The 72,089-nt window shown below is 43.8% G+C and overlaps 1 protein-coding gene across 1 annotated transcript; it reads left to right on the top strand.

Annotated features, from left to right (window-relative positions):
• Nucleotides 1-13,486: 13,486 nt before the first annotated feature.
• On the top strand, nucleotides 13,487-35,755 carry LOC141154980 (cytochrome P450 2G1-like). The gene is made up of 9 exons (XM_073641566.1): nucleotides 13,487-13,831; nucleotides 17,014-17,170; nucleotides 18,465-18,614; nucleotides 19,040-19,200; nucleotides 20,483-20,659; nucleotides 21,577-21,718; nucleotides 21,803-21,990; nucleotides 35,082-35,223; nucleotides 35,356-35,755. The coding sequence occupies exons 1-9, from the start codon at nucleotides 13,652-13,654 to the stop codon at nucleotides 35,535-35,537; spliced, it is 1,479 nt and encodes a 492-aa protein (XP_073497667.1). The 5' UTR covers nucleotides 13,487-13,651; the 3' UTR covers nucleotides 35,538-35,755.
• The last annotated feature ends 36,334 nt before the right edge of the window (nucleotides 35,756-72,089 follow it).

Below are 72,089 nucleotides of genomic sequence, written 5' to 3'. Positions count from 1 at the left end.
CACCCCAGATCCAGTTTATAAGGACAGAATTCTCCCCTCCCAGGTTTGGGGCAGGAGGATGTTGCATGTTTAAGGGATCCTGACCAGGAAACCTCCCACTTGCTCTCCGACGTAATATCTCTATTATTGTGGTGACCAGACCCCTGGGGTGCCACACATGGCTCTTGTAAGGGGCATTGCAGTTCCTCATAATTTTTGGAAAGCCTTCCATTCACTGCTTAGGCCAACAGTGCATGGGAGACCCAGTTGCTATAAATGGAAAAAAAGGTTTAGTTAACGCCCTCTGACCTCCATGTCATTTCCAAGGGGCATTGGAGTGGCTCGAAATTTTTGGTAGGCATTGCACTCACTGTATGCCCTATAACTGTGTAGCCGAACCACTCCTTTTGTTACAGAAACATATCCTACAAGACATATCTGGTTGACTGGCCTGATATTGATGTGAATGGTCCCTGTTCCTCCTGCTCTTTCTCCTTTGCCACTACCTCATCCATCATTTATCACATGAAGCTTTGTTTTAACGGGAGTCATAGAACTTGGATAGTAGCAGGAAAACATCCAGCAATCCTCGGAGGAGGTAGGATATGCGCCAAAATGCTGACCACCTCAGGCCTAGCCGCTACTACATACATGCGCTTGCATTACAACAAAACAAAGCAGATGCTAACTTCTATCATCCTCATCATGCTCCTCACCTTGGCACTCTCAACTCCCCTGATGGAGAAGCCAGGGCCCACCGGAGGAGTCTGATAGTCCGGTGGGCTCGGCCAATGCTGCCCTAAAGCAGGCCAGGCTAAGAAAAGTGTGGGAAAGGTTACCGGGACAAATAGGGGTGGCTGGGGACCGAGTATGGACACCCGGCCAACCCCTGGAGGCTGGGGAGCAAGCGGGGACACCCGGCCACCAGGCGGCTGGGGACTGAGTATGGATACCAGGCCGCCGACACAGCCATGGCGTGGTGGCCAGATTCCGCCTCCACATGCCTAAAAGGCCCAATTTAAAGTGCAACCAAGCAAGCAGTATGGTATTGCAGCCTGGGGGTGGGTGGGTGGCAGGCTGCATACTTGCGCTTGCATTGCAAGGAATGGGGGAGGTACAATTGAACACTGCCCTGGGACAAGGACTTGAATGGGGATAGTTGCAAGTCTGCAACGACAGGTGCAAGGTGTGAGGCATCTTCGCATGTACCTTGAACAGGGGTTTGGCATGCACACACTACAGCGGAATAGGCTCTCCTTCCCACTAAATGCACTGGGGAGGGCACAGGTAATGTTTTGGTATACGCGCTTAATCTTATCTATAAGGCACACCAGGACAAATATGGGCGGCTGGAGACTGGGTATGGATACCTCGCTGCCAAAGCAGCCATGAGGTAGTGGCCAGCTTCGGCCTCCTCCAAACTAAAAGGCCCCATTTCAAGTCCATGCTAGCAGTATGGAATTGCAGTCTGGGGGTGGGTGGGTGGCAGGCTGCACACTTACACTTGCATTAAAAGAAAACATAGCAGATTCTAACTTCTGTCATCATCATCATGCTCCTCACCTTGGCACTCTCAACTCCACCGATGGAGAAGTCAGGGCCCACCGGAGGAGTCTGGTTCTCTGGTGGGCTCGTCCAATGCTGCCTAAAGCAGGCCGGGCTAAGAAAAGTGTGTGGGGGGATGTTCCAAGGTGAAATAGGGGCAGCTGGGGACCGTTTATGGACACCCGGCTGCCCCCAGGCAGCTGGGGACCATGTATGGACACCCGGCCACCCCCTGGAGGCTGGGGAGCAAGCGGGGACACCCGGCCACCAGGCGGCTGGGGACTGAGTATGGATTCCAGGCCGCCAACACAGCCATGACGTGGTGGCCAGATTCCGCCTCCACATGCCTAAAAGGCCCAATTTCAAGTTCAAGCAAGCAAGCAGTATGGTATTGCAGCCTGGGGGTGGGTGGGTGGCAGGCTGCATACTTGAGCTTGTATTGCAAGAAATGGGCGAGGTACAATTGAACACTGCCCTGGGACTAGAACTTGCATGGGGATAGTTGCAAGTCTGCATCTTCTGATGTGGTAAGGATCACTTATGATGGGCACACATTTAGACAGTGACCTGGGAGTCAGAGATGCTTCCAGGGGTCTTCCCCATGCTGTTCTCTTGTCTTTTCAGCACTTTATGCATGTGTCACACAGCACATGGCCTGATAAGGTTGTAAAATGTTAAAATGACATTTCACGGTGAATGCATTTGTCATAGTGAAAGCAATACAAAAGTGCAAAAACTCATAAAAAATGCTACTTGTGAATATAGCCGAAGGTGTGGAGGAGTATATTTGTTTTTGGTCATTTATTTTAACTTATACACAAGTCTTTACCCTGGAAAGGATGTTCCTTAACATATTTCACAGGAAAAAAGTTTCACTTTCGTTTTTGAACGTTTTATTGTGAGCCTGTAAAAGTGACTTAATACCTCTGACCACGTTGTTGACAGCAGTGACCTGGGGGTCAGAAATGCTTCCTGGGGCGATCCCCATGCTGTCCCCATGTCATTTGAGCACTGTCACTATCGTTTTGGGCACTTGTTAGGCTTTTAAAAGACTGCCAGGGGTGCCACCGCAAAAATGCTCGAGTCTCCCATAGACTAACATTGGGCTCGTTGCTCGGGTCGAGCACCCGAGTATCACGGCGAGCTCGGCCCGAGCTTCGAGCACCCGAGCATTTTAGTGCTCGCTCAACACTAGTAAGGACCTTCCACCTACCTCTAACTTTGTCATTTGTGCCAATGTGCACCATGACCACTGGGTCCTCACCAGCCCCTCCCAGTAATCTGTCAACCCGATCAGCGATGTGCCGGACTCGAGCGCCAGGTAGGCAGCACACTGTTCGACGATCCCTGTCTTTGTGACAGATTGCCCTATCTGTTCCCCTAATAATTGAGTCCCCCACTGCCAGCACCTGCCTGGCCTGCCCTGCTCTCCTATTTCCCTCTTTACTGGAGCTGACACTCCTCCGGCTTTCAGGGGACATGCCTTGCTGCAGTAGTGCTACCCCTGTACCGTCACTCCCCTCATCTGCCAACTTTGCAAACTTATTGGGGTGTGCCAGATCAGTACTAGCCTCCCTGGCACTCTTCCCTCTACCACCCCTTCTAACTGTCACCCAACTAGCGACCTCACTGTCCTGCAGCTCCCGACTACCACCCTCCCCCACATCTACCCCAGTGAGCTGCTGCTCAGTGAGCAGCAGACTCCTTTCCATGTTGTCAATGGATCTCAGTATTGCCAGCTGCTCATTTAGATCCAGTATCTGGGCTTCCAAACGCACAACGTGCACACATCTCGCGCAGCAGTAAGCAACCTCGACTGGCTGTTCAAGGAATACATACATGTGGCAAGATGTACACTGGATAGCATTGTCAATAATGGAGCTCATTTCCTAATGAGGATTGCAATATACAGAATGTTAAGTAAAAAGAAAAGTAAAGAAATTAATGAAATACAGTCAGCAATTCAGTCCAAAGTCCTCCCTTCCAAACTCCCTGATTCCAAAGTCACTGAAAAACAAGTCACACACTTACTTTCGTTCGCACTTACGCTCCGGACACACGCAACTCGTTCACACTTGCAAACTAAGAGATTTAAAGAGTTTTTTTTTGTTTGTTTTTTTTTCCCTTTTCCAGCAATGCACCCTTCACCTCAATGCACTTCCAAAGGATTGGATGCCCAACCAGCTTCCCCTTATAAACCCTTAATTATGACCCCTTCCCCTTAATTAACCCCTTGTGAGTAAAGCTACACCTCAGGATTTTAGTGCAATGTAGTTAACCCTTAAATACACAGGTAGTAAACTAAGAAACTAAAACTGTAGTGAGAAAATAGGTTTTAAAAAGCCCAATAAATCTAAACAGGTAGAAAAGCACTCAGCAGGTCACAATGCAGCACTCACCGCAATTCACACAGGTATTTTCTGCAGGATTCCCAATACCTCTTCACTGAAAAACAAGTCACACACTTACTTTCGTTCGCACTTACGCTCCGGACACACGCAGCTCGTTCACACTCGCAAACTAAGAGATTTAAAGAGGTTTTTTTTTGTTTTTTTTTCCCTTTTCCAGCAATGCACCCTTCACCTCAATGCACTTCCAGGAGGTTAATTTAAAGTAGTGCACAACCCATTTAAACACTGCTACGCTGATTAGTCGCGCCCGGTCGGCCGCATATATTCTAGAATAACTGATGCGTTAGAATAGGGCCACCATCTAGTTTTTAATAAATGCCCCTTTCAATAATATCATTGAATTATATGTGAAGAACATATGAATATTGTAAAATAAAAAATCAACGTTGGTAAAACCAGGATAAGTACCATAAGTTTTTGTGACAAGTTTTTGTGAGGATCGGTCACAAAATATTTTCTTTTTAATGAGTAGTCCTAGGTTTAAAAAACATGTCTCTGCCTGTTAACCCGTAATGTGTGTTACTGCAACTTCGCACTATTCCCTTTTAGCAGCAACCTTAAACTGAACTCATTGTGAGGGGTACTTTTTGAACTCATTGTGAGGGGTACTTTCACCTTCACAGCTGCTTATTCCAGTCTTTGTTGACGTACCCTCGACAGTACGTGACAGCAACCAATGATTGGGCACAGGGATGATGCCGATGTAGACAGCACAAGGTTGCTGAGCTCAGTGTTTGGTTGCAGGAATCGTGTTTTGGATATGACATCACTGCTGTTACCATATCAGCATACATCACACCTAGCAATGGGAAGAAGGGTTGAGTACTGCTCGCCTTGTTATTTTCAAGTACAGGAAAAATACAGAGTAAAAACAGAAAAAAAAATAAAATGGACAACACCTCTAAGTCGATGCTCTCCAGTGATGCAGAAGTAAGAGGGGTTCAGCCATAACATCTAGATATTTTATGAGCAAGTTAATGACATTTGTATGACAATCGAATAAGGTTTCCTACTTGCGTAGGTATTTGTGGTGCCCAGGCTAAATCATTTACGAGATATTGGTCACTTTTTCCTGACATATGTGCAAACATGCACCCTCAATTTGGCTTTGCATGTATGCTTCTTTGCATACCGAACGGACAGCAGCTTCTTTTCTTTGGGGCCAAAAGGTTGAGTATGGAGAAATCCAATATTCCAACATTCTGATTATATACTCGATATGTCGTCTACGTCTCAAACAAACCAAAACCAGTTAGTCTGTGAAAGAGGCCTGAGAATACTTTCACACATGCAGTTTTGATTTTGAAAATTCATGTGTTTTACTCTTAGATATTTTTTTTTATTTGCAATAATGGAATATTTGCAGTTCTATTCTATAGACAATTTTCTTCCAGGACTACAGCGGTGCAGATAAATCCCAATTTTAGTATGTCATCATTGATGAAACCATAACGCACAGTTGAATCTCAGATTAATTTCCACTTGTAGTGTTCGATAACTAACGGCATGGTGTGACTAGAGGAAAAGTCATCCACAAAGGCGATTTGGAATCATTGACTGTCCATTGATTAGTAAAGTAACTTTGACTTGTAGTATGGTGGTAGGCTGGATCTTCCTTCTAATTTATCAGCTATAGCCAAGATTTTTGAGAAGAGTGTAATGTTGGGTTGTGTAGATCGTTGTGATTTCTTTTAGCTTTTGTGCCATTAAGCTTAACCTTCAAGACTGTGCATAAAAATCAACATGCAGAGTATAGATTTTATATGTGATTTAGAATGCAGAACACAAAACTGAATTTAAATCAGGTTCTTTCTCTTTGATTTCAGAAGAGCTTGCTGAAACTGGTGAGAAGACGGCACAAGTTATGTTGTCTAAGTGTCTTATGGTGAAAAATGATGGTAATACTAATCTAACCTCTAGACAGGAATGGAACAAGAAACAGGTAATGGTAGAGCTAAATAAATCTCTATCCCGTATATATAGATCCTCAATTAGGATATCATCCCCTCTGCATAATAGACATACTGTAGAACCCATCAAAAGCACACACAGAGATTGTATGGAATAAAAAATTGGAACATTTTATTACACAAATATAATATCAACAAGTTGGCAATAGCAATACCATATGGATATAAGATAATAGGACAAATGACAAGAGCAGATATACACATGTGGCCACACCACTTTAGGGCACCCAGGTATCTAATATAAGTTGCACAATAGACTGGAGGTGAGTGAAGTATAGCTATAATTTGCTAGGTGTCTATCAATGCAATCCTCCCACATACAAAAAATAGGGTGGGAGCGGTATCAAGGAGTCCAACATACATATCACTTAGATCCAACATACCTGGGCTCATAGTTACAGAGTCACCAACCTGGGGTCGCTGGGGTATGGAGCCACAAATAAACCGCCTCGACGCGCGTTTCACCGCCCGTTTTGCGGCTTCGTCAGGAGGTGTAAGGGTTTCTATCTATGGTACTCTTTATATAGTGACTGCCATAAACATGATAATCCACATGTGTGGCGGCGCGATTTCGCCATGTTGCTGCGCCACCTTGGAGGCGGCGCTCCATGCGTGTGTCACTGGAGCACATGACCCAATCAGCTGACCGCAGGTTCCTGCTGCAGCAATTCATCGCATATCTCGGAGAACCGCTACACGGCGGCAAGGCAGCGCATGCCCGGTGCGCGCTCACAGATAGTCACCATCACTGGTCAGCACATAATTGCTGTACACATGATCATATCTTTAAAAGAACCGCGCATCCACAGATCAATTGACATAGTACACATACAAGTTCTAAGTAAACGTACAGTACTGTACATTACATCAATTGTAAAAGCATGTTATCCATATAGACGTATATATGGTCTGAACATGACATAGGACATTTGTATTTATTAAAGTAAACCAACTTCTCATAGGAGAAATACATAATTACCAAATCCTTAAGATAGTTACATTATCCCTATATATCAAAATTTGATAAAATGCATTGGTGCCATCCATAATTTGATGCATATTATACAAAATGTTGACATGCATACAATCATGATTGTATAATAACCCATATGGATTATCATGTTTATGGCAGCCACTATATAAAGAGCACCATAGATAGAAAACCTTACACCTCCTGACGAAGCCGCAGAACGGGTGGTGAAACGCGCGTCAAGGCGTTTTCTTGGTGGCTCCAAACCCCATCGACCCCAGGCTGGTGACTCTGTAACTATGAGCACAGGTATGTTGGATCTAAGTGATATGTATATTTGATTGCTTGATTCCGCTCCCACCCTATTTTTTGTATGTGGGAGGATTGCATTGATAGACACCTAGCAAATTATAGCTATACTTCACTCACCTCCAGCCTATTATTCACCTTATATTAGATACCTGGGTGTCCTAAAGTGGTGTGGGCCACATGTGTATATCTGCTCTTCTTATTTTTCCTATTATCTTATATCCATATGGTATTGCTATTGTAACCAATTTGTTGATATTATATTTGTGTAATAAAATGTGCAATTTTTTATCCCATACACTCTCTATGTGTGCTTTTGATGGGTTCTAAATCTCTATCCTGTGACTGGAGTAAGAGATGCATCATGATTCCCCTTCATCCTAAACTAATGCATAATGACAGATAGAAATGATTTTAGTTTGGAGCACGCCTGATGCTTTCCAACTCGTGGTCATTCTTCTCAACTGTACTGAATTTATTCATCATCTGGTTAAGATCCCCATGATATTCAACCAGGGGTGGACACTGACTGCTTAGGGCCCCTGTGCAAGAAATGTACCTGGGTCCCCCACCTTTTATGGTGACAAAGCTACAGATGTATATATAGCCACAAACACAAATATACCTCTTACATAGACTCCTTTATTATGTATATTTCCATCCCTTATTACACAGTTCCCTCTCTTGGTATGTACAGCACCGTCCCTTACATATTGGATTATTTATTGCGCCTTGTTCTTTATTACATACCGTCCTCTCTTGTTAGATATATAATGCAATGATGGCTGATGGAGCATGGGAAAGCTTCTTTCCTGATGGAGGAGCTGATGGAGTGGTCTTCTGGATACCTGCTGCTCCATCAGCAATCATTTTATATCTATCAAGAGAGGACTATGTAATAAAAGAGGGTGCTGTGATTAACAATAACAAGAATACACTATGTAATGGACAGCACTGTACAAAACAGCAGAGGAAGCTATATAATAAGAGACGACACCATATATAACTAGAGAGGATGGTATGTAATAAGGGAGGGTATTATACATAATAAAAGAGGAAACTATATAAAAAAGGATGGCGCTATACATAAGTGTACATTCCTGCATCTGTGTGCAGTGTCGGTGTGCTTCCTGCTTTTACTGACGCTTTAAGCATGTCCTATTCTAATCCTCAAATTCGGATCAGAACAGGACATTCTCTGACCCTCACAGATCTCATTCTCCGATCCGTGAGTTTCATGGGTGTGTGGATGGATCTATAAAACTCTACGAGTCCGTGGACCATCCGATAAAAAAATCTGACAACACAGGGACATTTCACACAAATCACAAATCAAGTCAAACAGTGCAGATACAGGATAATATTTACATCCAGGCACTTACCACTGACATCTCATCTGATCAGAGTCGGTTTCTGCTGTTTCTTCTCCATCTGGTCAGACCTTCATGTCGACATCTCCAAGCCACATCTTGTCTTGTCACAATGATCTACAGCCTAGAAAATAACAAGGTCACAAATATTGTATATTTACATGCATTTCACCTGCACTGCGCCCCCTGACTACAGATATGTGCCCCCCCATTAATATACTATTAGCCATATAGTAATCAAAATATAAAGTGATAAGCAGCACTGTTCCCCCCATTAACTAAAATCTCCACTGGCCAATAATATAAAGTATTCAGTCTCTGTGACTCTCCCCAATTAACTGTAAGGCTATGTGCACACAGAAAATATATAAGGCTTTACAGTAAAAGCAAAGGGAAACCCCCATCATTGCTCTCTCCCAGCACCCATATCATTGCTCTCTCCAGCACCCATATCATTGCTCTCTCCCAGCAACCCCCATCATTGCTGTCTCCTAGAACCCACATCATTACTCTCTCGCAGCACCCCCATCATTGCTCTGTCCCAGCACCCCCATCATTGCTCTGTCCCAGCACCCCATCATTATTCTCTTCCAGCACCCCCATCATTGCTCTCTCCCAGCACCGCCATCATTGCTCTCTCCCAGCACCCCCATCATTGCTCTCCCCATCGCCACCAGCCCCATCATTGCTCTCCCCATTGCCACAGCCCCATCATTGCTCTCCCCATCTCCACCATCCTCATCATTGGTCTCCCCATCGCCACCATCCTCATCATTGGTCTCCTCATCGCCACCATACCCATCATTGCTCTCACCATCGCCACCATACCCATCATTGCTCTCACCATCGCCACTAGCCCCGTCATTGCTCTCCCCATCGCCACAATCCTCATCATTGCTCTCCCCATCCCCACCATCCTCATCATTGCTCTACCCATCGCCACCAGCCCCATCATTGCTCTACCCATCGCCACCAGCCCCATCATTGCTCTACCCATCTTCACCAGCCCCATCATTGCTCTCCCCATCGCCACCAGCCCCATCATTGCTCTCACCATCGCCACCAGCCCCATCATTTCTCTCTCCATCATTCCTCTCCCCATCGCCACCATTGCTCTCCCCCACTTCCCCTCATTATCCTGTTTCTCTCCCCAGCGTTTCAGTATAAAACGAAAAAAATAAATAAAAACACAACATACCTCTCAGCCCGCTCCCCTGCAGCATCCTCCTTGGTGCCGGCAACTTTCGCTTTGACACAGGCCCGCACTGCATGATGATGTCATCACTCTGCGTGGGCCTGTGTCAGGGAGTAAACGCCGGGCAGGAAGCAGATGTGAGGACAGATGCCTGCAGCTCTGCTGCCATTTTCCTACTGATGGCAGCGGAGCTGCAGGGATCACTCCCTGCCCACCGCACATGAGAGGGCAATCTGGCCATGGGCCCCCAAGAGCCTGCCCTCAATATTAGTCGCCCAGCAAGGGCCCCCCTGCACCGCGGGGCCCCAATGCAGATGCACCGGCTGCATCGGCGGTAGGTCTGCCCCTGTATTCAACTAACAAACATGTCTATGACAATCAACCTTTTAATACTCCTATGATAGTCAACTCAAAAACACGACCACAAAGGTAAACCGAAGAATATATCAGTAAAAAGTCTACCGATGGACATATCCATCATGGACAAGAATAATCTTATCCAAGAAAGTCATCTGAAGGACCCAGATGGAGATGAATATTACCTTGACTGTTGTTGACAAATGCAGACAAATATATAAATCCATTGAGTGATTTTATTTCCAGGCAGAAAGTACACAATAGAATATAGTGATGGATTGCCAAGCTCGCATAATATCTTGTATCCCCATAACTACCATTGATTCTATAGATAGATAGTATATGTAAAAAGTTGAACGTTTGGACTAAATATACAGTACATGGTTATACAAAAGCACTGATATATAGTTGGGACTTTCCCTTTTACACATTTTTTCACTTCTTGCACACATCTTCTAATCCCCCACTTCCCTTTTGATGTCTAGTTTTAGTTCCCGTGGTTTCTGCTTTTACAATAAGCCTATTAGTTGCAGGCAACCTGGGTGTCAATTAGCTCTCGGGATCATCATCCTCTGGGTTAGAAGATTCGTACACAAAATCCTTTCACCTCAAAACAGTAATTAGGTTAAAAAACAGCTTTATTTTCAATATCAGATCTGTGGGTTCTGTACTCTATTTACATCTTGCCACTTCCAAAGCTAGTAGCAACTCATCTGTGGGTGTGACCTGTGTCGGACCCCCACTGATCTGATCATGATGACTTACTCTACAGATAGTTTATCAATTTTCTAGAAGTAGAAAATTCCTTTAATTTTCTCAGATAAGGAGTATAGAGAGGAGTAAGTTCACCTTTATAAAAATGCCATCTCTATTACCTCCTAATTAGTAGAGTGGAATGATCTGCGGAGGATAGAGTTTGAGTCGAGTTTCTTGAAATCTGCTGTTTAACATGAAAACAAAAATGTTGAGATTCGATTCGTGGTTCGCAAAAAAAAAAAAAAAAAAACTTGCCCCCTCACCATTTCCCACACTGATGAAGCATCAGAAAGTGGGCTAACTTCATTATACATTGCCACACAGGCCTCTAGCAGATTGTCACACCTTGTACAGTGGTGGTCAGTATTGGGGCGATCACAGATCAGAAGTTCCCAGTGGAGCACAATTTGTACAATATTGCATCAAATAAATTTAGTGTGAATTGAATCCCAAAGGAAGGAGTGAACAAAACAATTTTATACTCACCTCTCTTCAACCCTCTTCATACCTCTCCGATGCTCACATTGGCTTCTCTGTCTTCTCTTCCTGGCTTCTGGGCCTCCAAATGATACATGTTGTGTAACACACATGACTGCAGTCACTGATCTGCATCGTGCTGATGTAACGGAGTGGGGCCAAGCGGAGAATGATGATACCGAGACCTTGTAACAGAAGAAGACAGAAGAAAAAAGACAGAGGAGGAGGAACAGGTGGCATAAGAGAAATGGGAAGGACAAAAAGAGAGGTAAGATTGTTTTAGCTCTTTTCTTCCCTAAACATTCCAGCAAAATGGAGCGGTGAAGAGTAGCGAGGCCTACTGCCCGTGTGAAGCCTAGTGAGGGCCCTGAGCATGGCCGAAGGCGAGTGGAGTAAGCAAGCAACATAGGGGGCAGAGGAGCTTAACCAGCTCACCCCAAAACCATTTACCTGACACCGGGTCCGCGCCTACCGGAGGCCTATATCCCCAGCAGGAATAACCGGAACCCCTGGAGAACTTTACGTCCCAGGTTCACCAGAAGCTGACTGTTATACCAGGGCCAGGAGTCTCGGAGGCCCAAGAGACCAGGGAGTGTGATCTCCAACAGAAGGCCCTACCATCAGGTCAGCATGTGCAAGACAAAGACCAAGTTAGGTCTAGCTCCAGGCAGGTCAGAAACTTATCAAGGAAAGGCAAAGAACAGGAGGACCCACACCCGCTCACTGGGGAGAGTCCTGATATGCACCCTTCACCCTGAAGTACCTGGACCGTACCAGAAACACCACCAGTAAAGGTACTGAAGTGGACTGTTGTGAGTGTGCCTATTCTTCCTCTTACCTGGTTGGGTCCCCTCTGTCTTGCATCCCTTCTCCTACGCTGCCCTGAGGCCCCGCTCCACCTGTGGGGAGCCGCACAAACTAAGCTGCCTGAACACCGGCCTCAGTGGACTGTCACAGCGCTGATGGTCCTCACCAGACACCACAGGTGGCGTCACGAACATTCCCCTATCCCATACAACTTCCCCCCTTCTATTAAGAGTGACCCCAGGGTACTGGCCCAGGAGCCGGCCACCGCGACATCCCCCGAGATCAGGCAACGACAAGGCCTGGGCGCCGAGTCGTCCCCATCCCCTGGGTGCGTCAGTAACACCGCAGAAGAAATGCTAGCAGAGGCTTCCAGTATCCGTTGTTTCAGATGCTGCACATTTTGTATCTTCACAGCATAGACAATTGCCTTCAGATGACTCCAAATATAAAAGTCTAAGGGGGTCAGATCGGGAGACCTTGGTGGCCATTCAACTGGCCCACGATGACCAATCCACTTTCCAGGAAACTGTTCATGTAGGAATGCTCAGACCTGACACCCATAATGTGATGGTGCATCATCTTGTTGGAAAAACTCAGGGAACGTGCCATCTTCAGTGCATAAAGAGGGCAACACATCATCATGTAGCAATTTCAGATATCCAGTGGCATTGAGGTTTCCATTAATGAAGAATGGCCCCACTATCTTTGTACCCCATATACCACACCATACCATCAAGATACGAGATGTGCAGCATCTAAAACAACGGGTATTGGAAGCCTGTGCTAGCATTTCCTCTGCGGTGTTGATATCAGAGTGTCAAGAATGGGAGAAGAGGGTTGCATTGACAATCCAACACAATGGGCAGCACTTTGAACACATTTTATAAGTGGTCATAAATTTTTAAAAAACTCATGAAAGAATAAAGTTATGTTAAAACCAAGCACACCATTTTTTTAAATGAAAATCTCAATAAGTTTGATGTGTCACATGACCCTTAAATAATAAAGTTGGATCCAAAATGGCCAACTTCAAAATGGCCGCCATGTTCACCACCCATCTGGAAAAGTTTTCCCCCTCCCATATACTTATGTGCCACAAACAAGAAGTCGATATCACCAGCCATTCCCATTTAATTTTGGTGTATCCAAATAAATGGCCCACCGTGTATATGTATTTTACTCAAACCCTTCATAGAATACTTTTCTCCATTCCTTACTGTTCATTCTCATGTTCTACTTCTAAACAATCGTTAACCATATTATTTCGCAATGCTGAACACACATTTTTCCTCCCACGGAATAGCTCTAGTCACAGTGTTGTGTACTCATGATAAACTGGAGTCTTTACAGTCCATTATGTAACATGACTGAAACTCTGAACATAACTTAAACTTGCCCAACCCTTCCGTAATAATCACATGTTGTTTAGAATGTTGTTCAGTGTCACAGCTTTTTGTAATCAGGATTAAATATACATACATTGTGCACGTTTGGTTGACGGGAGGATGGCAGTGAATATTGCAGCTACGCTATTGTTAACTATAGGAGTCACTATCCTAATATATCTTATTAAATGGAGGAATAAGATAAAACAGAAGAACCTGCCTCCAGGACCAACACCTTTACCTCTCCTGGGGAACATGCTGCAGATTGGCACTTCTGATCTACCACAGACTTTAGTTAAGGTATGCAAATCTTCTTTAACTTTTGTAAGCATGCCCATAGAGTTGGGCAAATCGTTTAAAACTCTAATTCGCCAGCTTTGCAACATTTTCCACAAAAAGTCGATATGATTTCTATACCGTCAGTCACAAAACTGCAAAGCCTCTAATTTCAGGAAAGTCTGTGTATAACACTCTGAGGTCTTCTAGGATTGTATTGAACCCTTTTTGAGCTCCTTAATGCAAACACAGCTTTATTAACATCCTAATGACCTCAACCTATCTGGGTAAAGGAAATAGGTGGGTAACCAATAGCCTATTTAACATCAAACTGCAGTATTAGATTGTTTTAGGCTATGCAAATTAAAAAAAGGTCCAAAAAGTATTTGTTTGGATGGCTGATGCCTGCCTCACTGGTCTTTATACATAGGGAGTGTAAACAGAAGAAGCTGTATCTTTTTAACATGGAAAGGTGCAAAAAATATCCTTGTTTGAAGAATATCAAGAACTTTTTTCTTTGCTAAATGTAGAAGCCTTTTCACAAGCCACCCAAAAATTATCCCTTTATTTGCGGACTAGGAACAGGTTAATAGTTTTGAAAGTGAAGAACTAATTACTTCTGAACTAGGATTCAAAAGTCATCCTTTTTTTAGATCTGCAACAAGTTTGATTGTAGTTAACTTGGGTATGTGAGAGTTTGGTTTCTACAGGGTGGGCCATTTATATGGATACACCTAAATTAAATGGGAATGGTGAGTGATATCAACTTCATGTTTGTGGCACATTAGTATATGGGAGGGGGAAAATTTTTCCAGATGGGTGGTGACCATGGCGGCCATTTTGAGGTTGGACATTTTGGATCCAACTTTATTTTTTTCAATGGGAAGAGGATCATGTGACACACCAAACTTATTGAGAATTTCATAAAAAAAACAATGGTGTGCTTGGTTTTAACGTAACTTTATTCTTTCATGAGTTATTTACAAGTTTATGACCACTTATAAAATGTGTTCAAGGTGCTGCCCATTGTGTTGGATTGTTAATTCAACCCTCTTCTCCTACTCTTGACACACTGATAGCAACACCGCAGAAGAAATGCTAGCACAGGCTTCCAGTATCTGTTGTTTCAGATGCTGCTCATCTCGTATCTTCACAGCATAGACAATTGCCTTCAGATGACCCCAAAGATAAAAGTCTAAGGGGGTTACATTGGGAGACATTGGTGGCCATTCAACTGGCCCATGATGACCCATCCACTTTGCAGGAAACTGTTCATGTAGGAATGCTTTGACCTGACACCCATAATGTGGTGGTGCACCATCTTGTTGGAAAAACTCAGGGAACGTGCCATCTTCAGTGCATAAAAAAGGCAACACATCATCATGTAGAAATTTTAGATATCCAGTGGCATTGAGGTTTCCATTGATGAAGAATGGCCCCACTATCTTTGTACCCCATATACCACACCATACCATCAAGATACGAGATGTGCAGCATCTGAAACAATGGATAATGGAAGCCTGTGCTAGCATTTCTTCTGCGGTGTTGCTATCAGTGAGTCAAGAGTGGGAGAAGAGGGTTTCATTGACAATCCAACGCAATGGGCAGCACTTTGAACACATTTTATAAGTGGTCATAAACTTGTAAATAACTCATGAAAGAATAAAGTTACGTTAACACAAAGCACAACATTGTTTTTGTTATGAAATTCTCAATAAGTTTTGTGTGTCACATGACCCTCTTCGAATTGAAAAAAATAAAGTTGGATCTAAAATGGATGACTTCAAAATGGCTTCCATGGTCACCACCCATCTGGAGAAGTTTTCCCCCTCCTATATACTAATGTGCCACAAACAGGAAGTTGATATCACCAACCATTCCCATTTAATTTAGGTGTATCCATATAAATGGCCCACCTTGTACACAAATGGATGACCAAATGCACATTTATTGGGCACACAAAAGGTGAACTAATGATGCAATGGAGTGAGAGCAGGATGAAAACATAAAGAAGCATAGTAGATGAGGATGATGACAACAACAATATATTACTTGTGTGTGCAGAATGGTTACCAGAATGACGATCACAAGGAGAAGGACAGTTTGACCCATCCTCATCTTGCTGGTCAGTTTGATTTCCCCACATGAGCACAGGAATGTAACAGTGCTGGGTATGTTAGGAGGCACAGTGTGACAATGTTGCATAGCCAGTGACATAGCAGAGCTGGATATACCAGTAGGCACACTGTTGCAATATAGCTGAGCCCAATGATGTTGCTGAGATTCATATATTAAGATACACACTATATTAATGTACCAGAGCCAAGCAGGGTATTAGAGTTGAGTTGGTCAGGCACCTCACTGTGGTAAAATAGCAAAGTTGAGTATATATGGAGACTCACTTTGGTGAAATAGCAGAGTGAATTCAACAAACTGGAACTGCCTACCAGACCTGAGTTTGAGATGAAGTTTTAGGGACAGGTAGCACAGCAGTGTAAGGATTGGCATAGATGCCAACTACTCGAATTCTCATGTGGTGATTCATCCTCTAAGCTGGCCTATGACCCCTAAGGTCATGATGTTAAAAGTGTGCAGTGGGTTGCACTTGCAACCTGAAGCGCTCATAGAGTAAGTGACTGACAGAAGGAGGAAGCAGCACTCAATGTTGGTTCCAGAATAGGTGAGTAACGCTTGCTTTTTGCATTTTTCCTCATAGATACATAGCCTTCTTCTTATTCCCTTCAGGTCTTGTTGTTTTTTGGGAGAAGATAGGGCACTTAGCTATCACAGAAAACTACCCTACAATGTATTCTTTGTGAAGGTCCATTGACACTGTGGTTGCTATTGATTATGCCACTAAGAGGTTGAATGGCTGGGACCACAGGTTCCTCTGAATCTGACCATTATATTGGAAATTCAGCTGTTAACCACAGTGGTTTCTCTTGAAAATCTCACTGGAAAAAGAAAAGCACTGGTAAAAAAAAATGTAAGGCAGAACATTGGTTTTATTATTATTTTTTAATTTTCACATTGCTCATCTTCATATTGACTTCCTAGTCTGTTTCACCTACCTCTCGTCCTTTTATGGTCTTAGCTATTGTTTTGCACAAAATATTATTTAAAATTCTAGTCTACAGGCTTTTCCAACCAAAATACTCATTAAATAATATTCCATGCAAAACACCAATTTTCATATTCCTTTGTAGCTGAGTGAGAAGTATGGACCTGTGTATACCATCTACTTTTCCAACCAAAGTGCAGTCATATTGATTGGCTATGATGCTGTGAAGGAGGCGCTGGTTGACCATGATGATGTATTCAGTAGTAGAGCAGAAATCGAAGTACCAGGTTTTAAGGATTATGGTAAGGTATAAAATATATACATTTATATTTTATTCATATTATTTTTGTACCAAAACAGAGTTGTTGTAAGAATTCCTTATCTTTGTATCTGAATAACTTCTCCAAGGCTCCCAGGCACCTAGGACTTCTCTGGTTAACTCTGTTACTTCAACCAGAGTGCTGTGGTTCTACTTTCTGCTAGAATCAGCTCTTCTTCCTCCAACTACAAATTGAAAAATCTTAGTTACAACACGTATATACATTTTTTTTAATTGGAACATTGATCATAATGGAATTGCACTTGGAAGCCTACATTGACACAATATGAAGACACATATGAACCTTTTAAAAAGAAGCTGGAGCAGAGTTTTGCTGTCACAGGCCTGGCTCTTCTAACCATACAGTAATCAGTCTTGACTGATGGAAAAAGTCACATCTTATCCTACATTTACCCTGAAGTGGGCAATGCAAAGGTAACATTAAAGGGAACCTATCATTAGATTCATGCTGCCCAAATCATGGGCATTAGGAATCAGAGCCTAGCTTCACGATTGCAGTTTGGTATGTTTTACTCTGAATTGCTTTGACACATCAGAGAAAATATAGTTTGAAGAACAAGGAGGTATAGGGAGATACATGACTAGTCCATTTTGGTCTGCAATTTCTCTTCGGTTGATTGACAGGTCTCTTCCATGTGTGTACATAGGCATCTCTCAGCTAGGCTCTGATTCATGTAGCCCCTGGTTTGCCAGAACAGAACAGCTTCCCGACACCTCTGGTAGTAACTTATATCCCTTGAAAACAAAAAGGATCGAAATTCCAGCTGACTGATGCATCTCTCCTCCAACATCATCTGTCAGAGGAGAGTCAGGAGGTGCACACACACATTTGGTTGGCTGATCCCACTGAAATTGGTGATTTTGGCTGACTTCCATCTGATTTTTAAGAAGGTCTTATGCTGAGATTTATTCAACCATTAGTGACCAGAAAAGATCAGAAATACAACACAAGTTAATATTTCCATCACATTTTTTCTTTGGATATGAAAGTAGATATCCAGGCGTGTAGCTATAGGTAATAGAGTGTTAGATGTGATACCTGAGCCCTGCAGCTTGAAGGGACGCAGAACGTACCTCTGCCACATAACACACCGGTATAAAGATAGCAAATGGCAGAAAAGACTTCAGAAGCTTCAAATTGAGTCTTTTCTAGTATGGTAATTTTATCATAGAGAAATCACTAACAGTAATGGTAGAAGGATTTTAATGGCTGAATATGAAATAAATATTAATTTCTTCTAATATTAAACTTTTAGGGATCATTATGAGCAATGGAGAAAGATGGAAGACTCTCCGTCGATTTTCTCTTATGACTTTGAGAAATTTTGGAATGGGAAAAAGGAGCATTGAAGAGAGAATCCAAGAAGAGGCCCGATGTCTTACGGAGAGATTTATGAAAATCATGGGTAGAAATGATGCAAGCAATAATTGAAAACCAATGATACATAGCCAGCTATAATTTAAGTTAGGTTATCATTATGGCAGGGAGTTTTTATGTTTGCAATAGTTGACTGCTCATATTGGAAAAAGACTATTAAATGGGTTTTCCACTAGAATTATTTTTTACTAATGATTTAACAGTAGAATAGATTATTAGTATCTAATCAATAGAGGTCCGGCATTCAGCACTCCCACTGACCATTTCAGTGATAATCTGTTAGATTCTGTGCAGGGGGTTTTGAGTGCCATTTGGCAAAATTTGGAAATCTGGCTACTAACACATTATATTGTGAATTCAATTAGTGTACAACTTTAGATTAATTTGTGTAATAAAATCAAGATGATGAAGTATTTATATAGTCGCTGACTAATTCTAAATAATTTATTACAGACGCTCCAATTGATCCAACATATTTATTAAGACTTGCTGTTTCTAATGTTATTTGCTCCGTTGTGTTTGGTATGAGATTTGACTATGAAGACAATAAATTTATGTCTCTACTATCAAACATTCAAGCCTTCGATAAGTTGCTCAACAGCCGTTGGGGGCAGGTAAGTGATCACTTCATTCCAACTAAATTTATGTATCTTTTTCCAAAAGACCATAATTAGACTTAACTGTAATTTGATTTTCCTTTAAATTTCCTAATGTCATTTATATTTCTTTGCTCTCATAATCACACACAGATTTGAAGTGAAATCAGAACTAGCACAGCAGAGCTAACCCAGCACAGCAGAGCTAACACAGTACACCAGAACTCAACCTTGCCTCATTAGAAACACATTTGCAGTTGCCCTCTTATACTGCCATTAGCTCTGCTGCACCACTTCTACCCCCACACTGACTGCCTATAAGATGGAAGATGGAATCTGAAGCACTTTGAGAAGTAAACTGTAGCTGCAAATATGTTTGTAATGAGACAAAGTTAATTTCTGCTCTACTTTGTTAGTTGTAATCACACACAGCTATGCAGTGAGATCAGAAGAGAAAGTGTCAGTCATTACAAATCTCACATTGGTAACACCCCCTTTTAATTTAAAATTAACAGTGGAGGCAGATTCATAAGAAGATCTATGGCTGGCCCATAGAACTTAACAGCTCAGTTACATATTAAGAAAAAACATGGACTTCTCTGGAATAAGACATCAGATTGTAGATATAAAAGTATCATTTGGGAATGATCCTACTGACAGATTCCCTTTAATGACTTTTGCCCACAACAAAGTGGGTAACTTGACTGCAGACTGGAGTTACCTCTATCTACACCTTCCAACCCAGGCTATGCCTGAAAAACAGACAATTCCTACCTTAATCACACACCTGCAAAAAAAAGCTCCTACAAAACCCTAAGAGACAGGACCGAACTAAAGCAATTAACAGGGAGGGGTCTTTTATTTACTGGCATGAAATTCTTTCCTGTCATAGCGGGGGTGTTTGTAAAAAAAAATCTGCTAGTGACCCTAGTATTGGTGGCAATAATGTACCATCTATACAGGTCCTATTCTATTGAAAAGCCTGTTGAAGTAGAATATGTCCGTGACTTGGATTACAGGAGACTTTACATACCAGTGGTGTACAAAGAAGAGAGTTAATAATGCAAAAATAGAAAAGAGTTTCCTTTTTGGCCTTATGCTGGTCACCTCGGAAAGAAGGGCCTGATGATTTTACCCATCCACACATTTTCAAAATATTTCATGAAGGTATAAGGCAGCAATAACCTAATGAATATCTGCTTTATAATTCAGACATGACATTTGAGTTCAATTTGAAAGATGGTCAATAACTGTTTTTGTATAAATATTTTAATCTTGTTTTTTTATATTTTACATTTAGCTTCTTAGCTTATTTCCAAATCTGATGGCCCGTGTTCCTGGACCTCACCAGACACTCTTCCAAAGTTTGGAAAAATTAAAAGAATTTGTGACGAAGGAAATGAAAGCCCATCAGGACACTTTAGATGAGAATTGTCCTCGGGATTTTATAGATTGTTTCCTCATGAGAATGAAAGAGGTGGGATTGTGCACATGAAATTTATAGCACTAGCTTAACGTTTTGTAGAAGCTGGGTTGGATCCACTGTTTCTGGTTTTTATTAATAGCCTTGCTACTTTTACCAGTGGTGAAGGATTTTTGACTGCTTTTAATTTATTATTACTAAACTATTATTAGAGATGAATAAATCTGAAGAAATTGGATTTGCCAGATTTGTTCATCTTCTGCTGGGAAATTTGATTGGCATTAAATTTATTCGGTGAGTATAACATTTATCATAAAAATGTTTTTTTTTTATATAATTTGAGGTCTCTCCAGACTCCAGAGCATAATAAACAGAGAGGTTAAAAATAAAAATGATACTCACCTCGCCCCTCACATGTCCTAATACCGCAACTCCCTGCCTGGTCTTCCGCTGGCTCATTCCCTCCCTCCAGCTCCTGTCTGCTCTTCTGTTCTCAGTCTTCTTCACTGTTGGCACCTCTGGTACTCAGTAGTCCTCATGCAATGTCTTGATGTGCATCACCCCATGATGTCATTATGCCTGAGGAAGGAGTAGGTTCTACTTTGCAATAAGTTGGAAGATTTTATACAGCACTCGGGATCCACCGCACTTCTCTTTTCTTTATGATGTCATTTTGTCACTTGAGTTAGCATCTAAAAGTTAAGACTGAAGAGAAAACTAACTGGAGACAGAGAGAGGGCGTGAGCCATTGGAGGAACAGGCGGGGAACTGCTGTGCCAGGACAGGTGAGGGGTGAGATAATTTTTTTCATTATTATTTCACCCCAATCTGGCCATAAAAATAAACAAGCAAAATGGCAGCCTGATTTGAGGAAACCAAATTTCAAAACTTCAGGTTCTGGCAAAACCAATTTTTCAGGCAATCTGAAGGAAATTTATTCATCTGTAATTAAAATGTAAATATGTTTTCAGGAGGAAAAGAATCCAAACTCAGAATTTCATGAGATGAACCTACAGGGAACAGTTATGGACTTGTTCTTTGCAGGCACGGAGACTGTAAGTTTGACAGTCAGATATGGCTTCCTTATACTGATGAAATATCCAGAAATACAGGGTAATATGAGAAGATAGACAAAATACACAACTAAACCTTTTATATAGTCTTACAGTGTATAACATTTCCTTTTTCTGTGATTAGACAAGATACACAAGGAGATTGATCATGTAATTGGCAACGATCGCTGTCCATCAATGGAAGACAAGAGTAAAATGCCGTATACCGAAGCCGTGATTCATGAGATGCAAAGATTTTCAGATATTGTCCCTGTAGCAATGGTTCATGCTGCCAGCAAAGATACTACGTTCAGGGGTTACCATATTCCAAAGGTAAGCTGATCTTTTTAAAGAAGCACTCCCATCAAAGTTTATATCCTCTTTATATATTCCAGTTATCATATTATACAGCACTGTGTACTTACAATTGCTCATTTTGCTTTTCTGCCCAGCTATTTTTTCTCTTTTCTCTGCTCTATGCAAAAACAAGAAGTCTCTTTTACCTGCAGGACTCAGCCCCCTCTTCAACTCCTGACCCATCTGCTCCCTCGTCCCCCTGCCATAGACTTTTGCAATGACTTATGACTTGTGCAGAGAAAATTGACCTCTTGTTTCTACATAGAACTTAGAAGGATTCAGCTACTCAGTTTTTAATCACGTGATAAACGAAAAAGACTGACTGTCACTTCCAAAAATAGAAAACTGGTGTGTACAGGTGCTTACTAAGTGTAGCCATCTCCATATATAACTAACAATTAAAGTAGCACTCTGTAACGCTAAGTATGCAAACTTGAAATATATGAAATTTGAATAGCATTACTGCTCAAAAGAATAGAAATAATTGAGAAATCTTAGCGCATAAATTGGGCAATTGATATATACCTGGCAGCCATGGTAAGGCGTTTCTCGTTGCTAGAAACCTACCAAAGTGAATCCTCTCTTAGAGGCTAAAATCTGCATGTGTATGGGAAGGTAAGAACCAGTTGTAATTAAAACTGCCTATGGCTTAGAGGCGGAGTACTCATACTTAGCATTACAGAGTGCTACTTTATTTAATCACGTGATGTCATAAACCTAATGGAATAGAGAAGAATTAACTGAGTAGAAAGACAAAATGAGCAAATGTAAGTGCACAGTGTTATATAATATGATGGCTGCAATATATTAAGAGGATAAAAACATTGATGGGAGGAGTGCTTCTTTAAAGTGGATCAGTCACCAGATTTCACAGTACAAAATGTATACTTTATGAAATAGATTTCCTAAATGTAATATAGAGGGTGTTACACAGCAATCTTAATATTAAAATTATAATTTTATAAATTCAACTATAGAGTACAAGTGCTCCTGAGCCCAAGTGTATTCATTATTTACACACCCAGACGGACTGACAGCTGCAGCTTGTGTTGAGCAGTGTGAGATCTCATCAGCAATAGGAGGCAGGACGAATCCTGGGGAATTCTCAGTCAGGTGAAGAGGATGGGGATTGAGGCTGTTAATATGGGTCAGCCCACTGCTTCTTTATTGACTCAGATTGTCCCACTTGATATCTTTCTAAGATAATTCTTTATTGTCAATTTTATTTGCAATTATTACCTCCACTGGCTCTATAGATGTCTCAAGTTTAGGATCATATGATTTCTGCAAGATGATTATTTTGCTTTCTAGCACAGTCACAACTGGCATGTTTTCCAGTTGACTGACAAAAATTTCCCACTTTGAGTATTTTCAGTATATAACATTGCTTCATGGTCTAATTTAGTTTATAGTGTTGAGCTGCAATTGCTGATTCAGTCCATGGAAAATAGTGACACTGTTTCTGAAAAAAATATACACTGCTCAAAAAAATAAAGGGAACACTCAAATAACACATCCTAAATCTGAATGAATGAAATATTCTCATTGAATACTTTGTTCTGTACAAAGTTGAATATGCTGACAACAAAATCACACAAAAAGCATCAATGGAAATCAAATTTATTAACCAATGGAGGCCTGGATTTGGAGTCACCCCCAAAATGAAAGAGGAAACACACTACAGGCTGATCCAACTTTGATGTAATGTCTAGTGTTGAGCGAGCACTAAAATGCTCGGGTGCTCGAAGCTCGGGCTGAGCTCACCGTGATACTCGGGTGCTCGACCCGAGCAACGAGCCCAATGTTAGTCTATGGGAGACTCGAGCATTTTTGCGGTGGCACCCCCGGCAGTCTTTTAAAAGCCTAACAAGTGCCCAAAACGATAGTGACAGTGCTCAAATGACATGGGGACAGCATGGGGATCGCCCCAGGAAGCATTTCTGACCCCCAGGTCACTGCTGTCAACAACGTGGTCAGAGGTATTAAGCCACTTTTACGGGCTCACAATAAAAAGTTCAAAAACGAAAGTGAAACTTTTTTCCTGTGAAATATGTTAAGGAACATCCTTTCCAGGGTAAAGACTTGTGTATAAGTTAAAATAAATTACCAAAAACAAAAATACTCCTCCACACCTTCGGCTATGTTCACAAGTAGCATTTTTTATGCGTTTTTGCACTTTTGTATTGCTTTCAACCGTGAAAAATTCATTCACCGTGAAATGTCATTTTAACATTTTACAACCTTATATGGCCATGTGCTGTGTGACACATGCATAAAGTGCTGAAAAGACAAGGGAACAGCATGGGGAAGACCCCTGGAAGCATCTCTGACTCCCAGGTCACTGTCTAAAAGTGTGCCCATCATAAGTGACCCTTACCGCATCAGAAGATGCAGACTTGCAACTATCCCCATGCAAGTTCTAGTCTCAGGGCAGTGTTCAATTGTACCTCCCCCATTCCTTGCAATACAAGCTCAAGTATGCAGCCTGCCACCCACCCACCCCCAGGCTGCAATACCATACTGCTTGCTTGCTTGAACTTGAAATTGGGCCTTTTAGGCATGTGGAGGCGGAATCTGGCCACCACGTCATGGCTGTGTTGGCGGCCTGGAATCCATACTCAGTCCCCAGTTGCCCGGCGGCCGGGTGTCCACACACGGTCCCCAGCCGCCTGGGGGCAGCCGGGTGTCCATAAACGGTCCCCAGCCGCCCCTATTTCTCCTTGGAACATCCCCCCACACACTTTTCTTAGCCTGGCCTGCTTTAGGCAGCATTGGACGAGCCCACCAGAGAGCTAGACTCCTCCGGTGGGCCCTGACTTCTCCATCGGTGGAGTTGAGAGTGCAAAGGTGAGGAGCATGATGATGATGACAGAAGTTAGCATCTGCTATGTTTTCTTTTAATGCAAGTGTAAGTGTGCAGCCTGCCACCCACCCACCCCCAGACTGCAATTCCATACTGCTAGCTTGCCAAACCCCTGTTCATGGTACATGCGAAAATGCCTCCACCTTGCATCTGTCGTTGCAGACTTGCAACTATCCCCATTCAAGTCCTTGTCCCAGGGCAGTGTTCAATTGTACCTCTCCCATTCCTTGCAATGCAAGCGCAAGTATGCAGCCTGCTACCCACCCACCCCCAGGCTGCAATACCATACTGCTTGCTTGCTTGCACTTTAAATTGGGCCTTTTAGGCATGTGGAGGCGGAATCTGGCCACCACGCCATGGCTGTGTCAGCGGCCTGGTATCCATACTCAGTCCCCAGCCGCCTTGTGGCCAGGTGTCCCCGCTTGCTCCCCAGCCTCCAGGGGGTGGCCGGGTGTCCATACTCAGTCCCCAGCCACCCCTATTTGTCCCGGTAACCTTTCTTACACTTTTCAAAGCCTGGCCTGCTTTAGGGCAGCATTGGCCGAGCCCACCGGACTATCAGACTCCTCTGGTGGGCCCTGGCTTCTCCATCAGGGGAGTTGAGAGTGCCAAGGTGAGGAGCATGATGAGGATGATAGTAGTTAGCATCTGCTTTGTTTTGTTGTAATGCAAGCGCATGTATATAGTAGCGGCTAGGCCTGAGGTGGTCAGCGTTTTGGCGCATATCCTACCTCCTCCGAGGATTGCTGGATGTTTTCCTGCTACTATCCAAGTTCTATGACTCCCGTTAAAACAAAGCTTCAGGTGATAAATGATGGATGAGGTAGTGGCAAAGGAGAAAGAGCAGGAGGAACAGGGACCATTCACATCAATATCAGGCCAGTCAACCAGATATCTCTTGTAGGATATGTTTCTGTAACAAAAGGAGCGGTTCGGCTACACAGTTATAGGGCATACAGTGAGTGCAATGCCTGCCAAAAATTTCGAGCCACTCCAATGCCCCTTGGAAATGACATGGAGGTCAGAGGGCGTTAACTAAACCTTTTTTCCATTTATAGCAACTGGGTCTCCCGTGCACTGTTGGCCTAAGCAGTGAATGGAAGGCTTTCCAAAAATTATGAGGAACTGCAATGCCCCTTACAAGAGCCATGTGTGGCACCCCAGGGGTCTGGTCACCACAGTAATAGAGATATTACGTCGGAGAGCAAGTGGGAGGTTTCCTGGTCAGGATCCATTAAACATGCAACATCCTCCTGCCCCAATAATGGGAGGGGAGAATTCTGCCCTTATAAACTGGATCTGGGGCGGCATTGAGTGAGTCAGAGAACAGTCAGAGTCAGAGTGAGAGCAAGGGAAAGTAACAACAAGGAGCTCTGTAGGAGCTAGGAGCTAAAGACCAGGGGCTGGAAGCTGAGCAGAGCTTGCCCTGGCAGAAGACAATAGGAACCGGACACAGGAGTCCGAAGCTCTGAGGACTTATATATCCAGCAGCAGAAACCAGCCGGCAGGGGATTTCAGGTCCTCTGGCCATAGAAGCCCGGAGGCTCAGTCACAAGCAAGGGACCAGCACCGCCGTCGTGGAGCGGAGGCTAACAGAAGGCCCCAAGTCACCAGCCATATGGGTGAGCACTACACGCTACACTCAGGGACGTGGGCTACTGCTACCCACTTACAGCAAGGTAGCCAGGAAGAGTGCAGACAGACGGGGAGGCCTACAACTCCACCTGGCCAGGGGAGCTCCTGCTTGCTCACAGACTGACCAGGCCTCTTATGCTAGCCAGTACTCCCGGGAGGGTCTACCTTATAATCATCAGTAAAGACCCTGAACTGCACTGCAAAGACTCTGAGTCATTCCTGCTGCGCTCGTGCACCATCACCCCGATCATCCACACTCACTGCCCTAAGGCTATACTCCTATCGAGGGGAGTTATCCCATTCTATGCTGCGCACACAACACCAGCCTCAGCGGTCTGCCTCGCAGCGGTGTTACTCCCTGACCGCAATCCACGGGTGGCGCAGTCGGACAATTAACCTCAAAACCTAAGAAAGACTGCCATTGGTTTGACCAGCCTGAGCCACGGGACTGGGTCACCGCCACGGAGACTACAGACCCCAGAGACCCAGCACTGGGTATCCCACACACGTGTACACACGGCCCAGGGGGCGCGTCACATGCAGTACAGCATATTACAAACATAAGTCCCATTATTGGGGAGTGGGTGTCCCATAGTATTTGCTTATGCTTTCCCAGCAAAAGCTGCCAAAAATTAGGACGGAGCAACTTGCAATGCCCCTTACAAGAGCCATGCAGTACAGCATATTACAAACATAAGTCCCATTATTGGGGAGTGGGTGTCCCATAGTATTTGCTTATGCTTTCCCAGCAAAAGCTGCCAAAAATTAGGACAGAGCAACTTGCAATGCCCCTTACAAGAGCCATGCAGTACAGCATATTACAAACATAAGTCCCATTATTGGGGAGTGGGTGTCCCATCGTATTTGCTTATGCTTTCCCAGCAAAAGCTGCCAAAAATTAGGATGGAGCAACTTGCAATGCCCCTTACAAGAGCCATGCAGTACAGCATATTACAAACATAAGTCCCATTATTGGGGAGTGGGTGTCCCATAGTATTTGCTTATGCCTTGCAAGCAAAAGCTGCCAAGAATAAGGACGGAGGAACTTGCAATGCTGGCACCCTGGTGGTATAGTGGTGGTGGAGGCTGAGGATAAGGAGAAGAAGATTAAACAGCCTAAACGAGGAAGCGTATACCCATGTGTGGGTGTGAAGCGGTGCATGTGAATACACCTCCCGAAATAACACAGTGGATTTGACTTTATGTTACTCTGCTGTCATTTGGTGGTGATGAGAAGTTTGGCCCAATCCAGCCCTTGTTCATTTTGATAAGGGTCAGCTTGTCAGCATTGTCAGTTGACAGGCGAGTGCGCTTATCAGTTATAATTCCCCCAGCGGCACTAAAATCACGCTCCGATAACACGCTAGCGGCAGGGCAGGCCAGGACTTCCAAGGCGTACAGAGCGAGTTCATTCCAAGTGTCCAGCTTGGATACCCAATAACTAAAAGGCACAGAGGAATCACGGAGGACGCTGGTACGATCGGCAAGGTACTCCCTCACCATCTTTTGAAACTTTCCACTCCTTGTGAGAGTACCACGCGCCTCAGGGCCTGAAAGCTGGGCGGGTGTCAGAAAACTGTCCCAGAACGTTGACAGTGTTCCCCTGCCTCTGCTGGATTGGAGTTGCATCTCTCTCGCCTGTACGCCTTGGTTGGGCAACGAACTGTGACCTCTGCCGCTAGCTTGTTCAGATGGGAATTTTTTTAAGAGTTCTGCTTCAAGGGCCTTCTGGTATTGCCCCATTTTTGTAGACCTCTCCACCTCAGGAATAAGAGAGTGAAAGTTCTCCTTGTAGCGGGGGTCTACAAGTGTCACCAACCAGAAATGACTGTCACCCAACATTTTGACAACGCGAGGGTCACGGTTAAGGCAGCGTAACATAAAGTCAGCCATGCATGCCAGACTGGTAACGGGCAAGATTTCCGTGTCCTCACCAAGATGATGACTGACCATGCTCTCCTCCTCCTCCTCTTCCTCCTCCCCCCTGTCCTCAGGCCACCCACGCTGAACCAACGGTATGACTCTTGTACAGGTACTACCGTCTATAACGCATGATAGCAGCTCCTGTTCTTCCTCCTCCTCCTCCTCTTTCTCCTCCTCTCCCTCATTGTCCCCCAATGCACGTTGGGATGAGATGCGGCTGGGCTGTGTGTATTCGCCCTACATGGCTTCTTGATCCATCTCATCCTACTCTGGCTGCAATGCCTCCTCTTTAATTCTCTGCAGAGAGCGTTGCAAAAGACAGACAAGTGGGATGCTGACACTAATGATGGCGTCATCGCCACTCACCATCTTGGAGGCCTCCTCAAAGTTTGTCAGGATGGTACATATGTCAGACATCCAGGTCCACTCCTGAGGTCTTATGTGTGGAGTTTGACATGAATATCGACGGCCTTGTTGCAGCTGGTACTCCACAACTGCTCTCTTCTGCTCACAAATCCTTTGTAACATGTGGAGGGTAGAGTTCCAACGTGTGGGGACATCACACACCAGTCGGTGTGCCGGAAGCTGCAAACGCTGCTGCAACACAGCAAGGGCGGCGGAAGCTGTAGTGGACTTGCGAAAATGAGCTGACAGGCGGCGTACTTTCATGAGCAGATCTGGCAACTCGGGGTACGATTTAAGAAACCGCTGAACCACGAGGTTAAGCACATAAGCCAAGCATGGTACGTGTGTGATCTCACCTCGCCTCAGAGCCGCCACCAGGTTACGGCCATTGTCACACAAGACCATGCCGGGATGTAGGTTCAGCGGTCTCAGCCACAGATCTGCCTGCTCTTTCACAGCTGTCCACAACTCACAAGCAGTGTGAGGTTTATCACATAAGCTTATGAGTTTCAGCACAGCCTGTTGCCGCTTGGCGGAGGCAGTACTGCAATGCTTCCAGCTTGTAACTGATGTGGTGATATCTGAGATGGAGGCTGAACATGAGGAGGAGGAGGAGGAGGAGGATGCGCAGGAGCTGTACACTGTGGGGGCAACTCTGACTGACATAGGGCCCGCAATCCTCGGTGTGGGGAGGATGTGTTCCGTCCCAAGGTCCGACTGGGTCCTGGCTTCCACTATGTTTACCCAGTGTGCCATCAGAGAGATGTACCGTCCCTGGCCACAAGCATTTGTCCACGTGTCCGTTGTCAGGTGGACTCTCCCAGTAACTGCGTTGTTGAGGGCACGGCAGATGCTTTGGGACACGTGCTTGTGTAGTGCGGAGATGGCACACCGGGCAAAATAGTGTCGGCTGGGGACCGAGTACCGAGGGACGGCCGCCGCCATAAGATTGCGGAAGGATTCCGTCTCCACCAGCCTAAAAGGCAGCATTTCCAATGCAAGCAGTAGTGAAATGTGCGAATTTAGGACTGTGGCCTGTGGGGCGTTAGCTGCGAATTTCCGCTTTCGTTCAAAGGTCTGGCATATGGACAATTGAACGCTGCGGTGGGACGTGGACGTGGACGTTGATGCTGTTTCTTGAGAAACTGCCATAACAAGTGAAGACTGAGAGGAGGGGGCATCTTTACATGCAGTATGGACAGGGGATTGCCTTGCACACACAACAGGGGGTTCTATTGCACACACAACAGTGGAAGAAGCAGTGGTGAAACCCGCTGACACTGGTCGTGGACCCTGGGTTTCGCCCCACAAAGTCAGGTGCTTTGCTGCCATGTGCCTGATCATGCTGGTGGTGGTCAGGCTGGTAGTTTTGTCACCCCTGCTGATGCTGGCATGGCAGGTGGAACATATGGCCTTTTTGGGGTTATCAGCAGAGTCTTTAAAAAAATTCCAGACTCTGGAAGACCTACCGCTTGTACTGGCAACGTCCCTCGTGTTGGTGTTACGGGGAACGGTTGCCTGCCTTCTGTCTGCGGCCACCACACTGCTTCTTCCTGCCTGTTGGGGTACTCTGCCTCCCTCCCCCTGTGTGCTGCTGGCCTCACTCTGCATGTCCTCCTTCCACGTTGGGTCAGTTACTAGATCATCCACCACCTCCTCCTCTTCCACTTGCGCACCACGATCCTCCTCCTCACTTCCTGGCAATTGTGTCTCGTCATCGTCCACCTCTTGTGACAGATTGCCAACGTCGACTTCCTGTGGCCGTGGCTGTTCAAATATTTGGGCATCGCAACATGGGAACTCCTCTTCCACCAATTCAAACGTATCAGGCGACGGGCCCAAATATGGAAATGGACCAGTGAACAGCTCTTCAGAGTGTCCAAGTGTGGGATCACTTGCTGTCTGACGACACTCGGCATGGTGGGAGGAAGGAGCATCAGGGTGAGGAGGAGTATGTGGTCGAGACTCACGGCTACTAAGAGTTGACCGTGTGGAAGACAGCCCGGAGGTGGTGGTGCCCAGGTAACTGGAAGTATTATCTGCTATCCAATTAATAACCTGTTCACACTGATCAGTTCTCAATACTGGTGTTGTTCTGTGCTTCCCTAGTAATTCGGTCAAGAAGTGGGAGCGAGAAGATGTGGCTGTTGGTTGTGGCACATTTTCACCTTGGCCACGGCCCCGTCCTCTGCACGAACCATCACCAGAACGTCCACTTCCACGTCCCTTGCCACGCGCCTTGCCCATTGTAAATGAAGTAAAATAGCTTACCCTCACACTATCAATGGAAAAAGGGTAATAAAAAGTAGATGAGACCCGTGGAACTGCGAAACCACACTGGGATGTCGGGCCTACACAAGACTATTTTCAACAGATATATTTTTGTGCCACAACAGTCAGGAGACACTACTATTTTTCTTTACGGAAAAAACTACCAAAAGCTGAATAATAGAGATTTTTTACCGTGGGATGGCAAAACCACAGTTATTGTTTACTGGGGTATACCACACTTTTTTAAATAGAGATATTTGCGGCTGAACAGTGAGCGACACACTCAAACTGCTTTTTTTTTAGATACCAAAGGCCCAAAACTGGATAGTACAGCGATTTGACCCGTGGAAGTGCGAAACCACACTGAGATGTCGGGCCTACACAAGACTATTTTCAACAGATATATTTTTGTGTCACAACAGTCAGGAGACACTACTATTTTTCTTTACGGAAAAAACTACCAAAAGCTGAATAATAGAGATTTTTTTACCGTGGGATGGCAAAACCACAGTTATTGTTTACTGGGGTATACCACACTTTTTTAAATAGAGATAATTGCGGCTGAACAGTGAGCGACACACTCAAACTGCTTTTTTTTTAGATACCAAAGCCCAAAACTGGATAGTACAGCGATTTGACCCGTGAAACTGCGAAACCACACTGGGATGTCGGGCCTACACAAGACTATTTTCAACAGATATATTTTTGTGTCACAACAGTCAGGAGACACTACTATTTTTCTTTACGGAAAAAACTACCAAAAGCTGAAAAATAGAGATTTTTTACCTTGGGATGGCAAAACCACAGTTATTGTTTACTGAGGTATACCACACTTTTTTAAATAGAGATATTTGCGGATGAACAGTGAGCGACACACTCAAACTGCATTTTTTTTAGATACCAAAGGCCCAAAACTGGGTAGTACAGCGATTTGACCCGTGGAACTGCGAAATCACACTGGGATGTCGGGCCTACACAAGACTAGTTTCAACAGATATATTTCACAACAGTCAGGAGACACTACTGTTTTTCTTTACGGAAAAAACTACCAAAAGCTGAATAATAGAGATTTTTTTACCATGGGATGGCAAAACCACAGTTATTGTTTACTGGTGTATACCACACTTTTTTAAATAGAGATATTTGCGGCTGAACAGTGAGCGACACACTCAAACTGCTTTTTGTTAGATACCAAAGGCCCAAAACTGGATAGTACAGCAATTTGACCCGTGAAACTGCGAATCCACACTGGGATGTCGGGCCTACACAAGACTATTTTCAACAGATATATTTTTGTGTCACAACAGTCAGGAGACACTACTGTTTTTCTTTACGGAAAAAACTACCAAAAGCTGAATAATAGAGATTTTTTACCGTGGGATGGCAAAACCACAGTTATTGTTTACTGGGGTATACCACACTTTTTTAAATAGAGATATTTGCGGCTGAACAGTGAGCGACACACTCAAACTGCTTTTTTTTTAGATACCAAAGACCCAAAACTGGATAGTACAGCGATTTGACCCGTGGAACTGCGAAACCACACTGGGATGTCGGGCCTACACAAGACTATTTTCAACAGATATATTTTTGTGTCACAACAGTCAGGAGACACTACTGTTTTTCTTTATGGAAAAAAACTACCAAAAGCTGAATAATAGAGATTTTTTACCGTGGGATGGCAAAACCACAGTTATTGTTTACTGGGGTATACCACACTTTTTTAAATAGAGATATTTGCGGCTGAACAGTGAGCGACACACTCAAACTGCTTTTTTTTTAGATACCAAAGGCCCAAAACTGGATAGTACAGCGATTTGACCGGTGAAACTGCGAAACCACACTGGGATGTCGGGCCTACACAAGACTATTTTCAACAGATATATTTTTGTGTCACAACAGTCAGGAGACACTACTGTTTTTCTTTATGGAAAAAACTACCAAAAGCTGAATAATAGAGATTTTTTACCGTGGGATGGCAAAACCACAGTTATTGTTTACTGGGGTATACCACACTTTTTTAAATAGAGATATTTGCGGCTGAACAGTGAGCGACACACTCAAACTGCTTTTTTTTTAGATACCAAAGGCCCAAAACTGGATAGTACAGCGATTTGACCCGTGGAACTGCGAAACCACACTGGGATGTCGGGCCTACACAAGACTATTTTCAACAGATATATTTTTGTGTCACAACAGTCAGGAGACACTACTATTTTTCTTTACGGAAAAAACTACCAAAAGCTGAGTAATAGAGATTTTTTACCGTGGGATGGCGAAACCACAGTTATTGTTTACTGGGGTATACCACACTTTTTTAAATAGAGATATTTGTGGCTGAACAGTGAGCGACTCACTCAAACTGCTTTTTTTTTTAGATACAAATGGCCCAAAATGGATAATACAGAGGTTTGGACCGTGGAAGTGCAAAACAACACTTCTGTTTCTCTAGCCTACACCAGACTATTTTCAACAGTTATATTTGTGTCTGAAAAATCAGAGACACGCTTTTTTTTTGGGGAGGGGGGTGGACACCAAAAGGTTAATAAAACGGGTATTTGTACAGTGTGAAGGAGGAAAAAAAAAAGGAGGATTTAGATGAAAAAAAAAGGATTTTTCCTGGCCCCCGACACCTGGTGCTAAGTCCAGCAATTTCAGCAATAGGAGCACACAGTACTGTAATGCAGCGTTTGCTGGTATAACCACTGTGTCTCCTATACAGCCAACCTGCCTGGTATCTGGGATGGATATTAGTCCTGAAAAGGACTGTTTATTTGTTCTGGCAGCCTTTACAGACCCTACACTAACTATTTCGCAGTTTATATCTCTCCCTAAATCAGCAGCGCTGTCCGTACACTGTCTAATCTGGAGCGACTGTGTCCAAGACGGCGGCGCCCCTTTTTAAATACTCGATGTGACGCTGTGCGGCCAGCCAATCACTGTAATGCCCACAACCAACATGGCTGCAGCATTACAGTGACTGGCTGGCAATCCCTGCATGTTCATTGGCTCTGTAAAGAGCGCCAAACATGCAGGGCGGAGACCCGAGCTCCCGCCCGAGTCACCCGGAAATGCTCGGTGCTCGCCGAACATCCCGAGTAGCGTGATGCTCGGGCGAGTACCCAGCAGTGTCGAGCATGTTCGCTCAACACTAGTAATGTCCTTAAAACAAGTCAAAATGAGGCTCAGTATTGTGCGTGGCCTCCACTTGTCTGTATGACCTCCCTACAATGCCTGGGCATGCTCCTGATGAGGTTGTGGATGGTCTCCTGTGGGATTTCCTCCCAGACCTAGACTAAAGCATCCGCCAACTCCTGGACAGTCTGTGGTGCAACGTGACATTGGTGGATGGAGCGAGACATGATGTCCCAGATGTGCTCAATCGGATTCAGGTCTAGGGAGCGGGCAAGCCATTCCATAGCTTCAATGTCTCCTGGTAGTGCCTCCAGCCTCTGGACACTACGCTAACAGACACAGCAAACCTTCCTGCCACAGCTCCCATTGATGTGCCATCCTGGATGAGCTGCACTACCTGAGCAACTACTGTGGGTTGTAGAGTCCGTCTCATGCTACCACGAGTGTGAAAGCACAAGCAACATTCAAAATTGACCAAAACATCAGCCAGAAAGCATTGGTACTGAGATGTGATCTGTGGTCCCCACCTCCAGAACCACTCCTTTATTGAGTGTGTCTTGATAATTGCCAATAATTTCCATCTATTGTCTATTCCATTTGCACAATAGCATGTGAAATTGATTGTAAATCAGTGTTGCTTCCTAAGTGGACAGTTTGATTTCACAGAAGTTTGATTTACTTGGAGTTATATTCTGTTGTTTAAGTGTTCCCTTTATTTTTTCGAGCAGTGTATAATCCTGGAAATCACTATGTACCATACTTATTAATTTACTGACTTATTTATTCCCTTTATTTTTTTTGTATTTGTTCACATATTTCATACATTTACTTTTAGGGAACTTTGCTATTTCCAGTCCTGACCTCCATCCTTAAAGACCCCAAACAATTCAGAAACCCAGATACGTTTGACCCTGGACACTTTTTGGATAACAATGGTGGCTTTAAGAAAAATGATTCATTTATTCCATTTTCTGCAGGTATAATAATTATTATTTACATCCCATATCATAAAACTTGGTGGAGACCCAATCATGTAAATGTGACCACAACTTAGATGTAGTATTTTATGCAATGATGGTAAATTGTGTACGGTTATTATGTTTCCTTAGGAAAGCGCGTGTGTATGGGAGAAGGCCTAGCTCGCATGGAGCTGTTCCTCTTCTTAACTTCAATACTGCAAAAATTTACTTTAAAGCCAACAGTGGATAGACAACACTTGGACATTACACCTGAACCCAACACCAATGGCTCAAGACCCCGATCATATGAGATGTACATTGTCCCTCGCTGAGAAAGTCCTCTCTACTTTGGTAGCTCAATCGAAGACCTTCATGTTTCTCTTAAAACGGGAAACAAAAATAAAAATGATTACTTGATAAAACCTTTGGACCTGATAGAATTCCAGATTCATTTGACATTAGTGTTTTGATAAAAAATATTTTCTGTACCAAACTCCTTGTTGTGTATAAGACCTTACGCAAATATACTGTTGTTATGCCTCCTTCCAAAGTTCTGGTCTAGGCAATAATTGGACCTTACTATGCCACCTATGCTTCTGAATGAACGCTCCAATAACATGAGTGAGTAAATAATAATAGTATATGTAAATAACATAGGTTACTTAGTTAACACTTTTTTGATCAAAAAAGCATAAAAGCCATCCCAATGCAACAAGGTGTACCCCATTGGGACGGTCCTATCTCTAGGATTAAAACCTCAACTTGTGTCAGCCAACCTCAATGTAGATGAGGCAGAGCATGATTGGGGACCGACTGTTCAGACACCTGCCCATAGGAAGCAATATAGATGAAATGCCTATCTCAAAAAGAGGGAGCCACACCCCTGATAGGACTGTCCCAATTGGTGCACCTTGTTGCAGTGGGATGGCTTTTGCGCTTTTTAGATCAAAATAGTGTTAACTAAGTACCCTATGTTATTTACATGTACTATTACTATCTATTTATTACAGGGTATATGCTCATCTAGGGCTTTTGGGGATTTTGAGAGTTTTATCTGTTTAATTGGTCACAGTGTGAATGTGCTCCTACACATTGTACATATACAAACTTATGTTCTGGTTCATTTCTTTGGTTTTTCTCCAATAACATGTTGCATTAGCCCACCAGTGTGGCACAAATACTACCTAATGAATTTTACATATGCATGAGGCCTACCTATCAGTGACAGTAATTAAAGATGGGCGACTTGATTTGATATAAATCTAGTTCATGAAGAATTTTTCGGAATTAGCTGAGCTTGAGGAATCCAAACAATTTGCAAGCCACTCTGAGGAAATGGAATAAAATAGGTACTGACATTTATCTAACTGCAGAAGCTTACATCAGCCATGGATGAAGCACATCACCTCTGTCAAGCTTCCCCATAATGTATAATTATCTCACCTGGTATAGCTTGCATGGTAGAGGAGTGACCCTTTCTGAGAGAAATAATGGTGGTTGGATATATTCCAGCAAGGGTGAGCACATATCATCTTTTTTCGAAAGGCAGCAGATTCCCCAAGGTGGTGCAGCAGCGACTGCACAATCAGCAACTTGCCCAGTTGAGCATTTAGGTAGCAAACTAATGGATGACAGAGAACATATGCTTGTTTCATCGACACAAAATCAGGGATAGATTTTTGCCGTTACAATGGAAGAGGGGGTTTGACAAGCAATAGTGGTGAATGACAGTGATGGTGATGATGAGGACACCTACCAGGTACTAACATTATAAAAAAATACATGCCTATGTTATCTCAGGAAGAGGAAATACACAAAATTTTACAAGTCGTTAAAATTGTTTTTAAAAACCTGCTACTATAGGCTCACTCTTATCTCCCAGCCATTTCTTCACAAATAAAAAAACAAACCAGTCCTGATTAAACACTACAGATTTTAATGGCTGCTGCACAATGCGTGCAAAGCATGCAGTGTAAATATGCAAAAAAACAGTGCACACTTCTCATATGTGCACAGTAATGAACGATTCCGCATTATAGCAACTGTAACAGCTCATATGTCATCTATCTAATCACAGGCAGTAAATGTAATATACATCATCTGTACAACGGGGGCCTCTCAAAGTCAAACACAATTTTTCTGACTCCGTACATCCCATTGTTACAGGAGGATCCACGGTCTCCAAACATTTTTGCTCAAGCATATGGTGGTAATCATTCATATTCTACGTTATTAAGAAGGTTCATAAACTGATTTGAGGAGGAGATTAATTCATTTACCCCCGAAGGTGGTTTGTACGTTAATGACCAGGCCAATTTTTCCAATTCTAACCACTGTAATTTTATGAGGTAATTACTCTGGAACGCTTCAACGGACCCCCTGATTCTGAGATTGTTTTTTCGAAAGATATAGTACTTCATGGTAGTGGTAAAATTCCATCGATATGACTTGAATTTATTTGTGAAAAAAACAGAAATCTGGAAAATTTTGAAAATTTCGCATTTTTCAAAATTTGAATTTTCATGCCCTTAAATCAGATATGACACACAAAATATTAATAAATAACATTTTCCACATGTCTACCTTACATCAGCACAATTTTGAAACCCAAATTCTTTATAAGGTTTATAAGGAAGCAAGGAAGTTATAAGGGTTAAAAGTTGAACAGCGATTTCTAATTTTTACAACAAAATTTACAAAACCATTTTTTTAGGGACCACATCACATTTGAAATGACCTTGATGGGACTTTATGACAGAAAATACCCAAAAGTGACACCATTCTAAAAACTGCACCCTTCAAGATACTCAAAACCACATTCAAGAAGTTTATTAACCCTTCAGGTGATATACAGAAATTTTTTGAATGTGGAAGAAAAAAATGAACATTTAACTTTTTCACAAAAAATGTTATTTTAATTTTTTATTTTTGCAAGGGTAACAGAAAAAAATGAACCCCAAAATTTGTTGTGCAATTTCTCCTGAGCACGCCAATACCTCATGTATGGGGAAAAACCACTGTTTGGGCACACGGCAGGGTTCTGGAGGGAAGGAGCTCCATTTGACTTTTTGAATTTAAAATTTGCTTGAATAATTAGTGCACGCCATGTTGCGTTTGGGGAGCCCTTGATTTGCCTAAAAAGGGGAAACTCCCCAGAAGTGACAACATTTTGGAAGCTAAACCCTGCAGGGAACTTATCTAGATGTATGATGAGCACCTTGAACCCCCTGGTGATTCACAGAAGTTTATAACATTGAGCCGTAAAAATAAAATTTTCACATTTTTCCAACATAATCGTTTTTGAGCCTCCAATTTTGCATTTTCATAATTTTATAAATTCATAAAATTTGCTTGAATAATTAGTGGATACCATGTTGCATTTGTAGAACCCTTGATGTGCCTAAACAGTGGTAACCCCCCACAAGTGACAAGATTTTGGAAACTAGACCCCTTAGGGAACTTATCTAGATGTGTGGTGAGCACCCTGAACCCCCAGGTGCTTCACAAAAGTTTATAACATGGAATCGTGAAAATAAAATAATCTAACTTTTTCCACAAAAATGATCTTTTAGCCCCGATTTTTTTATTTTCACAATGGTAAGAGGAGAAAATGGACCCCAAAAACTCTAGTGAAATTTCTCCCGAGTACACTGATACCCCATATGGGGGGAAAATACACTGTTTGGGCACACGGCAGGGTTCAGAAGAGAAGGAGCACTGTGTGACTATTTGAACGCAAAATTGACTGGAATCGAGAGTGGACTCCATGTCGCATTTGGAGAGCCCCTGATGCGCTTAAATAGTGGAAACCCCCCCACAAGTGATCCCATTATGGAAACCAGACCCCTCAAGGATTTTATAAAGGGGTCAAGGGGTATAGTGAACATTTTGAACCCAGAGGTATCACACAGAATTTGATAACAATAGGTCATACTATTGTTATCAAATTCTGTGTCGTACCTCTGGGTTCAACACACGACAGTGACAACCCTAACCCTAACACAACCATACACCCTAGCACAACCCTAACCCTAGCACAAGCATAACCCTAGAGCAAGCCTAACCCTATCACAACCCTAACCCTAGCACAACCCTAACCTAGCACAACCCTCACCCTAACCCTAGCACAACCATAACCCTGGCAAAACCCTAACCATAGCACAACCCTAACCTTAGAACAACCCTAACCCTAGCACAACCCTAACCTAGCACAACCCTCACCCTAACCCTAGCAGAACCCTAAACCTAGCACAACCCTAACCCTAGTGAAACCCTAACCCTATCGCAACTCTAACCCTAGCACAAACCAAACCCTAACCCTAGCACAACATTAAGCCTAACCCTAGCACAACTCTAACCCTAATCCTAACCCTAGCACAACCATAACCCTAACCCTAGCACAATCCTTATCCTAACCTTAGCACAACCCTAACCCTAACACAACCCTAACCCTAGAGTTTATTTTTTACGCTGTTCTTCGTGTGGTATAAGTGATTAGACTTAGCTTTATAGTTCGGGTTGCCGCGTTTACAGCAATGCCAGATTCATATCAGGTTTTTATGTTTTGCAGCTGTCACATACTAAAAGACGCTTTTTTTGCAATGACTAGTTTTTGCAATCATTTTTCCATATTTCTGCCAACAGAGTCATGTATGTACTTGTTTTTTGTGGGACAAGTTGAAGTTTTTATTGGACCATTTTTGGACAGATGACATTTTTTGATCGCTTTCTATTCCGATTTTTGGGAGACCGAACAAACAAAAACCAACAATTCATTGTTTTTTGAGGGTTTTTTTTATGCCGCTCCACATGTAATAAAATTGATAAGGCAGCTTTATTCTTCAGGTCACTACGTTTACAGCGGTACCACATTTATATTGTTTTTTTTATGTTTTGGCGCTTTTACACAATAAAAACTTTTTTCTAGAAAAATTTTATTTTTGTATAACTTTATGAGAGCTATAACTTTTTTATTTTTTGGCTGATGGAGCTGTATGGCAGCTTGTTTTCTGTGGGACAAGATGACATTTTCAGCGGTACCTTTTTTATTTACATTTGTGTTTTTGATCGCGTTTTAATCCATTTTTTGTTTGGCGGTATGATGATAAAGCATTGTTTTTTGCTTTTTTTTTTTTGTTTTTTTTTTTACCGTGTTCACTACAGGCGTTAACTAGTGGGACATTTTTATAGGTCATGTCATTCCGGAAGCCAAATATGTGTACTTTTATTGTTTGTTATTTTTCCATAATAATATTTATTCATGGGTACAGTATATTTTTATATTTTTATTTTTTGGGGATTATTTTTTAATTTTTTTTATATTTTTAATTTTTTTTTTCACTTTTCTACACTTTTTTTTACTTTTTTACTTTTACACTTTGTCCCACTATGGGACTTTCATTTTTTGCAGGCTGATCACTTGCATAGCATAGAGATGCAATAGCGTCTCTATGCTTTGCAGCCTGCCATCTCCTGCACACACAAGTTACTTAGAACACGCTCTGAGCACAATCTAACTAACTTGCTGATGCCTGGTGACCCATATGTCATGATAACGACATCGGGTCAACATGGCAACTACCGGGACCTAACACAGACAGCGTGGGACGCCGGAGGCAAAGTAAGAGGCTCGAGATTACCTCCCCTTGCTACCGGAATGCTGCGATTGACTTCAATTGCAGCATTTCGGGGGTTATTGTGCAGGGAGCGGTGCGGCACCGCTCTTGGCACATCGTACCGCGTGTCAGCTGTGAGAATCAGCTGACACCTGGTGGTGATTGCCCCTCACAGCTTCTGTGCGGGCGAGATCACATTGTGCGTAATAGTCCAATAGGCCCAGGGCACAGGGACGTACTATAATTGACAAAGTCCAAAAGGGGTTAAGGCTATGTGCGCACGGTCAGGGTTTGAAGCAGATTTTTTTGAGCATTTCTGCATCTCCTTGGCAGGAAAAACGCTGCAGAAATTCCGTGCGGTTTTGCCGCATTTTTTCCATGTATTTTAATGCATTTTTGTACATCAATGAATGCTTTTTGGAGCTAAATAAAGTTATTTGGTGGGACATTGCTTAAACCCTTGAGTATATTGGTTAATTTAAATTATTAAAGAATGTGTCTGTTGTATTTCAAATAAATTGTTTGCTCTCTGTCTGTGTCTTTATTCAACTCTTTACTTTCCTTTAATTAGGTTTGGCGATAAAAGGTTCTGAGTGACACTTGTTATCACCAAACAAAAGAGCTAGGTGTCAGCTAATCCCATTCGCCCAATCTCATCAGCATTTCTATTCATGTAATATATGCGACAGCTGTGAGCTGCTATTTTTAGCCTAGGAAAATGCCATTTGCAAACAGGGTCCCTGGCCATTATTAACAGCTCACAGCTGTTTCATTAGCCGCTATATCCCCCCAATCAGCACTCAGCAGAGCTTTGGTCGCAGCATATTTTTGATGCGTCCAAAATGCTGTGTTCTAATGCTGCACTTCTGTTGTTGGTACATGTAAATTCACCGCATACAATGTCACTTCAATCGGTCAAAATCTGCAGTGGAGACTAGCGTGCCCGCTACAGAAATTGACATGCTGCTGGTAAGTGAATGGGATCTCTAGAAATCCCATGTCCATTATGAGTACATCTGAGGCTGCGGATCACTCGTGGACACTGACATGCAGTGCGTTTTTCTGGACCTCAGCATGTCAAATTCTCTTGAGGAGTCGCTAGTCTCCGCAACAGAAATTTGACTACTAGAATGTACTGAATGCGGTAAATACGCATGGTTCAGTGAACACATGTGGATTTACCTGCGTTCAATAGAATGCAACGTTTTGGATGCAGCAAAAAATATGCGTCCAAAGGGCTGCTATGTCCGGATCATTGGCACAGAGCCTAAAATTTAAAAAAAAAATGGCGTGGGCTCCCGTGTCATTTTTATAACCAGCAGAGGGAAAGCCGACCGCTGAAGGCTGATATTAGTAGCCGGGGAAGAAGCCATTAGCCAACAATGTTCCCTGGCTTTTAATATCAGCCCACAGATGTTTGTTTAACCTTTACTGGCTAGATTACAGGGGGACTCCAGAAAATAGCTGATTTGGGGTCACCGTATGAAATCTAACCAGAAAAGGCTAAACAGACAGCTGCAGGCTGATATTAATAGCCAGGTAAGGGGCCATGAATACTAGCCCCGTCCACGGTTATTAATATCACCCCTCAGCAGTTCCAGAAATGGCGCATCCATAAGATTCACCAAATCTGGTGCTTAGCCTCCGCTCTTCCCACTACCCTGTAGTGGTGGCGAGTGGGGTAATGGGGTTAGGGTTCATGTCAGCCTTGTATTAGCGGCTGACATGAAGCCCAAGTTAGTAATGGAGGGCGTCTATAAGATGCCCCCATTACTAACTGTGTAGCAAAGTTATCGCAGCCTTTTCAATAAATATACAGCTAGCATTAATTATTTTAATGAAATAAAAAACACACTTTTTTTTTAATAAAATTTATTGTACGCCAAGTCCCAGAATCCCTCGATCGTCTGAAAAAAAAAGTAATAAAACAAACAACCATATCCCTCCCCTGTCCGCCGTCATGGCATAGTCCATGATTATTGCCAACAATTGTCCCTCGGCGATCAGGGTCACTTCTACAGCAGTGACATCAGCAATCACTGATGTCACTGCTGTAGAAGACAGTGCAGTATACTGACAGGAGGGTAAAATCACTCCTATCAGTATACATGCTGCAGGAGATCACTGGAGTTCATCAGCTGAAGATCAGCTTATCAGCCCTGGTGAGCTCACCACCGTGGGAACATTCTTCAGAATGTTCCCACGGTGAAGTCACGTGAGCCATCAGCTGATCGCTCACGTGACCGCAGATCCTGAAAGCACTGTACACTGCTGGGAGTCAGCGTGCTCCCCACAGTGTACCGCCTGCCGCCGGGAGGAGAGCATCACCAGGACTGAGGACTAGAGATGAGCGGTGTTCGACTAGAACTGTTCGCCAATCTCAAATTCGAGCTGTCTTGGGCGGTGTTCGAGTTGTTCGACGAACCCGAACGATTTGCAAAAAATTCGGCTGTTCGAGGTTATGTTCGATAACTGTTCGTGCGCCAAAAGCGTGTCCTGCATGTCTGGCGCTATTTAGAGCACCAATCATGCAGGGATTGTCTGCCACTCACTGTAATGCCACAGCCATGGTGGTTGTGGCATTACAGTGATTGCCCAAATCGATGGGAACAGTGCTCACAGTGAAACATGAAAAGCCGGCAATTCAGCAGCGGCATACACCGGTACCCGACAATTTAGAACCGAAAGAATAGAGCTTCACACATAGATTAGATAGATAGAAACATGTCAGTCACACATATAAGAAGCACAGTGACAGTGTTGCTTACTGTACTTGTCATTTAGTGTAAAGGATTTATCAAAAAAAATAATAGTGTTTTCATGCACCGTCTCTTTAAAAAAGCCGGCCGGCAATTCAGCATCTGTACCCGACAATTTAGAATAGAAGGAATAGAGAATCACACATAGATTAGATAGATAGAAACATGTCAGTCACATATATATGAAGTACAGTGACAGTGTTGCTTACTGTACTTGTCATTTAGTGTAAAGGATTTATTAAAAAATATAATAGTGTTTTCGTGCACCGTCTCTTTAAAAAAGCCGGCCGGCAATTCAGCAGCGGTACCCGACAATTTATAACAGACAGAATAGAGCTTCACACATAGATTAGATAGATAGAAACATGTCAGTCACATATATATGAAGTACTGTGACAGTGTTGCTTACTGTACTTGTCATTTACTGCAAAGGATTTATTAAAAAAAATAATAGTGTTTTCATGCACCGTCTCTTTAAAAAAGCCGGCCGGCAATTCAGCATCTGTACCCGACAATTTATAACAGAAAGAATAGAGAATCACACATAGATTAGGTAGATAGAAACATGTCAGTCACATATATATGAAGTACTGTGACAGTGTTGCTTACTGTACTTGTCATTTACTGCAAAGGATTTATTAAAAAAAATAATAGTGTTTTCATGAACCGTCTCTTTAAAAAAGCCGGCCGGCAATTCAGCATCTGTACCCGACAATTTATAACAGACAGAATAGACCTTCACACATAGATTAGATAGATAGAAACATGTCAGTCACATATATAATAAGTACAGTGACAGTGTTGGTTACTGTACTTGTCATTTAGTATTAAAATAAAGGATTTATTATTAAAAAAAATTGGCGTGGGGTTCCCCGTTATTTTAGTCTCTAGCGGAGGTTAAGCAGACAGCTGGGGCAGATGTTTGAAGCCTGGGAAGGGGGTAATACCCACGGAGCTTCCCAGGCTACTAATATCAGCCCCCAGCTGAATACCTAGCCTTTACTAGCTATTAAAATGGAGGACCCCCCCAAAAAAAATGACGTGGGGTCCCCCCTAATTTAATAGCTAGCAAAGGCTAGGCAGACAGCTGGGGGCTGATATTAATAGCCCAGGAAGGGAGCCATGAATATTGGCCCCCTCCCAGGCTAGAAACAACAGCCGTCAGCCGCCCCAGAAATGGCGCATCCATAGGATGCGCCAATTCTGGCACTTAGCCTCGCTCTTCCACGCTGCCCTGGTGCGGTGGCAGGGGGTAATAGGGTTGGGGTTGATGTCAGCTTATAATGCCAGCTGACATCAAGCCCAGGTTAGTAATGGAGAGGCGTCTATAAGACACCCCCATTACTAACCCCATAGTCAAAGTTAAAAGAAAACACAAACACCCAGAATAAAGTCCTTTAATTGAAATAAAGACACATTCCTTTATTGTTCTAAATTAAACCATACTTACCGTCACGCCCATTCCAGCTGAAGCCAACGATCCCCTGCAATAAAAGAAAAATAATAAAGCAACCTCATCCTTACCTTTCCATGGTTCCCACGACGGCTCCAGCTCTGCTACATCGAGATAACAGGCTGGACCGCAGCAGAACGCTGCCATCCAGCCTGTCATCCCGCAGACACTGAGAAGCGCAGGCATGCTTGCGCTCTGCAGTGTCTGGCTGTGACGGCATAAAGATGAGACGAGTTCATGTCCAATGAACTCGGCGCACCTCATGCACGTCACTGACAGCGTGGGAGAATTCTCACGCTGTAGCGCTGAGTGCAGGAGAATCTTCCCACGCTGTCAGTGACGTGCATGAGGTGAGCTCATTCATGTCCAATGAACTCAGCTGACCTCATGTACGTCACTGACAGCGTGGGAGAATTTTCACGCTGAAGTGCTGAGTGCAGGAGAATTCTCCCACGCTGTCAGTGACGTGCATGAGGTGCGCCGAGTTCATTGGACATGACCTCGGCTCATCGGGATGCCGTCACAGTCAGACACTGAGGAGCGCAAGCATGCCTGCGCTTCTGAGTGTCCGCGGGATGACAGGCTGGATGGCAGCTTTCTGCTGCGGTCCAGCCTGTCATCTCGATGTAGCAGAGCTGAAGCTGTCGTGGGAACCATGGAAAGGTAAGGATGAGGTTGCTTAATTATTTTACTTTTATTGCAGAAGACATTGGCTTCAGCTGGAATGGGCGTGATGGTAAGTATGGTTTAATTTAGAACAATAAAGAATTGCGTGTTTATTTCAATTAAAGGACTTTATTCTGGGTGTTGTGTTTTTTTAAATACTTTACTAGAAATTCATGGTGGTCATGTCTAATATTGGCGTGACCCCATGAATTTCGGGCTTAGGGCCAGCTGATAATGCCAAGCTGGCCTTAACCCCTTTATTACCCAGTGAGCCACCGCACCAGGGCCCTGGATGAGTTGGGTACAGCGCCAGAAGATGGCGCTTCTATGAACGCGCCATTTTCTGGGGCGGCTGCGGACTGTAATTTGCAGCGGGTGGGGCCCAGAAAGCTTGGGCCTCCCTGCGCTGCGGATTCCAGCTCCCAGCTGCCTAGTTGTACCTGGCTGGGCACAAAAATAGGGCGAAGCCCCACGCATTTTTTTTTTTAAATTATTTCATGAAATTCATGGAATAATTAAGAAAAAAAGGGCTTCCCTATATTGTTGTGTCCAACCAGGTACAAATAGGCAGCTGGTGGTTGGGGGCAGCCCATGCCTGCCTGCTGTACCTGGCTGGACACAAATATAGTGCGAAGCCCCACGTCAATTTTTTTTTAATTATTTCATGAAATAATTTTTTTAAAAAAGGGCTTCCCTATATTGTTGTGTCTGGCCAGGTACAAATAGGCAGCTGGTGGTTGGGGGCAGCCCGTTCCTGCCTGCTGTACCTGACTGGACACAAATATAGGGCGAAGCCCCACGTCAATTTTTTTAAAATTATTTCAGGAAATTCATGAAATAATGAAAAAAAAATTGATGTGGGGCTTCGCCCTATATTTGTGTCCAGTCAGGTACAGCAGGCAGGAACGGGCTGCTCCCAACCACCAGCTGCCTATTTGTACCTAGCCGGACACAACAATATAGGGAAGCCCTTTTTTTCTTAATTATTCCATGAATATCATGAATTTAAAAAAAAAATACGTGGAGCTTCGCCCTATTTTTGTGTCCAGCCAGGTACAACTAGGCAGCTGGGGGCTGGAATCTGCAGCGCAGGGAGGCCCAAGTTTTCTGGGCCCCACCCGCTGCAAATTGCAGTCCGCAGCCGCCCCGGAAAATGGCGCGTTCATAGAAGCGCCATCTTCTGGCGCTGTACCCAACTCATCCAGGGCCCTGGTGCGGTGGCTCACTGGGTAATAAAGGGGTTAAGGCCAGCTTGGCATTATCAGCTGGCCCTAAGCCCGAAATTCATGGGGTCACGCCAATATTAGACATGACCACCATGAATTTCTAGTAAAGTATTTAAAAAAAACACAAACACCCAGAAAAAAGTCCTTTAATTGAAATAAACACACAATTCTTTATTGTTCTAAATTAAACCATACTTACCGCCACGCCCATTCCAGCTGAAGCCAATGATCTCCTGCAATAAAAGTAAAATAATAAAGCAACATCATCCTTACCTTTCCATGGCTCCCACGACAGCTTCAGCTCTGCTACATCGAGATGACAGGCTGGACCGCAGCAGAACGCTGCCATCCAGCCTGTCATCCCGCAGACACTGAGAAGCGCAGGCATGCTTGCGCTACTCAGTGTCTGGCTGTGACGGCATCCAGATGAGCCGAGGTCAAGTCCAATGAACTCGGCTCACCTCATGCACGTCACTGACAGCGTGGGAAAATTCTCACGCTGAAGCGCTGAGTGCAGGAGAATTTTCCCACGCTGTCAGTGACGTACATGAGGTGAGCCGAGTTCATTGTCGGCTCATCTGGATGCCGTCACAGTCAGACACTGAGTAGCGCAAGCATGCCTGCGCTTCTCAGTGTCTGCGGGATGACAGGCTGGATGGCAGCGTTCTGCTGCGGTCCAGCCTGTCATCTCGATGTAGCAGAGCTGAAGCTGTCCTGGGAACCATGGAAAGGTAAGGATGAGGTTGCTTTATTATTTTTCTTTTATTGCAGGAGATCGTTGGCTTCAGCTGGAATGGGCGTGATGGTAAGTATGGTTTAATTTAGAACAATAAAGAATTGTGTCTTTATTTCAATTAAAGGACTTTATTCTGGGTGTGTGTGTTTTTTTTTTAACTTTGACTATGGGGTTAGTAATGGGGGTGTCTTATAGACGCCTCTCCATTACTAACCTGGGCTTGATGTCAGCTGGCATTATAAGCTGACATCAACCCTAACCCTATTACCCCCTGCCACCGCACCAGGGCAGCGTGGAAGAGCGAGGCTAAGTGCCAGAATTGGCGCATCCTATGGATGCGCCATTTCTGGGGCGGCTGACGGCTGGTGTTTCTAGCCTGGGAGGGGGCCAATATTCATGGCTCCCTTCCTGGGCTATTAATATCAGCCCCCAGCTGTCTGCCTAGCCTTTGCTAGCTATTAAATTAGGGGGGACCCCACGTCATTTTTTTTGGGGGGTCCTCCATTTTAATAGCTAGTAAAGGTTAGGTATTCAGCTGGGGGCTGATATTAGTAGCCTGGGAAGCTCCGTGGGTATTACCCCCTTCCCAGGCTTCAAACATCTGCCCCAGCTGTCTGCTTAACCTCCGCTAGAGACTAAAATAACGGGGAACCCCACGCCAATTTTTTTTAATAATAAATCCTTTATTTTAATACTAAATGACAAGTACAGTAACCAACACTGTCACTGTACTTATTATATATGTGACTGACATGTTTCTATCTATCTAATCTATGTGTGAAGGTCTATTCTGTCTGTTATAAATTGTCGGGTACAGATGCTGAATTGCCGGCCGGCTTTTTTAAAGAGACGGTGCATGAAAACACTATTATTTTTTTTAATAAATCCTTTGCAGTAAATGACAAGTACAGTAAGCAACACTGTCACAGTACTTCATATATATGTGACTGACATGTTTCTATCTATCTAATCTATGTGTGAAGCTCTATTCTGTCTGTTATAAATTGTCGGGTACCGCTGCTGAATTGCCGGCCGGCTTTTTTAAAGAGACGGTGCACGAAAACACTATTATATTTTTTAATAAATCCTTTACACTAAATGACAAGTACAGTAAGCAACACTGTCACTGTACTTCGTATATATGTGGCTGACATGTTTCTATCTATCTAATCTATGTGTGATTCTCTATTCCTTCTATTCTAAATTGTCGGGTACAGATGCTGAATTGCCAGCCGGCTTTTTTAAAGAGACGGTGCATGAAAACACTATTATTTTTTTTAATAAATCCTTTGCAGTAAATGACAAGTACAGTAAGCAACACTGTCACAGTACTTCATATATATGTGACTGACATGTTTCTATCTATCTAATCTATGTGTGAAGCTCTATTCTGTCTGTTATAAATTGTCGGGTACCGCTGCTGAATTGCCGGCCGGCTTTTTTAAAGAGACGGTGCACGAAAACACTATTATATTTTTTAATAAATCCTTTACGCTAAATGACAAGTACAGTAAGCAACACTGTCACTGTACTTCATATATATGTGACTGACATGTTTCTATCTATCTAATCTATGTGTGATGCTCTATTCCTTCATGTCTAAATTGTCGGTACCGGTGTATGCCGCTGCTGAATTGCCGGCCGGCTTTTTTAAAGAAAGCGTCTTCTGAGCAGTTTGTCAGCTTTTGGACACCTTTGAAGGTGTTTTCTATGTGTTCCTATTTGTTTTTGTTTGCCTGCCATTGGTTTTAACGGTGTTCGACGGTGTTCTAAGGTGTTCGACGAACAGTTCGACGAACAGTTCCTCGAACATCCCGGTGTTCGACGAACCGAACCGAACCCGAACACTACGGGGGTGGCTCAACACTACTGAGGACCAAGAGGACACCGGGGGCGCAGGACAGGAGAGTATCTGTTTTTGTTTTTTTTTCTTTAATTTTTACTTTTTTTTCTTTTTTTTACCGGAAATGCCCGAACAATGGACATGCTGTGTTTTTTTCTGCAATGGCAATCCTGAACTGAAATTTCCGCATCATGTGCACAGCACATCAGGATTACCATTGCTATAGCTGGCAGAACTATTAACAAGAGTTTTTGATGCATTTCCGAGATGAAAAAATCGCCACGGAGCGCAGTAAAAATGCTTCTTGTGCACATAGCCTTAAATAGGAAACTATTTTATAGAGGGACCTATTAGATCTTCTTATTAAATACGAGATTAATAAAAGTATTTATTTTTCAATAATAATTATCTCATTAGAATAGAATAAATATTCTATGTGCATATATATATATATATATATATATATATATATATATATATACACACACAACATGTATTAGATCAATATGGCTTGTATTTTCTATGAGCAGTTTGTTTTTATTCACAATAAGATACTACTATGTCTTTTTTATTCTTTTTTCTGTTTTAATTGGGATGCAGCCATAGGATATTCAGACATAGGGTATAAAAAGGAATGGAAGCTATTCATGGTTACACCATGATGGAGTGGTCTGAGACGCGTAATGTATTACAGTTCAAAAGACAAGTAAGATGAATATCTGTGTATTTTAATCGCATTAAATAAAGAAAGGAACACATTTAAACACATACAGTATGTTAAAAAACAGTACCGGTGCCATCACTGTTTTCCATCTGTATGTCATCCGTGTCTGTTTTTCCTTCATTGTGGTCATCAGTGTTTTTCTGGTATGGATAAAGAAAGAAATAAACTTCTCCTATACTTTGTAATGTTAAACGCAGGTAGCACAGGAATAGCACATGGATGCCATCTGTGTGCTATATGTGTTTTTCACGGACCCATAGACTTGTTTTGACCCTTGTCATCCGTGCTGCCGGAAAAAAACGGACATGTCTCCTTGCCTTTTGCACATACACACGGTCCATTTAAAAACACGGACATGTGCATAGCAGTATAGGTTATAATAGGTACGTGTGGTTTTCGTGAAAAAAAAACGAATACCACATGTACGGGAAACATGGACATGTAAGGGAGGACTCATAGCCATAACTGTTTACCTGTGAAATGGCGCTGTCAATCTGTGACAGCAGCATTTAAAGCATGCCGTTCTACATGCCCATCAGCGCTCCCATGATGTGATCACAGGGAGTTGATGCATTGCCATGATGGCCAGGGGTCTGCCTAAGATCCCTGATCCTGTCATGAAGGTACTCCTGTGAAAGACAGCCTGTGGCTGATGTTCATAGAAGACCGAGATTTTTTATATATACAGCAAAAATGTGCCATTGCTGTATATAGCTCAAGCGATTGGATGATTGCAGGTTCAAGTCCCCTAAGGAGACTAATAAATGCAGTGAAAAGTGGAAAAATACTGTTTGAAAAAATAAATAAAAATTCAAATCACTACCTTTTCCCCCATTAAAAATTAAGAAATAATAAAAAATACACATATTTGATATTAACCTACAACTGAATACTGAGTATCCAAAGACCACTCGCAAAAGAGATAAAATCAATCCCATTTTATTGATGAAATCTATTAAAAATTCATTTATCATATGAAATAACAATACATGTGCATAAAAATAGAACAAAGAGTATAGACAAATGGTGGGAGCCAGGGTACGGCTATAACATGATCACTAGGTTCAATCACCTTGTTTGCAGTGCAAGGAATAGCCACCTATAGAGCATAGTTAATAGTTAGTCTCAATGAACTTCTATTGGTCTAGCAGAAATATGGTCAAGCAACAAAGCGTCGGAACCTCGCAGGCTTAGAAATGCAGTGTAGATATTAGGAAAGATGGCAATCTCCGCTGGACTTCTCCATGATGGCGCCAATATGCGCATGCGCACCAACTCTGGGATCCCTGCATTGGCAAAGGCCTCTGTGTACTACCGGCGCATGCCTATAATGTCAAGGGGACATTTCTCTCCTGACAAGCACTGGAGATGAGTGCCAAAGCCGAATGCCCCTGGGACCCGGGGGCAGTTTCCGCATGCGCTGTTACGATTAGCCCACATGTGAGTACTGATGGCATATAAGCATGGCAGGAGCAAACTTTGGACATACTCCCCTTGAGGAAGCTGTGAGTGCGAAAAGCGAGTTCGTTGAAGTGTTGGTGGTGGCCCTCACTATTAGGTGTCAACATGAGTAAGTTATTTTTTGATGCTTTGTTGCTTGACAATAATTCTGCCTGACCAATAGAAGTCCATTGAGACAAACTATTTACTATGCTCTATGGGTGGCTATTCCTTGCATTGCAAACAAGTTGATTGAACCTAGTGATCATATTATAGCCGTACCCTGGCTCCCACCATTTGTCTATACTTGAATAATCCTCTTTGTTCTATCTTTATGCACATGTATTGCTATTATGTATGATAAATTAATTTTTAATAGATTTCTTCAATAAAATATGATTAATTGTATGTCTTTTGTGAGTGGTCTATGGATACTCTGTATCCAGTTGTAGGTTAATATGTGTAATAACCCACTGCATGTTATTTCTTAATACTATAAATGGGGAGAAGGATATGTAACTGTCTCTAGCCAATATAAATAATACAGTATATGCAGTTTGAATATTTGCCTGAACATATTTGGTATTGCTGCATTCGTAAATGTCCGGTCTATCAAAATATAAAATAAATTAAACTGATTGGTTAACTGAGTAATGAGAAAAAAAATCAAAAATCACCAGGATTTAGATTTTTGGGGCCGGCTCACCAACACAAAAATATGTAATAATAGGCGATCAAAACATCGTATCTAACCCAAAATGATAGCAATAAAAACATCAGAGTCAGATAGGAGCACAAAAAACAAGTCCTTACACATCTCCATATCCCGAAATTTAAAAACATTACATCTTTCTGAAAATAGCGTCACAAGTAGTGTTGAGCGATACCTTCCGATATCAGGAAATATCGTATCGGATTGGATCGGACCGATACTCAAAAAGTATCGGATATCGCCGATTCCGATACCAGAAACCAATGCAAGTCAATGGGACACTAATATCGGAATGAAAATAAACCCTTTCTTTCCTTGTAGGTTAATTCTACATGAAGTAAAACAACTAAGAATAATGTAGAATGTATTATGCGAAAAGCCGGCAATTCATCAGCGGCATACACCGGTACCCGACAATTTACAACAGAAAGAATAGAGCTTCACACATAGATTAGATAGAGAGAAACATGTCAGTCACATATATAAGAAGTACAGTGACAGTGTTGCTTATTGTACTTGTCATTTAGTGTAAAGGATTTATTAAAAAAAATAATAGTGTTTTCATGCACCGTCTCTTTAAAAAAGCCGGCCGGCAATTCAGCAGCGGTACCCGACAATTTAGAATAGAAGGAATAGAGAATCATACATAGATTAGATAGATAGAAACATGTCAGTCACATATATATGAAGTACAGTGACAGTGTTGATTACTGTACTTGTCATTTAATGTTAAAATAAAGGATTTATTTAAAAAAAAATTGGCGTGGGGTTCCCCTTAATTTTAGTCTCTAGCGGAGGTTAAGCAGACAGCTGGGGCAGATGTTTGAAGCCTGGGAAGGGGGTAATACCCACGGAGCTTCCCAGGCTACTAATATCAGCCCCCATCTGAATACATAGCCTTTACTAGCTATTAAAATGGGGGACCCCCCCAAAAAATGACGTGGGGTCCCCCCTAATTTAATAGCTAGCAAAGGCTAGGCAGACAGCTGGGGGCTGATATTAATAGCCCAGGAAGGTAGCCATGAATATTGGCCCCCTCCCAGGCTGGAAACACCAGCCGTCAGCCGCCCCAGAAATGGCGCATCCATAGGATGCGCCAATTCTGGCACTTAGCCTCGCTCTTCCCACTGCCCTGTAGCGGTGGCAGTGGGGTAATAGGGCTGGGGTTGATGTCAGCTTATAATGAGAGCTGACATCAAGTCCAGGTTAGTAATGGAGAGGCGTCTATAAGACACCCCAATTACTAACCCCATAGTCAAAATTAAAAAAAAAAACACAAACACCCAGAATAAAGTCCTTTAATTGAAATAAACACACAATTCTTTATTGTTCTAAATTAAACCATACTTACCATCACGCCCATTCCAGCTGAAGCCAACGATCTCCTGCCCCAGAAATGGCGCATCCATAGGATGCGCCAACTCTGGCACTTAGCCTCGCTCTTCCACGCTGCCCTGGTGAAGTGGCAGTGGGTAATAGGGCTGGGGTTCATGTCAGCGCCAGCTGCCATGAAGCCCAGGTTAGTAATGATGGGCGTCTATAAGACACCCCCATTACTAACCTACAAAGTGTTAAAAAGAAAAAACACACTACACCCAGAAAAAAATAATTTATTTGAAATAAAACACACCATTTTATTTAATTCTTAGTTTACTAAAAAAAAATAGTTACCTGTCCACGTTCCTGCGCTGATCTCCCATGCACAGCTGTCACATCTGGAGATAGTGACAGCTGTGCATGGCTGCTGTAAGCTCACACTGCCGGGAACACATCCGCTCCCGGCAGCGGGAGCCACTGACTGAGGTCACCGGAGTGCATTCAGGCAGCGCAGCTCCGGAGACCTCCTTTACGGCACTGCTGTACCGTGGGAATTTCTCACGATACAGCAGGGCCGTAAAGGAGCTGACCGGAGCAGCGTTGCCTGAACTCCGGTGAACCCGCTTATGCAGTGACGGGGCTGCTTTACGGCCCAGTCATTCTAGCGGCGGCAGCGGTTCAGAGCGGTCACATTCTATGTGGCCGCTCTGAACTGGAGATCTTCGTGGGACACTCGTGGACTGCTACGGAGGGGTAAGGATAAGGTTGTGGTTTATTATTTTATATTTTATTACAGGAGATCGATGGCTTCGGGGAATTAGGTGTCTAGGTGAGTATAGGTGTAGTTTTTTATTTTTTACTTTATTTTAGGTGGCGATCGGCGGGGACAGGTAATGTATAAACTAATTTATTGTAGGCAACCACTGGCCACCAATGACATGTATTTAAAATTTATTGGGGACACAGTAGGGCAATTTAAATAGCAGGATCAAGCTGATGGGAACTACAGCTCCCATCGAGCTGATCCTGCTGGCACGAGTGGACGGGGGACAGACATAGGCCGATGGGAGTAGTAGTGTCACATCGGCCTATGTCTGCCTGCACGCACACACCCGCACACATCGCACAGACACAGCGCACACCCGCACACACTCGCAGACATCGCACAGACACCGCGCACACCCGCACACATCGCACAGACATCGCGCACACCCGCACACATCGCATAGACATCGCACACACCCGCACACATCGCACAGACACCCACACACACAAATCATGACGGGCTGATGGTCTGGGAGGTGAGGCTGACCTGTGTGGCCGTGGGAAAGTTCATGTGAGTTCATGCAATGCAGTCAAGCATGAACTCACATCAACCCTCTGAGGGCACCGTGGCTACTTCAAATGAACAGCTGATCGGCATCACCTGATACGTCAGCTGTTCATTTGAAATAACCGGCGGGAAAGCGCAGCAAAGAACGGGAAAGCCGGCGGTGAAGTCTTTTCACTGCAGGCTTCCCCGCCCGGGTCCTTCGCTCCCCACTCCTTGGTGCTGTGCTCCCCGCCCGGTCCTAACTTACGATCGGGATGGGAGGTGGCGAGGGGAGCGGAGGATCGGGGTGGGAGGCTGCGGGGAAGCAGTATGGGGCTGTGTGATTGTTTAAAAGCCGGCGGCTTTTTACCGCCCGCCGGCTTTTAAACAATCAGGAGAATTCTCCCACACTGGGATGGCATTCTGGTGACAGGCTGGATCTCAGCTGAGCGCTGCCACCCAGCTTGTCATCCTTCAGAGACACTCCAGAGCGCAGGCATTATGGGAACTTCCGATTCCGGAATTCGATATTGTAAAAGTATCGGAATTAAGTATCGGAATTCCGATACCGCGAATATCGGCCGATACCCGATATTTCAGTATCGGAATGCTCAACACTAGTCACAAGTGATTTTTTTTCAGCAGTTAAATAAAATAAAAACTATGCATGTTTGGTATTTTCGCAATTGTATTGATCTGGAGAATCATATTGCCAGGTCATTTTTACGGTAAAATGAACGCAGTAAATAAAAAAACTCGAACAATTGCAGAATTGTAAATGAAATGCAATAGCGCTGCTGCCTTAAGGAATATACTAATGAGTTAGCAAAAGAGCTGCAATCCTAAAGCACTATGTGCCCCAGTGCTAAGAAACAAAATGCTAATAAAGAATGCAAGTATGCGCTGCAATGCCGGCCGGTCACACCTGTGTGGCAAATAAGAAGAAGGATTTGTGCGCTCGGTATCAGTATGACGTCACAAAGGCTGTGGGCTCGCTCTTAAAAGAGGTTCACCCAGCGCTAATCCAACATGTTTCTGAGGCTGCGGCCTCCTTTATCAGGGATTGCAGATACCATAAGCATCCTTGTATTTGTAGGTGGACACTCCTTCTGATTGATCAGGGGCTCAAATAGGGTATTATAGAAAAGCAAAAAGCTCTATCTCACTATTAAGACCGTGGGGTTTTAAAGAGTTCATTCTAAAAATCCATTTTGTTTCTGCTTTTGACGTGGATTTAATATAATCCCTACCTCTCCAATGTTTTTTAACACTTTCAATGCCTCCCAAAATTGTCCCCGTCAGTGTTCCACTATGTGCCTGTTTACAGTGCAATGATAGTGGGTGGCCAGTGTATTGTTTCCTAATACTATTGGCATGTTCTTTCGTTCTAGTTCTCAATTCTCTTTTTGTTCTACCTATATACCGCGTGCAGAATTATTAGGCAAATGCGTATTTTGATCACTTTGATACTTTTTATACATGTTGTCCTACTCCAAGCTGCGTAGGCTTGAGAGCCAACTACCAATTAAGTAAATCTGGTGAAGTGCATCTCTGTAATGAGGAGGAGTGTTGTCTAATGACAAGAACACCCTATATAAGGTGTGCTTAATTATTAGGCAACTTCCTTTCCTTTGGCAAAATGGGTCAGAAGAGAGATTTGACGGGCTCTGAAAAGTGCAAAATTGCGAGATGTCTTGCAGAGGGATGCAGCAGTCTTGAAATTTCCAAACTTTTGAAGCGTGATCACCGAACAATCAAGCGTTTCATGGCAAATAGCCAACAGGGTCGCAAGAAGCGTGTTGGCCAAAAAAGGCGCAAAATAACTGCCCATGAATTGAGGAAAATCAAGCGTGAAGCTGCCAAGATGCCATTCTCCACCAGTTTTACCATATTTCAGAGCTGCAACGTTACTGGAGTATCAAAAAGCACAAGGTGTGCGATACTGAGGGACATGGCCAAGGTAAGGAAGGCTGAAAAACGACCACCTTTGAATAAGAAACATAAGATAAAACGTCAAGAATGGGCGAAGAAATATCTTAAGACTGATTTTTCAAAGGTTTTATGGACTGATGAAATGAGAGTGACTCTTGATGGGCCAGATGGATAGCCAGAGGCTGGATCAATAAAGGGCAGAGAGCTCCACTCCCACTCAGATGCCAGCAAGGTGGAGGTGGGGTACTGGTATGGGCTGGTATCATCAAAGATGAACTTGTGGGACCTTTTTGGGTTGCGCATGGAGTGAAGCTCAACTACCAGACCTACTGCCAGTTTCTGGAAGACAACTTCTTCAAGCAGTGGTACAGGAAGAAGTCGGTATCGTTCAAGAAAAACATGATTTTCATGCACAACAATGCTCCATCACATGCATCCAACTACTCCACAGCGTGGCTGGCCAGTAAAGGTCTAAAAGAGGAAAGAAGAAAAAATAATGACCTGGCCCCCTTGTTCACATGATCTGAACCCCATAGAGAACCTGTGGTCCATCATAAAATGTGAGATCTACAGGGAGGGAAAACAGTACACCTCTCGGAACAGTGTCTGGGAGGCTGTGGTGGCTGCTGCACGCAATGTTGATCGAAAACAGATCAAGCAACTGACAGAATCTATGGGTGGAAGGCTGTTGAGTTTCATCATAAAGAAAGGTGGCTATATTGATCACTAATTTTTTTGGTTTTTGTTTTTGCATGTCAGAAATGTTTATTTCTAAATTTTGTGCACTGATATTGGTTTACCTGGTGAAAATAAACAAGTGAGATGGGATTATATTTGGTTTTTATTAAGTTGCCTAATAATTCTGCACAGTAATAGTTACCTACACAAACAGATATCCTCCTAAAATAGCCAAATCAAAAAAAAAAACACTCCAACTTAAAAAAATATTAAGCTTGGATATTTATGAGTCTTTTGGGTTGATTGAGAACATAGTTGTTGATCAATAATAAAAATAATCCTCTAAAATACAACTTGCCTAATAATTCTGCACACAATGTATAATGTTTGTGGCAAGAGCATCGGATACAATAAATTATTCCCCTTGAATAACAAGATATATGTGTATGTTAAAAGAAGTTATAGGTTTTTTCATCTTAGTTGTTTCACACATAATGCATGCTTTACATGGGAAAAAAACTTTAATCCCATTATCGTTTTTTCCCCCATTATCTTTACCCACCACTGTTGGGGTGATTTTACTAACCAAATTATTAGCTCTTCTATATACAAAACTGGGATTGGGGGGGATATGTTCTCCTACAGTTTTATCTTCCATTAGTAGCGGCCAATATTTTTTCACTATCTTCTTTAATTTGCCGCTCTCCTGATTAAACTGCATGATAATGGGGATTTTAGAAGTACATTGTTTTTTCTCTTGCAAACCCCTGGTGTTCTGTATAGTTAGTAATTGGTCTCTTGGATTTTTTTCCACTTGTCTTTTTGTTATTTCCAAATCAGGAAGGCTATATCCCTTTTGAGTAAATTTCTCAATTATTTTTTCTGATTCTTGCAAGAAATCCTCATTATTGGTACAATTGCGCTTGATTCGCACAATTTGTCCTTTAGGGATATTTTTTAACTAGATGGTAAGATGGCAGCTATTCCTACTGATATAGCTATTACTATTAATGATGAGCGAACGTGCTCGCCACTACTCAGTACTCGCCCGAGCATCATGGTGCTCGACAAGCTCGGCGATCAGCGAGTATTTCCGAGTTGCTCGGGCGGGAACTCGGGTCCCCTCCCTGCATGTTTGGCGCTCTTTAGAGAGCCAATGAACATGCAGGGATTGCCTGCCATGCACTGTAATGCCGTAGCCATGTTGGTTGTGGGCATTACAGTGATTAGCTGGCCACACAGCGTCATCAGGTCTATATCAGACCTGGCGCCGCCATGCTCGTCACAATCACTCCGGATCAGACAGTGTAGGGAGAGCTGCTGCTGCGTCAGGGAGAGATTTGCTTGTGTATTAGGTAGTGTAGGGAGAAAACCCGTACATTACACATATCCATCTTAACAAACAGTCCTTTTGAGGACTAACTAATCCATCTGCAGAGATATCAGGCAGGCAGTATATATAGGCTGGCAGGCAGGGTGTATAACAGACTGCAGTGCACATAGGACAAGAGGCTCCATTCCAGTTCTGTCAGCTGCTGCTGTTAGATATTTCTGGAAATAGGCCCAAGTCTCATGGGCCAGGAATAATTTTTTTTGCATCTTAATCCTCATTATTTGCTTAAAAAGCAATCCAGACTACACAGTTTTTCTGCGCCATTAGCTTGTTGGCACTGCAGAATACAGCCAGGTCCTTTCCATATTAAAGCGCTAAAAATCCATCTATTTAAAACTGTGTTTTCTCCGTCACACGGATTACATATATGTTTTCAGAAAATACTGCCATTTCTGGCCTCCATTAAAAAAAATTTTCAGTGTGTCAGTGAAACAATTCACAGCTGTTTGCTGTTCAAACTACTTACCTACAGGCCAGGTATTTAAAACTCCGTCACAAAGATCACATATAAATTCGCTCCAAACTCAGTCATTTGTAGTGAGTGTGGAAGATACTGTCCTCCATTTAAAATGGGCAAGGCACGTGGCAAGGGACGGGGAACTGGATGTTATGGTAATGGTGCATGCAGAGGCCGAGGACAAGGCCGTGGGCAAGCTGAAATTATGCCACAACAAACATCCACATCTTCTCGCCTGTCCTTCCTGTCCCAATTTCTAGGGGAACGCAGCACACCACTATGGAACCCAGAGCAGTGTCAAAAGGTTGTTGGTTGGATAGCGGATAATGTTTCCAGTCACTTAGCCACCACCACCACCACCCTGTCTTCCACACGGTCAAGTCTCAGTAGCCGTGAGTCTGAACCACATATTTCTCACCCTGATCCTCCTTCCTCCCACCATGCCGAGTACCCAGAGACAACTGATCCCACACTTGGACACTCTGAAGAGCTGCCCAAATATTTGAGCAGCCACGGTCACACGAAGGCGAGGGTGGGAAAGTGTCACAAGAGGTGGACGATGATGAGACACAATTGCCAGAAAGTCAGGAGAAGGACCAGGGTGCGGAAGTGGAAGACGAGGTGGTGGATGATATAGTAACTGACCCAACCTGGCAGGAGGACATGCAGAGCGAGGACAGCAGCACACAGGGGGAGGGAGGCAGAGCACCCCAACAGGCAGGAAGAAGCAGTGTGGTGGCCACAGACAGAAGGCAGGCAACCGCTCCCCGTAACACCAACACGAAGGAAGTTGCCAGTACAACTGTTAGGTCTTCCCGAGTCTGGTTGTTTTTTAAAGACTCTGCTGATAACCCCAAAAAGGCCATTTGCACCACCTGCCAGGCCAGCATCAGCAGGGGTGGCAAAACGACCAGCCTGACCACCACCAGCATGATCAGGCACATGGCAGCAAAGCACCCGACTCTGTGGGCCGAACCCCAGGGTCCAGGAACAGTGTCTGTGGGTGGCACCATTGCTTCTTCCGCTGTTGTGCATGCAAGCCAATCCCCTGTCCATGGTGCATGCAAAGACGTCTCCTGCCCCGCACTTGTCGTTGCACACTCTCAAGTAGCAGCATCAGGAAGCACGTCCATGTCCTTGTCCCAGCGCAGCGTTCAGTTGTCCATACCCCAGTCCTTGGAACGCAAGTGCAAATATGCAGCCAATGCCCTACAGGCCACACTACTAAATTCTCAAATTTCATGACTGCTTGCGCTCGAAATGTTGCCTTTTAGGCTCGTGGAGACGGAAACATTCCACAACCTGATGGCGGCGGCCGTCCCTCGGTACTCAGTTCCCAGCCGTTACTATTTCTCCCAGTGTGCCGTCCCCGCATTACACGAGCACGTGTCCCAAATCATTAAGGCGTGCCCTCAACAACGCAGTTACTGGGAAAGTTCACCTAACCACAGACACGTGGACAAGTCCTTGTGGGCAAAAATGATACATCTCACTGACGGCACACTGGGTTAATAAAGTGGAAGCCAGGACTTAGTAGGACCTTTGGACGGAGCATGTCCTCCCGACGCCGAGGATTGCGGCCTTGGGTCAATCAGGGTTGCCCCCACATTCCACAGCTCCTGCATCTCCTCCTCCTCCTCTTCAGCCTCCATCTCTGAAATGACAACATCAGTCAGAAGCTGGAAGCACTGTAGCACTGCCTCGGCCAAGCGGCAACAGGCTGTGCTGAAGCTAATATGCTTAGGTGATAAACCGCAAACCACTGAAGAGTTGTGGACAGCTCTGAAAGAGCAGGCAGATCTGTGGCTGACACCACTGATCCTATAGCTAGGCATGGTTTTGTGTGACAATGGCCGGAACCTGATGGAGACTCTGAAGCAAAGTGAGCTCACACACATACCATGCCTGGCCCATGTGCTTATCCTCGTGGTTCCACGTTTTCTCAAAACTTACCCAGATCTGTCGCATCTGCTTGTCAAAGTACGCCGCGTGTGTGACCATTTTAGAAACTCAGCTACAGCTTCTGCCACCCTTGCCATGCTTCAGCAGCGTTTGAAGCTTTCGCTCACCGACTGGTGTGTGATGTCCCCACACATTGTAACTCTACATTGCAAATGTTGGGAAGGATTTGTAAGTAGAAGAGGGCAGTTGCTGACTACCAACATCAACACAGCCGTCGGTATTCAGATCAGACTCCACACATAAGACCCAGGAGTGGACATGGATGTCAGACATCTGTACCATACTCCAAAACTTGGAGGAGTCTACCAGGTTGGTGAGCGGCGATGATGCCATAATTAGTGTCACCATCCCACTTCTCTGTATTCTGAAACGCTCTCTGCTCACAATTAAAGAGGATGCATTGCATTTGGAGTAGGATGAGATGGAGCAAGGAACCATACAGGGTGATTCCACACAGCCCAACCTCAAGTCATTTCCACATGGATTGGGTGACAATGAGGAAGAGGAGGAGGAAGATGAAGAAGAACAGGAGCTAGTTTCCTGCACTATAGATTGTACTACCTGCACAGCTGTCATACCGTCAGTTCAGCATGGATGGCCTGAGGACAGGGAGGGGGAGGAAGAGGAGGAGGAGGAGGAGGCAGAGAGCATGGTCAGTCATCCTCTAGGTGAGGACAAGTCTTGCCTGTTAGCAGTCTGGCACACATGGCTGAGTTTATGTTACACTGTCTTTCCCGTGACCCTCTCGTTGTCCAAATTTTGGGTGACAAACATTACTGGTTGGTGACACTTCTAGACCCACGCTACAAGGAGAACTTTCTGTCTCTAATTCTCTTGATGGACAGGCCTAATAAAATGGGGCAGCACCAGAATGCCCTTTGTTGAGGAATTATTAAAAAAATTCCCATCTGAAAATGCTGGCGGCAGAGGTCACATTTCGTTGGACAACCAGAAAGTACAGGCGAGAGAGACACAAATGGAATCCAGCAGAGGCAGGGGAACACTGTCAAAGATCTGGGACAGTTTTCTCAGACCCTCTCATCGCACAGGCCCTTAGCCGCCGGGTACTCTCCCAAGGAGGTAAAAGTTTCGGAAGATGCTGAGGGAGTACCTTGCCGACGGAACCAATGTCCTCCGTGATTGCTCTGTGCCTTATAATTATTGAGTATCGAAGCTGGACACATGGCATGAACTGGCTCTCTACGCCATGGAGGTCCTGGCATGCCTGTCGCTAGTTTTTTGTCAGAGCGGATTTTTAGTGTCACTGGTGGAATTATAACCAATAGGTGCATCCACTTGTCAACTGAAAATGCTGACAGGCTGACTTTTATAAAAATGAACAAGGGCTGGATTGGGCCAGACTTCTCAATACCACCATATGATAGCAGTGTAGCATAAACTCAAATACAGTGTCTTTTTTTGGGAGGTCTAACTCTGTTCGCATGCACCTCTGTCTTCACACCCAGACATGGGTATATACTTCATGATTTTGTCTATTTGCTCTTGTCCTCCTCCTTCTCCTTATCCTCATCCTCCACCACCATATCACCACAATATCTACCATATCACCATATCTACATCTCTTGCAAGGGACATTGGGGTTCCTCCAAATTTTTGACAGCCGTTGCATTCACTGCATAGGCAAACAGTATGGGAGACCCACTTTCTAATAATGGGAACATTGTTTTCAGGAGGCCCTCCTCTACATCTCTTGCAAGTGTATTGGAGTGCCTCCAAATTTTTTGCAGCCATTGCATTCACTGCATACACAATAACAGTATAGGAGACCCACTCTTAAATAATGGAAACAACAAAGCATAGCCGACTTCTGGCCCTTTAAGAATAGTAAGGGCCGCCTGATGGCCCTATCAAAATAGTGTTTGTGACTTTCAGAGTCCCTCCTTCATAAATGAAACAGGATGAGTCTGATCATAACTCACACACCACATGGCAGGATAAGGTAGTAAAACGTTAAAATGACATTTACCGGTAAGTGTAGTTTTCACCGTTGAAAGCAATGCAAAAGTGCAAAAAAGCATTAAAAACACTACGTGTGAACATAGCCCAAGGAGTAGAGGAGCATTATATTGGGGGGGAGGGGTATTTATTTTGCCTTATGTGCAAGTCATTACCCTGGAAAGAATGTTCCTTAATGTTTTTTTTTTCAGGAAAATCCATTTTGGTTTCATTTTTGTATGTTTTATTGTGAGTCCGTAAAAGTGGCATAATACTCTGACAACATTGTTGACAGTAGTGACCTGGGAGACGGGGATGCTTTCACAGGTCTTCCCCATGTTGTTCCCATGTCATTTGAGCACTGTTCCCATAAATTTGGGCAATTTTTAGGCCCTCTCGAGTTTCCCATAGACTTACATTGGGCTCATTACTAGAGATGAGCGTTGTTCTACTCGAACTGTTCGCCAATCTCAAATTCAAGCTGTTTTGGGCGGTGTTCGAGCCGTTCGGCGAACACGAACGATTTGAGAAAAATTCGGCTGTTCGAGGTTATGTTCGATAACTGTTCGTGCACCAAAATCATAACTGGATTTTTTCTCAGTAATGATGAAAATTAATGTTAATACGCAGTTTGAGTGTACAGCGGGGTGGGGGGAGGGGCAGGGGACGGATCTCTGCAGGAATAATGAAGATCTCCATTTTTTTTTCTCTTTCCCGCATTTACAGTGGGGAGGTGCAATCTGTCAGCCTATCAGCAGCGCACACACGGAGCAAAGTGCTTTTTTTCACACAAGCAAGGGCATGTGTCATTGGCAGTGTATGTCACATGTCCTTGCCCTATAAGACCAAGCCATTTTCCCCGTCGCCACCATTTTCTCACTGCTGCAGCTGCGTGTTAGACGGCACCGCTGTTGCTGTGTGCACTATAACTTGTTAATTTCAAGCCAATTTTCGCACAAATCTACAGATAGCTTGGGAGTAGGGAAGAGTTGTGATTGCAGTCCTTTTAAGGACTAGGTTACAGCATTTCCTACGACTTTTATCAGGCAGGTCTGTGCTCTTAAATAGATAGATTGTGGGAGTAAAGACTAATTGTAATCGCAGTCCTTTTCAGGACTAGGTTACATCAGTTCCTATCAGTTTTTGCCAGGCAGGTCTGTGCCAGTGCTGTGCAAGTTTTTTTCACAGCATTTGGCTGAATCTAGCAAAGCTAATCCTTTTTGGCCTATTGCAGAGTGTGTTAGTCAGTGGAGTAGCCTATCTGTGTTGCAAGATATACCACCTGTGTATAGAATACCAATTTTTTTACTGCACCTAGTGAAGTAAAATCTTTTGGGCATAGCATCATTCTATTAGTCCATCTATACTGACCTCCATCAGGTTGCAAACTGAATATAATTTTTTTCTGCATCTAGCTCTGAAAAAATATTTGGCCTTCTAGCAGTGTGTGGGACTTTCTCTATTAGTCCATCTATACTGACCTCCATCAGGTTGCAAATTAAAAATAATTTATATCTGCATCTAGCTCTGAAAAAATATTTGGCCTTCTAGCAGTGTGTGGGACTTTCTCTATTAGTCCATCTATACTGACCTTCATCAGGCTGCAAATTAAAAATAATTTTTATCTGCATCTACCTCTGAAAAAATATTTGGCCTTCTAGCTGTGTGTGGGACTTGTTCTATTAGTCCATCTATACTGACCTCCATCAGGTTGCAAACTGAATATAATTTTTTCTGCATCTAGCTCTGAAAAAATATTTGGCCTTCTAGCAGTGTGTGGGACTTTCTCTATTAGTCCATCTATACTGACCTCCATCAGGTTGCAAATTAAAAATAATTTTTTGTCTGCATCTAGCTCTGAAAAAATATTTGGCCTTCTAGCAGTGTGTGGGACTTTCTCTATTAGTCCATTTATACTGACCTCCATCAGGTTGCAAACTGAATATATTTTTTTTCTGCATCTACCTCTGAAAAAATATTGGGCTTCTAGCTGTGTGTGGGACTTGTTCTATTAATCCATCTATACAGACCTCCATCAGGTTGCAAACTGAATATAATTTTTTTCTGCATCTACCTCTGAAAAAATATTTGGGCTTCTAGCTGTGTGTGGGACTTGTTCTATTAATCCATCTATACAGACCTCCATCAGGTTGCAAACTGAATATAATTTTTTTCTGCATCTACCTCTGAAAAAATAATTGGGCTTCTAGCTGTGTGTGGGACTTGTTCTATTAGTCCATCTATACTGACCTCCATCAGGTTGCAAACTGAATATAATTTTTTTCTGCATCTAGCTCTGAAAAAATATTTGGCCTTCTAGCAGTGTGTGGGACTTTCTCTATTAGTCCATCTATACTGACCTCCATCAGGTTGCAAATTAAAAATAATTTTTATCTGCATCTAGCTCTGAAAAAATATTTGGCCTTCTAGCAGTGTGTGGGACTTTCTCTATTAGTCCATCTATACTGACCTCCATCAGGTTGCAAATTAAAAATAATTTTTTGTCTGCATCTAGCTCTGAAAAAATATTTGGCCTTCTAGCAGTGTGTGGGACTTTCTCTATTAGTCCATCTATACTGACCTCCATCAGGTTGCAAATTCAAAATAATTTTTTGTCTGCATCTAGCTCTGAAAAAATATTTGGCCTTCTAGCAGTGTGTGGGACTTTCTCTATTAGTCCATCTATACTGACCTCCATTAGGTTGCAAACTGAATACAATTTTTTTCTGCATCTACCTCTGAAAAAATATTTGGGCTTCTAGCTGTGTGTGGGACTTGTTCTATTAGTCCATCTATACTGACCTCCATCAGGTTACAAATTGAATATAATTTTTTTCTGCATCTAACCCAGCCAATAGTTTTGGCCTAATACCACAGTTTGGCCACTCAGCTCTGCTCGGTTCCCATCCATTGTTTTTTTGTGCAAACAACTCCAGAGTTGTGAATTAGTTAACCACCAAAATGAGTGGAAAAAGGCCTGCTGCTGGTGGTAAGGGGAATAGGCGTGTTGGGAAGGGGATAAAAGGTTGTGTCCGTGGGATAGGTGTTAAAGCAACAGTAACATCTGCAGAAGAAAGACCATCTTCCAGCCAAACTAAAATGTCTACTTCTTTTAGCAGACAATGTGATAAGATCCCTTTCTTACGGCCACGCCAATCGCTACAAATTCCAGATGAGGCACAAAAACAGCAGGTGCTTCAACGGATATCAAGTGCTCCTTTAAGTGGGCTCTCCTCCACATCAACTTCAACATCACAAATACTCCAGTCCTCAAAGGTGTCACCCCAATCGCACTTGCTTCCTCACAGCTCCCAAATCTCCAGCTGCCCGTCTGAGTATGAGGTAGAACAGATGGTTGAGTCTGCAGAGCTGTTTACTCATACTATAGCCTGGGAATCAGAGGTCGACTCCAGCGCTTCTGTGAATCCAGACGATGAAATGATCTGCACTGATGCCCAGAATCTTTATGAGTCGGATCCAGGACCAGACGCAGAAGGTTCTGACCATAATGTAGACCCTCATTCCCAAACTGTAACTCCTGTTGGTGGAGACAATGAGGAAGACGATGATGAGACTCAAATACCTGATTGGAGCGACAACTTTAGTTTTTTGTCAGGGCAGGAACAGGTTGGCTCTGAGGACGACGGGTGTGATAGCGCACAGGGTGATGATAATGAGGTTGGAGATCCCACTTACTGTCAACCCACAGTCAGCCAAGAGATGAGGTCAGCAGAGGAGGTGGAGGAAGATGCTAGTGACGACGAGGTCAGGTTGCACCTTCCTGGACAGAGACGTAGTACTGGAAGCACGTCAACAACTGCATCCTCAAACACAACTCTGCCTCTCACCACAAGTCGTGGTGGCTCTTCAGGTCGCATGGGTGCTAAGCCTTGCATAGCCTGGGCATTTTTTCAGATCGATAAAGATGACCCAACTCGTGTTTTCTGTAACATTTGTCAGCAAAAGCTAAGTAGAGGCCAAAAAATACATAGTTTGAGTACTTCATGCATGAACCGGCACATGGACATGAAGCATAAGTTGCAGTGGGAAGCTCAGTGTGCTACAATGCGGCCTAGCCGGCCGGGCCAACCACCGTCTGCCATATCTTGTGCATCCGCGGCCTCTTCATCCTCTGTGACTGGGGGGACAGCAGTCACACCTGTTTTGGGGCGCAGACCTGCCACCTCTTTACCCGCAACAGCCAGCGTGATTGGCAGGTCATCATTTTCTTTGGAGGTGGTAACACCAGCTGGTGTTGAGCGCTGTCCGACATCGATAGCACCTCCTTTGGATCAAGACAACCTAACATGTCTGCCTGCATCTTCCTCACAGACTGGCAGTTTGCCGGGGACACCCTTATCAACCCCGTCTAAGCACAATAGCCAGCCCTCAGTTCCTCAGATGTGGACAAGTAAAAGACTATTTCCTCCTAGCCATGAGAAAGCTAAGAGGTTGAATTTCACCATCTGCAAGCTCTTGGCTACAGAAATGCTGCCTTTCCGCCTGGTGGACACAGAGGATTTTCGAGACCTTATGTCCGTCGCAGTGCCCCAGTACCAGATGCCCAGTCGGCACTACTTCTCAAAGAAAGGTGTGCCTGCGCTCCACCAGCATGTCGCACACAACATCACCGCTTCTTTGAGAAACTCTGTGTGTGACAGGGTGCATTTCACCACAGACACTTGGACGAGTAGGCATGGACAGGGGCGTTACAAGTCGCTGACTGGGCATTGGGTAACTATGGTGACAGCAGGACAAGGGGCTGCTGTCCAAGTCTTGCCTTCTCCACGAGTTGTGCGTCAATCCTCTTTATGTCAAAGTTCCTCCACTGCTTCTGCCTCCTCAACCTCCTCTCGGTCTTCCACCTGCACCCAAAGCCTGTCTGGTCTTGCCACAAGCTTTCTAACTGCGCAGAAGGGATCCTGCACACCTCCTTACTATGCTGGCAGTAGGGCTCAACGTCATCAGGCGGTTTTTACTTTGAAATGTCTGGGAAATGTGAGTCACACAGCTGAGGAGTTGTGGTCAGCTCTGGAGAACCAATTTCATGAATGGTTGTCTCCACTGGACCTGAAACCAGGGAAGGCCGTGTGCGACAATTCTGCAAACCTGGGTGCGGTCCTTCGCCGGGGCAATGTCACACACGTGCCTTGTATGGCTCACGTGTTGAACCTGGTTGTCCAGCAATTTTTAGCCCACTATCCCAGACTAGATGGCCTTCTGCAGAGGGCACGGTCGCTGTGTGCTCACTTCCGCCGTTCGCATCCCGCAGCTCAGCGACTTACATCTCTACAGAAGTCGTTGGGCCTGCCACTTCACCGGCTAAAATGCGATGTGCCTACCCGGTGGAATTCAACTCTGCACATGTTGCAGCGACTGTGGCAGCACCGACAAGCCCTGGTGCAATACGTTCTGACGTATAGCCTGGGCCAACGAGATCCAGAGGTGGGGCAAATCACGCTGGAGGAGTGGTCTCAGATCAGGGACCTATGCACCCTTCTGCACAGTTTTGAAATGGCGACGAAGATGTTTAGTGCTGACGATGCCATTATCAGCATGACTATTCCGGTGATTTACATGCTGGAGCACATGTTAAACAGAATTCGGAGTCAGGTGGTGGCACAAGAGGAGGTGGAGGAAGTAGAGGAGGAGGAGTTGTATGCGGAAGGGCTAACATCTGCAAGGTCCAGACGGTCGGCAGCACCAAGGCGGCAGGCATGTGAGGGTGGGGGAGATGGTTTTACCAGGGCGCATGGTAGCAGCCAAACTAGTGAGGAAGGTGCAGGAGCCCAGGAAGAAGTGGAGGACGAACTGATGGAAGACTCATCAGATGAGGGAGACCTTGATCACATTTCTGTTGTGCGAGGTTGGGGGGAGAGGACAGAGGAAGGAAGCATGATTGTTACCTCGCCACCAACACAACAGGGACTTGGTGCTCCTGGATGCGCAACACACATGAGTGCCTTCTTGCTGCACTACCTGCAACATGACCCTCGAATTGTGATAGTTAGAAATAATCCTGACTACTGTGTTGCCACACTGTTAGATCCCCGGTACAAAAGTAAATTTGCAGAAATTATTTCTGCCATAGAAAAGGATGCACGCATGCAGGAGTATCAGCCGAGACTGTTGCAGAATCTTACATGTGCTTTTCCACAAAACACCAGTGGTGCACGTAGCGAATCTCACAGTTCCAACTTGCCAACCGTGGGACCGTCAAGTGTTCAGCACTCAAACCGTAACAGAACCACAGTATCTGCTGGTAACATCAATTTTGCGGAATCATTTCACCACTTTTTTAGCCCATCCTTTGCAAGGCCACAGGAGACAAGAAGTCTGACACATAGTCAACGCCTAGAGACGATGGTACAGGAGTATCTCCAAGTAAACATTGAAGCCATGACTGTGTGACTGGACCCTTGCTCTTTTTGGGCTTCCAATCTGGATAAATGGCCGGAGCTAGCCACTTACGCCTTGGAGATCTTGTCATGCCCCGCAGCCAGCGTTCTGTCTGAACGTGTGTTCAGCGCTGCTGGTGGTGTGCTGACAGATAAGCGCACGCGGCTCTCCACTGATAATGTAGACAGACTCACGTTCATAAAGATGAACAAATCATGGATCTGAAATGACTTTTCTACCCCTGTGTCATCCTGGGGAGAGTAAAATCTTGATGAATGGTTAAAATCACCCTACCAACCGTTTTAAGCTTTCAAATTACTAATCATGTTTATCTGTATCTTGGCTGGAAAATAATTTGGGCTTTGTAGCAGTGTGCAGCACTGATTCTATAAGGCCATCTATAATGAGCTTCACCAGATTTAAAATTACTAATCATGTTTATCTGTATCTTGACTGGAAAATAATTTGGGCTTTGTAGCAGTGTGCAGCACTGATCCTATTAGGCCATCTATACTAAGCTCCACCAGATTTAAAATTAATAATAATTTTTAGCTGCATCTAGCCCGGAAAATAATTTTGGGGCTCCGAGATGCGCAAGACACATAAGTGCCTTCTTGCTGCACTACCTGCAACATGACCCTCATATTGTCAGAATTCGAAGTAATCATGACTACTGGGTTGCCACACTCTTAGATCCCCCAAACTTTTCGATCAACCTTTTCTTTTTAATAAAGACCAAAAAAATGGTCATTTTTGAAATTATAAGCATTAGCAGGTTATTAGAAACTGAAATCAAACAGTTTTCAACTCAAAACTTTATTCTAGGTGATGTTACATTTTCACATAGGACCCCTTGTTCGAAAGGAGCTTCTGAACTCTCTCGTCCATTGAATTTGTCAGGTTTTGGATGGTTTCTGCTTCAATTGTTTTGCATGAGGACAGAATACCCTCCCAGAGCTGTTGCTTAGATGTGAACTGCCTCCCGCCATCATAGACACTCCTTTTGATGATGCTCCAGAGGTTCTGAATGGGGTAGAGGTCAGGGGAGCATGGGGGTCACACCATAAGTTTGTCCCCTTTTATGCCCATATCAGCCAGAGATGCAGATGTTTTATGTGCAGCATGAGATGGTGCATTATCGTGCAAAAAAATGATCTTGCTGTGAAATACACGGTTCTTCTTCTTGAACCATAGCAGGAAGTGCTGTTTGAGAAAATTCACATACATTATGGAGTTCATCTTTAGCGCCTTCAGGGATCCTAAAGGGGCCGACAATCTCTCTCCCCATGGTTCCAGCCCAAAACATTACTCCACCTCCTCCTTGTTGGCGCTGTAGCCGTGTTTGCGTGGGGTGTCCATCAACCAGCCATCCTCCACTCCATCCATCTGGACCATCGAGCGCTGCACGGCACTCATCCGTGAACAAAACAGTTTTGAAATCAGTCTTCATGTAATGTTTGGCCCACTGGAGCCGTTTCTGCATGTGTGAAGTGGATAGAGGAGGTCGACAGGATGGCGTATGCACAGCTGCAAACCTCTGAAGGACCCTGCATCTTGTTGTTCGGGGGATGTTGGAGGCACCAGCAGCTTCAAAAACTTGTCTGCTGCTATGACAAGGCTTTTTTGCCGCTGCTCTTTTAACCTGACGTAATTGCCTGTAGGAAAGAGTCCTCAATTTGCCCTTATCAGCACGCACACGTGTGTACTGTGAATCAGCTACATACTTCTTGATTGCCAAGACACTTCATCCTGATCATCGCACAATGTTGATTGTAGTCATGCCTTGACCTAAACACTCCACAATTTGTTGCTTCTCAGCAGCCGACACATCCTTTTTCTTTCCCATTTTGGCAGAAAATGTAGGCTGCTTAATAATGTGAGACAGCCTTCTTAAGTAGTCTTGCCTTTCATTGGACACACCTGCCAAACTAATTAGCACAGGTGTCTGCAATTGCTTACAGTGATATAAAGAGCCCTGACACACATCACCATCAATGAGTTTAACTGACAAACAAACAAATTCTTCCCTTATCACTCCTAAACACTTTTTGCATAATAATTTGGAACACAGTGTACATGTGCTTTTCCACAAAACACCAGTGGTTCACGTAGTGAATCTTACAGTTCTAACTTGCCAACCGTGGTCTGTATGGAGTTGTTCAATAAAGGGCCCAAAATTAAGATTACATAGATGGGAGAGGTCTCTATGAATAGGAATTCCTAAGTATTTGATACCCTGTGAGGGCCAGGCAAAGGGAAAGTTGGACTGGATGGAATCCTATATGGATTTGGGGAGGGAGACAT

This window comes from Phyllobates terribilis, unplaced genomic scaffold (assembly GCF_046119375.1).
Source record: "Phyllobates terribilis strain yellow unplaced genomic scaffold, ASM4611937v1 Scaffold_7__3_contigs__length_470593459, whole genome shotgun sequence".
NCBI lineage: Eukaryota > Metazoa > Chordata > Amphibia > Anura > Dendrobatidae > Phyllobates > Phyllobates terribilis.
The sequence above is the reverse complement of the archived record's forward strand: the minus strand, read 5'-3'. Positions and strand labels throughout refer to the sequence as shown.

Bases quoted from the DNA above. Each gene is read 5' to 3' on its own strand.
- LOC141154980 (XM_073641566.1), top strand. From the start codon at position 13,652: ATGGCAGTGAATATTGCAGCTACGCTATTGTTAACTATAGGAGTCACT. The intron at 13,832-17,013 runs GTATGCAAATCT...ATTCCTTTGTAG, and splicing joins TACCACAGACTTTAGTTAAG to CTGAGTGAGAAGTATGGACC. The intron at 21,991-35,081 runs GTAAGCTGATCT...ATTTACTTTTAG, and splicing joins GGGGTTACCATATTCCAAAG to GGAACTTTGCTATTTCCAGT.